Here is a 72089-nt window from a genome sequence, read left to right as displayed (position 1 = left end):
AAATCTAGTATCTACAAAGGTGCAAACATAATTTTTCTCTCTACAATCACTCCCATTTTTTTTACCAAGATAATCACAGTAAAACTAATTTGTTTGCATTAAAACTGGCCTTGTTATTTACATAAGTGCAGCAGGAATAGTGATTGACCATATAAGTTCTTTTTAAGACAGCTTTGCTGGAACTTTTCATAAGAAATCTCAGCTTGAACTCTTAAAAGCCTCTGAGGACAGGAAGCCTAGCCAAGATTTTGCCTATAGTTGTGTAAATTCCTCTCTTCTTCAGATCCCCAAAATATCCTGAGCTTTCTGAGCCTGCCAGGAAGTGACCTTCCTTACTTACCTGGTAAGGCTGCCGGGAATCCAGTAAGCAAAGTACCAGGTCGATGTTTCTGAGAGGCTTTATTGGCTCCATGAAGTCAACCTTAGTACCTTAAAGCTGTCTGGTCATATCTGAGTCTATGCATGTCTCTCTCAAATATGACTTTCCTGTCAAAGCCTTGGTATTGTAATATAGCCAATGTTTCTAATTGTGTTCTGTTACAAGGAGAACAAACAGATCCTTATTGAACTTATTCAAATAACTAACTATATTGCCATGAAAAGAATACTCAAGAGTTTCTAAATTATGGAGGGATTGGGTAGGGAGAAAAAGTACATGTTTCATCTTTGCTTACAAAGGTATACTTTACCAAATTGCTGCATGTCATAGCTAGCTTAAGAGAAAAGGTTTCCTTAAATATGGAAAAACAAAACATTAAGGAACCAGCAATGTTTCAACCAAAAAGTCATTAAAAATTATAATCATCCTCCTCAGTTCATTCAGACCCATGTAATTAATACTTGTTCTGCTTGAATCCAACTTTTCCATTAGCTCTGGAAATTCTCACTGAGTTCAGCTTTATGATCTTAAAGTTATCAGAAACCTGTACTTGTCAAAGTTCTTTCCGTGAATCTCCTTGAAGATGGAAGTACTTTGCAGGAACATTTTTACAAAAGTATCAGAGTAAAACAGTAACTGTCTGTAAAAAGACTTAAAAAATGCTCATTGTTAAAGATCTGATTAGAATTAATTACAATGGAATTGATGAGGAAATTTGGTTATTTCTGTGACATACAACATTTTAAGATAATAACTGGAATTATTACTGATAACATACCAGGACACTTCAAATTCCCAGGAATTTCATACAATTTCTGGAACACATATATCTATACAAATACAACATAAAGAAGGCTTAGTACTACTTATTTGACAATGCTTCCCATGTAATTTAGCATATCAAATATGCCTAATAAGTTTAACATCTCTCTTTTTCTAAGGAGAGTAATTCTTTTGTGATTTTCCAGGGGCTTCTGGAAAAATCTCAAAGTTACTTCCAGGTCAAAAAGACTTCATTTAGAATTTGATTTTTTTTTTTGGTGGTGGGGGGGCAGTTTTCAAAAATATCAAAAGGCTTTAAAAACATTTGGTCAAATAGGATCATAGGTCACTGAAACAATACTTAATTATCTATTTAGCCATAGTGACAATTAGACTTCACAGGCAAATACAGAGAGTTAAATACTTGTAAACAAACAAACAAACAAAATACCTTAGCTCTTTTAATAGAGAAGACTCAATTTTCTTAAGTAATCAGAGACTTGATAAAGACAATGTGAAACAGGAAATTATTTTGATAAGACACAAAATCTTTGTCTTCTAGGCAAATTACTTAAAAGATAAAGAAAAACCATTTGCAATCTCTTACAAGAGCAGATCAATAGTGCACAAAATCTTTGTCCTTTTAACAGAGAGAAAACCAAATTCTAATATTGCACCAGCTACTTTTGATATTAAAACTCATTTTTCACTCAAATAAATTCATTTTAATCTTAGCCAGCTTGACCATGCATAAAATTATTTCCCAAGATTCCTTTCCCATAAACCTTTTACAACTTTCTTTTTTTACTTTCAGATTTTGTCCTATGTTTTCCCTCTTTTCCATTCTGAAATAACCAGCCTTAGGACAAAACTACTTTCCTTTCCCTCAACAAAAATGCATTTCCATTCCTCATACCTTCTTTTACTGAAAACATACATCCTACTTTCCTTGCATACGGAAACTTTCCCTTATTATTTCTAGTAGTTTTAATTACATATAACTTTCAACCCTTAAAAACTTTAATTTCTACTGAAAATAAATAAGTAAACAATTGTGAACTATTTTATACATTAGCATTTTGTGGCAAATTTATAAACATTTTATATTTTCTAGAAACATATGCTTTTTCATAGTGATTTTTTTTTCAGTGTGGCACAAAATATGTTTACTAATAAACCCAAATATCTTTAGCTGCTCTGTAAAACAAAACCAAAAGTGGATAAACCTACATTCAGTAATTAGTGTTTCAGTATTTCATCTTATTTGGAAATTATCTAGATATCTAATGACTATCATTTAATTTAACTTAGCAAAACTTTAAGGTTTCAGGTTACCAAAAAGATTTGGGGAAACTGCTTAAGTATATATACTGTAAAATATAATTATTGCTAAAAAGTTCACCTAAAAACTCTTATCTCACTTACATCTATTTAATTCACTTGTTTTCAACAATTATGCTTAGATTACTTCATCATACCAAGTTATGTTTCTTACTGACAAGTTTTATAACAGAGATAACATGAACTTATTTGACTAATAAACCTAGGTAGAATAAAAGTTGTATGTCTGCATTATATTCAATGTTGATAACTCTAAAGACATGTCTATTTTAATTAAACCAACAGATTTAAATTAGCTTTAATACCAAATATTTTCCTAGATCACACGAACCTGAAAAGCATTTGGGTTAGTTTCTATTATATTTTTTGAGAATTTTATAAATACTTAATTCATATAGGCATTCATTTTCTTTAAGCCAATTAAACAGAACTCTTTTACAAATTAATTTTGGCAATACCATCTGGAGGTAAAAAAAAATACCACACATCTACAACATATATAGAGAGACACACATAAACATACAGATGCAAACTTTATAGTTGAGACTTTATAGTTCTTGCCCTAAAATTTTAACCATGAGACAGATATGATAATATAAAACTCACTAGCTTATAAAAGAACAGTTGAAATAAGTATACCTGCTCCAATGGCTATGGCTAAAGCTTCTTCTAATAATATTTGTGGAGAAGACACTGAAGATTTGTATTTGTCCTTAACAAGTAACCTTATAGAAGCTGTGGACCAGATTTGGGGCAAGAGAGCTTTTATAGCAGTTTGTATTTTTTAAAAGCCTTCCTCCCACTTTTTTCTTTCATTCTCAGGAATTGGCGATGGTCTAGATAAGAGTTCCCAGAGAAAGACTAGGTAAAACATTTACTTCTCAAAGGCTCAGGGAAAGAATGCAAGTTCCTCCAAGAAGGACTTTTGTTCTTTAAAGACCAGAATTTTTACAATACTTACAAGCTTTCTGAGATAAGTAGGGGAGGTTTTGGGATAGGTAAAAAGGATAGGTGGACTTTGCATTTTTTCTGGAGCCACATTTCTGGTTTTGCAAAGATCTGTAAGATAAGGACAGTTGCTTTTAATTTCTCAAGAAATTGGGTTGCAACTTAAGTGGCATCATAGGTTGTTCCACTCATCCAACCACATTATCTTCAATTTGCTTTTCTGTATCAGGGAGAAGATTCCCAACTAAGATGAAAACCAAAATATTTCTATGTTCTGGATTTAGAAATATTTGTCTTTGGAATGTTTTAGTAAATCCTTCCACAAAGGCTTCAGAAGGTTTTTCTTTCCCTCTGGGTGTATAGTTTTCATTTTAGCTTGGGGGAGAAGGCCTTTAAAAAAGTTCCCAATAGGCTTTGAATATCAGCTTCAATTTGGCCAACTTCTGACCGCAGAGCTACTTAAAAAAAAAAAAAAATCCTTTCAAATATCTTGTCAGGTTTCATCCGGGAAAAACAGTAAATATTTCTGGCAGTATTGAACAATTCCTTGGACTAAAGAGGCGCCCCCAAAGAGGGTGCAAACGGTATTTTACTTTCCTTTCTCTACAGGATACAACAGACAGAGATCTGGGAGAGCCAACTCTAGCAAGAATTATTACCCTTAGCCGGCTTCTGCCAGTTTTCCCAGGGTCCCATCTGCAGGCTCTGAGTGGGGTTTAAAGTAGAGAGTGTAAGCTCTGGTATCTACCAGAATTTGGTAAAGTTTTTGATTGATTTTAACTTTAGTTTCCCCTTGGCTGCTTAAGGGAATAAAGTAGCAGTTTACTAGAAAAATCCCTCAGAGTCTCATCAACTCTGGAGGGGCCCATATAGGGCCCCTCCTTAGAAGGTAGATACGGGGGCATTCAAGCTGATGTTGAAGAATTTGCATAGGACCTTTGAGGACGATCTCTTTTCCAGTATCCCAGTTGATTACAATAGATATCAATCTCTAGGACAGCATTTTGATGATGGACCCCTAGGAGGGTGTAATTCGGGAGGCCTTGGTGTTGTTTTAGATACCTTTTGTGTCTTTGATTTTCCATTAGCCTTTTACAACAAAATTTTCACTGAAGCTATTTTGGAATCTAGAAGCCTTTTGGAAGCGTCTACGTACCAATTAAAATAGGTATCCCATTCTGTTTGTTTGATTTGGGAACCTTTGCTTTTTAGTGAACCTCTTAACTGAACGATCTTGTCTAGTTGGAACATTCCCCATAATGGCCATTGTAATTCTAGGATTTTTTTTAGTAAGATTCTGCCAGTTTTGTAGATATTTATAGCTTCCGGGACCATAGTTCTTAGACATAAAATAAGCAGCTGTGCCAAAAGGTGGTGCATTCAACTCTTTGGAATTTAAGGATCCCATTTCTTTTAGCTAAGCCTTTTTGGTCTCTCGGAGCCAAACTACAGTAGTCCCTCCTTAATCACAGGGGATATATTCCAAGAAAGACCCCTAGTGGATGCCTGAAACTAAGGATAGTACCAAACCCTATATATATTTTTTCCTATACGTACATACATACATATTGTAAAGTTTAATTTATAAATTAGGCACAGTAAGAGAGTTACAATAATAACTAATAACAAAATAGAACAATTATAACAATATACTGTCATAAAAATTATGTGAATGTGGTCTCTGTCACAAAATATTTTATTGTACTATACTCACCCTTCTTGTGATGATGTGAAATGATAAATGCCTATGTGATGACATGAAGTGAGGTGAATGACGTAGGCATTGTGATGTAGCGTTAGGCTACTATTGACTTTCTTATGATATGTCAGAAGGATCATCTGCTTTGGGTGATCCTAGATCATTGAGCCATGATGATGTTGATGGCTGGATGTCAGGAGCGGACAATGTCACTGGTTGGGGATCCTGGGCAGGATGGAGCTGGAGGGCTCAAGGTTTCATCAAGCTACTCAGAATGGTGTGCAATTTAAAATTTATGAATTGTTTAATTCTAGAATTTTCCATTTAATATTTTCAGACCACAGTTGACTAGGGGTAACAGAAACTATGGAAGGTGAAACTGCAGATATGGGGTGACTACTGTAATACCTAAGAGGGTTGTGCTGCTGCATTGGGGATTGTGTGGTGTTTTACAGCATACCTCATTTCATGGAAATTTTCTTGAGGTTGGTGATCAACTTATCCTAACACAGGAATCTTAGAGTTAGGTGGTGAGTGCTCCATCAGTTTTTAAGTGCTCGACCCATGCCCACCAATTTTGCGACTTTTGGCTTCCAAGAATCCCATTAGCAATAGCCCTTATCTACACAAAACAAGACAAACAAACATGTGCACCTTAACACACCAGCAGTAACCAAGAGATGTTACTGTGGCCTGGACAAGAGAAGGCCCTGTACACACCACCAGCAATTCCCAATGTGGAACCTGAGACTCGGGAAAGGACTGAACCAGCAGACCCAACAAGTGGGGACTACAGACTGGGATTCTAAACAAATGGGAAACTATTGACAGAATCGCCATCAGTTCCCAACGTGGAATCTGGGGACTGAACTAAGGGCTGGGGTTTTCCAGTCAAATAGGGGATTGTGGTCTAACTACCAGAAGGTCCCAACGTGGAACTGCAGAAAGCCAATTAGATTGGAAGCTCAAGGCAAAGAGAGTGGAGCTCAGAACCAAGAGGAACTTACCCACGGCCCTCGGAAATGGCGAGAAAGAGAACTCAAGGGGTTCATAAGGTATCACTCCTATGTTTCTCATTGTCCCTGAAGCCATCAGAAGTCTCCTTCAGTCTCACTGCTGCCACCGAATCTGTTAAATAACAAAGTTCAACTGAGTAAATTTTAAACATCTTATTGGCTTTATTAAACAATTCATGAATTGGGCAGCATACCATCTACCAAATAGGAAAAAGCTCTGAGGAGCTGTACAAAATGGAAGACTTTTACAGGTAGAAGGAGGCAGAACAAGGAAGTTATTCTAGCAAAGAGCTGGTTGTTTCAAGCAAGGTTACCTTCCTCTGGGGGACAGCAGGGGTCCATCAGGGAGATTACCTCTTTAGTGCTAACCAGGAAATTCCAGACTGACTGGTTAAGATTACATTCCTAGGAGAGGCTGAAACTGTAATTAGGTTTCGTACATATTAAGTCTCCATTTGGTGACATGGGCTTAGCACAAGTGACTCCATTTTGGGCCTTATCTCCTTTTTTAAAAAAATAAATTTATTAATTTATTTGTTTATTTTTGGCTGTGTTGGGTCTTCGTTGCTGCGCACGGGCTTTCTCTGGTTGCGGCGAGCAGGGGCTACTCTTCGTTGTGGTGCGCGGGTTTCTCATTGTGGTGGCTTCTCTTGTTATGGAGCACAGGCTCTAGGAGCACAGGCTTCAGTAGTTGTGGCACGTGGGCTCAGTAGTTGTGGCTCATGAGCTCTAGAGCGCAGGCTCAGTAGTTGTGGCGCACGGGCTTAGTTGCTCCGCGGTATATGGGATCTTCCTGGACCAGGGCTCGAACCCATGTCTCCTGCATTGGCAGGCGGATTCTTAACCACTGCACCACCAGGGAAGCCCCCTTATCTCCTTTTCAACATACAATTTCCATAGTATAAAAAACTGTATGAATATGTGTCTATATATGTATATGTATACAGAAACATCTCTTAGATATATACACCAAAATAACAAGGGTTGTTTCTACGTGGTGGGAGTTTTAGATGATCTTGATTTTCTGCTTTATACCTTTCTATTATGTCTTCTGAATTTTTGTTATCACTATTCCTGCTGCCCAGGAGTAAGGTCAGCTTGATGGGCATACAACCTGTGCTATCACAGAGGGTCCCATGCTTAGAAGAGCCCGTGTTTGGTTTAATATTCTGCAGTCACTATTTTGAAATTCTGAGTAATTCATGAACAAGGGGCCCCACATTTTCATTTTGCACTGAGCCCTACAAATTACATTGCTGGTCCTGTCAGGAGTATAGCTTGCCTCTTCAGCTCTCATCCGGAAATGTGTTGTTCTACAAACACCACGTGAGAACTTGTTACTCTCATTTTTGTTCCTTCAAGTAGAAGGGTAACACCTCTCAACAAGGAGGCTTTTGACCTATTTTTTCCACTGTCAGCAAGACTATCAATCCTCTCCCTGAAGGGAAGGGAAAGCCTCTGAGGGCAGATTATTTTTTCTTCCCTACTAGATTTTAGCTTTACACTCTCTCCCAGCCCCTGACAGGATGGATTGCAGGTGTCCATAATAGAGTACCTACCTTCCAACATGCCAATTCTAGGAGGAGAAAAATCTGTTCTCCTGTGATCCACAATCAATCCCAGCCACTACTCTAGCATCAAATGCATATGTGTACATTTACATATGTGAATTATTGTTAAGTCATTCTATAATGAGCCTTCATGCCTAGAGCCTTGCCAAGCAAGGTTTTCATAATATCCCTAAGTAGTTTAGCAACAACTCAGAGCAACAACTAAAGCCAATCTTCATAGCTACCAGTGAATATACCCACGCCCATATTCATGAGATTTCCTTATAGTTTATTCCCATCACCTAAGCTTTTTATTGTCAGGAAGTTTCATGTAATTCTCCACTTGGAGATTTCACTGTGCATTCCTTCCTTTGGATCTTTTATAAAGATTTTTTTTTTAAACTAGCCCCCCCACCAATCCCTAAGAAATCATATTTTCAAAATGTCAAAATAATGTCCTTAACCTCCTTTAACTCTATGTCTGTTTCTTATTTCTAAGGTGATATCTACTCAGAGGAAGGAGGGTCACGGTCCTATAGTGACTCAATTCCCTTAAAAACAGTGGTCGTGGGAATTCCCTGGTGGTCCAGTGGTTAGGACTCTGTGCTTTCACTACTGTGGGCCCGGGTTCAATCCCTGGTTGGGGAACTAAGATCCTGCAAGTGTGGCATGGCCCCAAAACAAACAAACAAAAACCTAAAAAACAAACAAACAAACCCAAAACAGTGGTCGTAAGATCTTGTCAAAAACTTTTGGAGGTCAATTCATATTATATCCATCAAATGTCTTATCTGCATGCTATTTAATCCTTCAAATAAATCCACTTAGCTAGATAAGAATTATAGAAATCACCACATTTCCTCTAAGGAGTTCTTTTGGTTCAAATATCCTCTACTAGCTTTACTGACATGACATCAAACTCCCCAGTTTTTGAGTGACCTCCATTGTCCCATAACTGTCACATAAACAAAAAACTTTTAATTATGGATATTTTCAAACACACACAAAAGTATAGAAAATAGTGCAACGAAGTTCCAGGTAGCTACTACTCAGCTTCAGCAATTACATTTGCCTATCTCAATCATCACTTTTTAATTTTGTTTCTCGATTTAGAGGAAATTTTGAGCATTAGATTCTAACTAGGAATACAGCCAAATTCATATTCTCACTTGAAATAAAGCTGTCACCTAAGTAGCAGTTATCTAGTTAAAATCAAAGAGCATCCCCATTCCCAGATTTTCCATCTCTAACCAACCTGCTTTCTAACTCCCTCTCCTCCCGCCCCTGAGCTGCAACTGGCACTTGTCCCAGCTAACTGGTCTAATCCTTTCAACTACTTAAATGTAGGACAGGAGGACTTTGAGAATAGATTTGCTTAGCATACCACAGAAGAGGCAAAATTGCCCTCTGACCACTGCATCCCAGGGCAATTCCATTTCAATTCTTTAACTTCTGTAGAAGTGAACAAATAACAGCATTGGAATAAAGCTTATTTTTCAGAACTTTTGTTCAAAGCTCAGTGTAAAAGCATGCCCACGTCTATCCATGTGAAAGTGGATATTACACAAAGTAGGCAAGAAGAGCCAGGCTCAGAGGGAATAAGATGGAAGATTAAGTTATGGATCAAGGGAAAGGAAGCAATGTTTCTAGGCTCCCTCTGGGAGACTTTATCTCCTTTATCTTCCCAGCAACTTCAGGTATAATCTAATTCCCATTTTACATATGAGGAAACTGAGGAAATTCAAACCTCAGAAGTCCTATGGCTCAAGACACCAGTTTGTTAATGTTGCAGGAGGAACTGAATCTGATCTATTTGACTCCAGAGCCATGCCTTTCTACCTAAGTCAGGAGCACTGGAAATTGGTTGGGATCCCCAGAACAATCCCTTCTGAGGCCTGAGACTGCAAACAAATGCCACTTTGTAATAAGACTTTCTCTCTTTCTCACCAGATGGTCCCTTAAATTAGTTGAAGCCTGTGGGCCTTAAATATAAAACAGGCAGATGCATCTTGATTATAATACAGCAGTTTGGTTTTAGTTGCAAGTGTTATGCTTAAAATGCAAGAATGTGATTGATTTACAGAATTTTTTTTAAAGGATAGGGGGGGTTTTTGTGCTTGGTCAGCCCAGCTCCTGAATGCCTGGCTGCTCTCCAAAACAGACAGAACTACACCTAGGCAGGCCACCAAAAGTAAGGGTTCTATTTCTCTGGGACAGCCCTGAGCAACAGGACCTTCGCCCAATCCATACTGCCGATGCTGCCTCTATGAGACCCACCGGAGGCAGTTCTTGCTCTTCCTCCCTTAGCCAGACTAGGCAAGAGGTATTTCCTCAAGAAGTCCCCAGCTTGCTGGAAAAATATCCACCCAGCTCCTTCTTTGCCATTGGCATTTACCCTAGCCTGCCTGGATCTAGAAGCTGATCCCTCTGGACTAGAGATCTTGCCTCTTCTTCTCCAATGAGTTGAGGGGACAGGAGGCAGCTTTAAAACTTGCTTCTCTTTTACTCACACTTGGTATGCCTGTTTCGTCTGTACGTAAAGACTCCACTCATCTACAGCTATGAAAAACCCCGCTCTAACTTTGGAACTGAGAAATCATTCTTTATTCAGACACATGCTTCCTCCACAAAGCATAGCAGCTGGGTGGATTGGAGGCAGCAGTGAGGGTGCAGGATCCAGGAGGGATGGGGAAGAAAGCAATTCTGAAAGGGAGTGAGGAGCAGTCTCAGGGAAGGGAGATGTCATCAGAGGGTTAAGCAGGCAGCAGGAAGAAAGAGGAATTCACTATTGAGGAGAAATGGAGAAGGGACTAAGTACCAAGCACTATGCTAGATGCTTCACATATACCAAGTGAGGAGGGACTGGAAATGGAGAGAAATTTATGAATGCTATTAAACTAGTGCAGGCAAGAAGTAATTAGGGACTTAAGAGAGTGGTGGCAGTTTGAATGGGAAAGAGAGGATAGAAGCAGGATTCACTGTGAAGTGAGGCTCGGCCTGACTTAGCAATTGATTGGGTGTAGAGGTCAGGGAGAAGGAAGAAACCAAGAGCTTTGGTTTTCATAATAAGTGACTGGGAAGATAAGAGGAAATGATTGTCAGGAGATGAATGTAGACAAGGTTAATCAATTCAGTTTGGGGCCTATTTAAGCTTTTAAAATTTTTATGCAAATTTCAAAACATAGAGGAAAAGAGAGAATAGGATATTGAAGTCCCATATACCCACTACCTAGCTCAACAATTATCAACTCACAGCCAATCAATACCCTTACCTATTCCTTCTCTCCCCAACGGGATTATTTTGAAGTAAATCCCGGACATCACATGATATTATCCATAAACACTTCAGTATGTATTTCTGAAAGATATTCCTAACATAGCCACATATAATTATCTCACCTAAAAAGGTAATATTAAGCCTTTAATGTCATCAAATACTTAATGTCATCAGTAATTATTCAAACTTCCTCAATCGGCCCCTTGTTTGTTTGATTTATATAGTTGATTGGTTAAAACCAGGATCCACATAAGCAGACCCATTGAATGTAAGATTCTGTCTGAAACAGCCATATGGAGATATCAAGCAGGCAACTGAAATTTTGGGTCCAAAATTCAAGAGGTAGAGGCCAGAAATACAGATGTGGAAATCATCTTCCCAGAGGGAATCGTTGAAGCTATTTGAATAGATGAAGCTATTGAGTAGATATTAAAGGGGAAGAATATAACAATAAAAATGGCCCAAGGATAGAACCCTGGGGAACAACTACATTTTGAAGAGAAGAAAGAGACTGAGGATGGGGACGAGGAGGGATTAGTCTGGGAGAGAAACAAGAAGCTGAAAAGTTGAAAAAGAAAACAAGATAGTGTTGTCCCCGGAACCAAGAAATGAAAGTGTTGCACAGAGGGAGGACCACACAATTTTCCTCACTCAATGTTTTCCCTCAAAAGAGCCTTGTACTAGGACTCAGTCCCTACTCTACTGTGTGACTTTCTAGCTGTGCTACAAGTTGAGCAAGTCACCTCCCTAAGCCCAAGATTCTTCACATTTAAAAACAGATAGGACCAGTCCTTCTGATTAACAGGCTGCTATGAGGATCAAATGAGAATGGAATCATGTGAAGAAGGCCTTTGTTAACTGCAAAGCACTGGACAAATAGGAGAGGCTGTTCGTTCAATACATCCTTATTGTTATTTTTATTAATTATGTGAAAATATAACTGCTGAGTGGAGGATTTAAAGTTTTTAATATTGGGAAATCCTGAATTTGAAAGGCCATAATTCTTCAAGAGTCTCATTAGATATAATAGCCGGCTCTTAGGAGCATCTATTGTGTGCTGGACACCGTTCTAAATCCTCCACATACCTTAACTCATTTGATCCTCAAAAAAAAATCTTATGAGATAGGTACTATTATTAACCTTGTTTTACAGATGAGGAAGCTAAGGCTGAGAGAAGTGACCTAACTTGCCCTAGGTCACACAACTAGGAAAGTAGCTGAGCCAGAGCTTAAGCCAAGTCTTTCCTATGCCAGAGCCTGACTTCTTAATCACTACACCAAACTTCCTCTTAAAAATATGCCTTGGAAAATTAGAAGATCACCATATTACAACTCTAATGAATTATGGATCTAGGCATCAATGGCAGCTATCATCACAAAGACAACCAGACAGGGCTTCCCTGGTGGCGCAGTGGTTAAGACTCCACCTGCCAATGCAGGGGACATGGGTTCAAGCCCTGGTCCAGAAGATCCCACATGCCGCGGAGCAACTAAGCCCGTGCGCCACAACTACTGAGCCTGTGCTCTAGAGCCCATGAGCCACAACTACTGAGCCCACGTGCCACAACTACTGAAGCCTGCGCACCTAGAGCCCATGCACCACAACAAAGAGCAGCCCCTGCTCGCCACAACTAGAAGCCCTTGCGCAGCAATGAAGACCCAATGCAGCCAAAAATAAAACAAAATAAATAAAACATTAAAAAAAAGACAACCAGACATAATGTTCCTGAAGGAAGCACACGCCACCACCTATGAAGTAGTTTTGCACCCCCTCCCTCCCCCCCAAAAAATTGAACCTGAATCAAACAAAGCTTTTAGATTAGGGTTATGGTTGCCAGATGAATTTCAGGATGCCCAGTTAAAACTGAATTTCAGATAAACAACAAATAATATTTTTAGTGTAAGCATGTCCCATGCAATATTTAGTATGTCCCATAAGCTAAATTTGGGACACAGTTATACTAAAAAAGTATTCATTGTTTATCTGAAATTCAATTTTAACTGGGAACTCTGTATTTCTATTTGCTAAATCTGGCAACCCTACTTTAGATCCAACTACCCATTTATAAGGAACACAAACGGCAGAGAAACACATTAAAGGAACCAGAATGAGGCTATCTGCACCAGACTGTGGGTAAATGTACAAGACAAACAACCAGACTTCTTTAACAAAGAAATGTCAAGGGGGAGAGAGAAAGAGAAAAAGAAACATATAGACTAAAGAGACTTAAAAGACACAAAACTCGATCACTATGTGTAGACTATTTAGATTCTGCTTCAGATTATTAAAATACCATGACACTCGTGATATTATTGGTAATTTGAACACTGTCAAGTAATTCCATAAGTATATTAAGGAATTATTCATTTTTTAGTTTTCTAGTGGTATTGTGGGGTTTTTAAGAAGCCCTTATCTCTTATACATTTTGAAATGTTTATGGATGAAATGACATGTCCCAGAAGTGCTTCACAATAATATGGAAGGGAGGGAAGTGGAAAGAGTATAGATGTAATAAGATTGGCTTTGAATTGAGGATGTTGAAGTTTCCTTAAAAAGTACACGTGATTTCATTATACTTTTCTATTTCGGTATATGTTTGAAGTTCTCCATAATAAAAAAAGGCTTTTGAAAAAAACAATACCTAACACAGAGCCTGACCTACTGTAAACACTTAATACATATTTGCTGGCAGGCAAATGGGTTTGTTAATTTTAAAAAAGGAAAGCTTCCAGATGGTCATCAAATGGAAGAACATTTTAAAATGAGATTGCAGTCATGAATATGCCTGAAAACACAAATGAGATTCATTTAGGGACCAAACTATACTCAAATGGAAACAATAATGAATTTGCTCAGACAAGGGAATTTGTTTATTAAAGATGAACAGTTGTGAAATTCTGGGCAGAAGAGGTACATATATTATAGCTATTAATTTTGGTAAACACAGAAGACATTTTTAACCCTTCAAAAAGATGTTATGCAGAAAACAATCCACCTTAGATTTTCTTCAATATTTATTATTCCACTGAACTGTTGTAGAAAGTCATGTTAATTTCCCAAAGGCCTTTGGACAGATTTCGAAAATTTGAATGTTCAAATGCAAGTGATGGCCAATTACTAAAAATTAATGACTTCTCATGCTGAATAATGCATGCACTTGGCAGGAGGACTTTACCAAAAATGCAGTGTTGTCAGTTTTTAATGCAATCTTGCCTTACCTGCTGGGTACATGAAGGCAACCAAATTCAAAAGCAACCCTCAACCCCCCACACACAAGGAGGAGGTTAGTGTGTTTACTGAAGTGTTTAGTGCAGGTAAGCTGTTTATTTTATGCTTAATATTACACTATATGGATGTACCATAATTAATTCAACCATTCTCTTATTGATGGATATTTCCCACTATTATCAACAACAATGCATTTGACCTTATACATTTAGCCTTACATTCTGGTGCTTTAATTTCTGGGGGAGAGATGACAAGAAATGGGTTAGCTGGGCCAAAGAATATTTATAAATATTTTTAATTTTAGCAGAAACTAATTGCATGTATTTTTTAAATTAGGGCTACGATGTGGAACGGCGTTTTAAAAATGAATCACCTAACTACAAATCAACCATCTCACTAACCTCACTTCAAATGCAAAGTATGTTTAAGCTCTGCTTTAAGTAGAGAACTGGGTTCTTAGACAATCTCTCATTGACAGCACTTTTGGTGTTGAAAATTCCATGGTTTATTCTGTTTCAGAGCATCTTGTATCAGTACTTCCAGTTTGGTATTCCTTCTTGTACTAGAAGGAAGCAGCATGGTAAACTGACTCCTTGCCACTGTCTGAATTCTGACTGCCATTTCTGTCTTTCCTTGGTCCCTTTTCACAAGGAGAGACTGGCTGTCTGCACTCTTTAAAAGGTATTTTTATTGGTATCTTTTCCTCTTATTCTTTTTGTCCCTCTAATTTTAAAGATCTTTTTATTTGCTGTTCTTCAAATTCAAAAATAACAAATGCTTGTTATAACCAGTGAAACAATGCAATAGGAGGATGTATAAACACAAAGCTAATCATCCACACCTCGACCTCCTGATGTGATATTAACAGCCTGCTGAGCAGCCTTCCACAACTCCCCTTGCTCATACAAACAGATCAAACATATGTGCACATATGTAAAATTCTGTTTGTTTTCACCAAAGTATAATCATACTGTACACATTATTCTGCAACTTGTTTCACTTAACTATATATATATATATATTTATATATAATATGTGACAATAGACAATATATGTTATTTAAGAAAATATAGTGGAGATACTCTGCAGTTATAAGTTCTTTTCCAGTTCTAGAATTCATTTTTGTATTCCTTTGGAGAACATACCACCATGTATTTGTAATGAATTGTTTAATGTCTTTCTTCCCTGCTAGACTGAGAGCTCCTTGAAGGCAGGGGGCTAATTTTGTTCACCACTATATCTCCAGAATTTAGGGTAGTGCTGCCAGGACAGTAATTGCCTAAAATCTATTTGTTCATTGTTTCAGTGCTTCTCGAAACCTTCAGTCTACTTAAACTGGGTCATTGCCAATACTCAAATGTACGTGTCTTTAGGAACTCAGGCCTGAGTAAATCACCACTCAAAGTTATTTAGATGGAAACTGGTGACAGTACACTTAAAAAATTTGTAAGACTTTGTGCTTTTTAGCAAAAAACCCTTTCTGCCACAAAAATGAATTTTAAAGGACAGATCACATGTTTAGCGGAAAGAGAGCTCTACACTTATAATTAGAGCTGAATTCTAGTCCCACCTCTGCCATTAATTAGTGTGGCCTTTAGAAGGTTCCTTATCCTTTCTGGTCCTGGTTCCTCATCTGTTGCTCTAACATTCATTAATTCCACAAATATGTACTGTCCCCTGCGTGCGGCACTAGGTTAAGTGCTAGTGATACAGGGGTGAGTAATATAACAGCTAACAGTTAACGGATGCTTACTGTATGCTTGGTCTTTTGCTAATGGAGTCAAAGGCACTATCTCATTTAATCTTCCATGATAGCACTACCGTGATACTTTCTGTACTTTACAAAGGAGGGAACTGAGGTATAGCGAGGTGAAGTAACTTTCCCAGCATACCAAAGGACGCGGTGAAGACAGGATTGGAAACCGGACAGTGGGGCTTCAGATGCCGTTCCAATAACCTTAGCGATCCTTGCCCTCATAATTCAACGACTATTGGCCTGCATTTCATCCCAGCCCAGTACTGGGTGGAGCGCCCTCTTGTCAATGGGAGGGTGCAGTGCCTCAGGTGCTTGTCAGAGAAACCATTGAGAGACCTGACACGACCTCAGTCAGGTGAAACACTCTACCTCGCTCTCGCAGTTCCCACAACCGGAAAATAAAGCGGTGGGACTTATCAGCGGGTCGTACGCACGCACGCCTCTGTGGCCTTCCCATTGGGTACGGGTGAGCGTGCGGGTCACGCCAGCAGGACGCGCTTCTCTGAACTCGGCACGGGGCGGCGAGAAAGGGCGCGCGGCGTGCGCGCGGGCCCTTCCGACGTCGGCGCGGGTGGGCGGCTCCGCCTGGCCTAGGGCTCCTTTGCCCCGCCCCGCTGCCCGCGCCGTTGTGGCGTCTACTTCCGGGCCCTCACCACCTTTAGTGAAACCAACGAGAAGAAACCGCCTGCATCTAGAGCAACCCGACCAGGAACGTAACCGAGTGGCGCGCGAACGTGAGAGGAAAGCCGTGCGCGGCTGCGCTTTCCCGCCCTTGAGCCGCTCTAGACGCGGGTGAGTGCTGGGGCATCGGCCCGCACCTGGAGCTGCCCGCGGAGCAGCCCCCGGAGCGGCCCGACCCCGCCCCTCTCCGGGGAAGGCTTGGGCCCTGGCCCACTCCCAGCATGCTCCGCGCGGTGTGTCCGGGCAGGTGCAGTGTGAGGAACAGTGAGGGGGGTAGATAGAGCGCCGGCTTCCTGGAGGCGCTCCCTCGGCCCCTCATTGGGGTGTTGAGATGACCATGTTCTCTCCCTCACTTTTGTTCTCCTCCCTTTTCCATACTCCACCCCAACCGCCTTCATCTAAAAGGATTCATCTCAAAAACCACTCTGGTCGTTTCTGCCTCGTTTGTGCTCGTGTGCGGTTTTAAGTTTCCCTTGCCTCTGCACCAAATATCCTATCATGTGCACCTCTAGATGCTACTCCTTAGAAAAATTTGTGCAAATGATTCATAAGTAGTATCCCCATCAGGAAGAATTCTGACATACATATACCATTATCAATCTAAGAGACACTAGTGAATTATTATATAATGGCCAGACATATTGAAAATTGTGTAATATGAAATGCCAAAATCCTATATAAAATAATTCATTTTGGAGTGCATCTGACAATTCTAAAACAAGCAGAGCTTGTTTCCTGTGAATTTTCTTTTCCTTATTAGAGCTGTGTTTGTTGACCAAGTTCTGTGAGTGACACAGGAAAGCTGTCCTGCCTCTTTCCCACCCGACTCCCCACCCCTCCTTAGGATTACATCTGTCAAGTTGTTCCACACGTTGTCCTTCTAAGGTAATGGAGGTCAAAGTCCATTTCCTCTAGAAGAAAACCAAGGGATGGTTCCCTTGTAGCAGTACGGTGATGCTGGATGCAAAATATCAATTATGGTTAACAGATCCTACATGTTTTTCCATTTGTAGGAAAACAAGGTTATTCAGTAACTTTTTATTAAATTCTCAATAATATGGGTGGAAGCACTGTTGAGATCTTTATTCTGTAATAGAAAAACCATTAAACTGTTGCCAGGATATCTGATTTCTAGTTCAGTTCTATTGCTGACTGTGACTTTGGGTCAGTTACCTAACCTCTGTGGACCCTCTGTTTCCCTATCTGTAAAATGAGAAAAGTGACATTAGATAGCTTCTAAGGCCACTTTCAACTTTAAGAAACAAAGGGAAAATCTAAGTAGCTCAGTAGAACATTCCTTGTGGAGATAGAAGGGAGATTGGGAAAATCTAAACAGTTGTATTTAATGTTGGGTTTTCTTTTCATTTCTAATTGAAATAAAAGTGTAGACTTTTCCCTTTTTACTTCCCCAAAGAATAAGAAAATGCCTTTGGAGGAAATAAAAATGTTCATTAATAGTCCCCAGATATGCCTATATTGACTCAGTTCTCATCCAAATAATTTAGCTATTTTCATTATGGGCTTTTATTATTATACATCAGTTAGTTGAGATACTGTATTGGAAACCATTTAGTCATAGGAACAAAAGGGTAAATATTAACATATATGGTATCAATTCCAAGATGTACTCAAAACACCTAAGGACAGCAGCCATCAGTTAAATAAAGCACTAGGTTGAGAACAGAGGCCAGCACAGATACCATTGGTGATTTACCAATTGTAGGTGGTTTTATCTCTTCAATTTAAGGTTTTGTTGTAAAAGTCCATTTATATCCGCAGAGGTATTTAAATAATATAATGCAAGCTTGTGAAATGAAATTCCTTTAAAGCGAATGATGGACAGACAACCTCTGTAATATCAGTTTCTGGGGTTAGTGCTTTGGTTTAGTACTTGGTTAATTAAATCCCTATAGATGAAGTGCAAAAATAGCCTCCCAGAAAATTCTACGGCGACGAGGTGTTGCTGCAAAGTTCCACTTTGTACCAAACAGTAATCAGGTATCGTTGGAAGCAAAAAATTCTTAAGACTCTCTTGTGCTACTTGCACTGACTCGATTTCAAGCTTGGGAGCCTTTTTTTTTTTTTAACATTAAGAGCAAAATGTAAGTATAGGGGGAATATCAAATCAAATCACTAGACTAATCCTTTTCTATTAAGTATCCTAAGTATCTTTTTCTTCTTTATAGGAAAAATGCTTTCTGAAAGCAGTTCATTTTTGAAGGGTGTAATGCTTGGAAGCATTTTCTGTGCCTTGATCACTATGCTAGGACACATTAGGATTGGTCATGGAAATAGAATGCACCACCACGAGCATCATCACCTACAAGCTCCTAATAAAGAAGATATCTTGAAAATTTCAGAGGATGAACGCATGGAGCTCAGTAAGAGCTTTCGAGTATACTGTATCATCCTTGTCAAACCCAAAGATGTGAGTCTCTGGGCTGCAGTGAAGGAGACTTGGACCAAACACTGTGACAAAGCAGAGTTCTTCAGTTCTGAAAATGTTAAAGTGTTTGAGTCAATTAACATGGAAACAAATGACATGTGGTTAATGATGAGAAAAGCTTACAAATACGCCTTTGATAAATATAGAGACCAATACAACTGGTTCTTCCTTGCACGCCCCACTACATTTGCTATTATTGAAAACTTAAAGTACTTTTTGTTAAAAAAGGATCCATCACAACCTTTCTATCTAGGCCACACTATAAAATCTGGAGACCTCGAGTATGTGAGTATGGAAGGAGGAATTGTCTTAAGTGTAGAATCAATGAAAAGACTTAACAGCCTTCTCAGTATTCCTGAAAAGTGTCCTGAACAGGGAGGGATGATTTGGAAGATATCTGAAGATAAGCAGCTAGCAGTCTGCCTGAAATACGCTGGAGTATTTGCAGAAAATGCAGAAGATGCTGAAGGAAAAGATGTATTTAACACCAAGTCTGTTGGGCTTTTTATTAAAGAGGCAATGACTAATCACCCCAACCAGGTAGTAGAAGGATGTTGTTCAGATATGGCTGTTACTTTTAATGGACTGACGCCTAATCAGATGCACGTAATGATGTACGGGGTATACCGCCTTAGGGCATTTGGGCATATTTTCAATGATGCATTGGTATTCCTACCTCCAAATGGTTCTGATAATGACTGAGAAGTGAAACAAGAGCATGTATATGATCACCGTATAGGACATGTGGTGGTGTTATTTGTAGTAACAACTGCATATCCAACACAGCAGTATGTTTCTTTTCTTTTTTTTTTTTCTTTTTCAGTTTGGTGGCACTGGTTTATTCGCACATTGAAGTTTAGTAATACATTTTAAAATAGGGTGGGTTTTTTTCCTTAAAACACATATGAAAATTTCAACTGTGTTGGAAAGAAATGTTTTAAGAATAATAATTTTACAAATAAAGGATATATTTATAAATAATATATTTATGTGATAAATTCTAAATTATGAACATTAAAAATCTGTGTGGCACATGTTTTTGCTGATTGGTTAAAAAATTTAACATGTCTTTTTAGCTTTCTAAGATACGCAAATGAAATCTCTAGTTGTGAATTTGTGATTAAAGTAAAACTTTTAGCTATGTGTTTCTGTTACTTCTAATGTTGGTTTATGTTCTAAGCCTTCGCAAGTGCCAATGGATTTGCTTTCTCAAAATACACAACCAAGCAATAAAGGGAATGTTCCCAACCACTGTTAAAATGAAAGTTGAAATCTATCCCTGAGAGAAAAAGTGAAAATTACTTATAAAGGTTAATAATTTTCCTGGGAGCTAATTTAGTGGCATCCCTCAGCATACACAATTTCAGTGTAACCCTCTGTACTTCTCTATGCAGATATTGAAGTTGGAGTGGTGACTATAAAGAATGTAATGTCATTTAACTGTATTGTTTCCCAGTTAATCGAGCTCTCAGCTGTGGCTTGGATAAAAATATATCTGTTGAGATTTATTTACTCCTGCAGAGCAAACGAGTTCTGTGGAAGTCTTCTTTGAAGAACTCCTTTCGGAAGTCTGGCAGTTTCACTTACTTGAATTGAGTCTGTCCTGGCTTTTGTTTACCTGTTCAAATTTTGAGATTTTTCCCATGTTCATGATTGCACCATATCCAACGGTTTTTGGTGTGGAGGCCTTAACCTCACCATTCACCTTGGATTACTATGCCATTTGCCTGATTTCAGTGGCTACCCAAAGGCTTTATGGATGGTGGATACAACAGCTTCTGTGTTTATAAACGTGTGAAATACTTAGAGCTGACTTGTCCTAAAATCGGGCCTGCACATGCCATATTAAGACAGATCCATAAGCCCTCATAGGGAAACCATGACATTTTAGAGGTTAATTTTTCTTGTAACTGGCCTCATGATATTAATGGTCTCCCACAGCTTTTGCAAGCCAGAAGGAGAATTTCCTCAAGAGGGCCTCGGGCTTCAAATTATTGATCATCAGAGTAGTGCGTAAAACCCTTTGTTTTAATTTATAGATTTTCCTCACTGGGGCTCTTGATTAAAATGAAAGGTTATTAATTTTGAAAAATAATAAAACCCTTTTATCAAGCACCCAAATATGTGGTCTCAGATGTAATTACTACAAACCAAATCATATTCAGTGTGAGTGCAATAATAAACAGTATCTCACTGAGTGTGACACCCAGTTTACAAGTGTCACATTGCCCCCAACACCAGTATCTTAAAACTTTTTCTACTGTATTTATCGCCTTCAATTACATTAGTGTATCAAGGTATAGTTGTAATAAATATATCAGAAAATGCATTCCATTGTTTGATTTCCTAGTGGGTACTAAAGTAACAATTGCTTTTTAAACCAAATTGATGCTCTTGATTGTATTTTTATACATAGTATTCCTTTATAAAATGTTAGTTGTCTTAAATAATATGCTGTCTCCTTGAACTTATTTGTACCTAGTCTTGTAGATAAAATTGGAATCAGTAACACAGAAAATTGTGCTACAGAAGTCATGGTTACAGATTTGATCATCATGCATTCAACAGCCAAAAACTATAACCCTAACTCCACTCTGTTATTGGGAAGAGAGTCGGGAAGAATGGAGGTCTGATGGGAATTGATCATGATTGTGAATATATTTTACATATGGCTGGGCAATGCCTACTATATTGGACAACACAGGTCTAACCAGTTCTGGAAGTGTGAGGCCCACTGGCTGAGATGTGAATGAGAGAAAACTTCAAGTTTCTTCTAAAAGTTATATTTATCTTTCTGGTTTTCTTGAATGCAGTGGAAACTGCAACCTGACTTTCAGCAGGCCCCAGGCCATCTCCTTGCACAAGTTCAATCGCTAGACCTTCTTTCTCAAAACATTGGATTTGGAGCAAAATATAGATTAGACCTCTTGGCTTTTTTTTTTTATGTAGCTAAAAAACTGCTTGTGTATCAAATCTGATTTATAATGCCCAGATTCAGGGAACATCTATATTAGAAAAGTTACTGAAAGCACAGAGTTTAGTAATGGTGTACCACTAATTTTCCACTCGGTTAAAATATTGTGTTCCTTTTAGTGCTAGCTGACTTGGATTGATGCATTCAATGCATGTCTGAGTGTTTATGTGAAGGGCCTGTTTGTAAAAGTTTAGCTTTCTTTTGGCATTCAAAGAAATTCAGGGAAGGTTTTGCCGACCTTCCCACCAAGGAGTCCCCCAAAGTCTAATGAAAAAACAATCACTCAATTCCAATATCATCAAAGATAAAATACTATGAAGTATTCAAAGGGTAATGGGGGAAATGACTTATTTAGAAAGTATGAAATGATGGTGTATGTCTGGGGTCTCTAGCATAATAGAAAGAAAAGTCCACTTTTATTAGTGTGGAATCTATACACTATACTACTCCTTGTATATATTGAGTATCTATGAGCTTAACACTAGACCTGGTATTTTGTGGAAGACAAAAAGAGCCCAAACACATGATTCATACAGGGAGTCAAATAATCATTTCATGTAAGCTTTGCACGAGCAATAAAACAAGCCATTGTTTGTTTACTATTAGAATATGGTGGTCCTCTTTGCCTTAAAAGTCCTCAATTTGATAAGTGCTATTTCTCTTAACCCATATAATTCCTATTTCTTTGGTAGTTTTCTCTGATTCCATGCAAGAATGGCCACATTGGTTTTGCCATTGCTTTGGCAATTTAGTGAAAGCCCTGGCAGGAAGAGCAGGGCCTAAAAATAAGACTCAGATTTTCTATGAATGGATGGATGGATGGCAGTGAGGACGGATGCCATTAATTATGTGACAGGCTTGTGTTTGGAAAAAAGTAAGAAATGCTTCTAATGAGTGACTGATAAGAGACATCCACAAAGGTACTCAAAGTGCTGAATAAATGGGGATGTTCTAACAGTCAAAACACCAGCCCCATACCATCTGAGGTGAAAAGGGGAAAAGTGGTCCTAACTTGATGAAGACTTTATTTTTTTAATTAATTTTTACTGGAGTATAGTTGATTACAACGTTGTGTTAGTTTCAGATGTACAGCGAAGCGAATCACTTATACATATACATATATCCACTCTTTTTTAGATTCTTTTCCCATATAGGCCATTACAGAGTACTGAGTAGAGTTTCCTGTGCTATACAGTAAGTCCTTATTAGTTATCTATTTTATATATAGTAGTGTGTATATGTCCATCCCAATCTCCCAACTTATCCCTCCCCCCAATGGAAGACTTTAAATACTGGCACTGAGAATCTTCTTTTCCATATTTACCACTCTAAGGTATTCACCTCCAGAAGGAAGCTTCAGGGAATACTGCCTGTTCTCCATCCCAATGCCATCCAATAGAAATATAATGTGAGCCGCATGTGCAGTTTAAAATTTTCTAGTAGCCACATTAAAAAAGACAGAGGTGAAATTACTTTTAGTATTATATTTTATTTAACCCAATATATCCAAAATATTGTCATTTCAACATGTAATCAACAGAAAAAATGCGATAGTTTACATTCTTTTTTTTATTAAGTCTTCAAAATCCAGTGTGTATTTTACAGTTACAGCACAGATCTAACCAATTCCAGAAGTGTGAGACAACACCCCACCCCGGGGCTGTCATGTGAATGGGAGAAAACTTGAAGTTTCTTCTAAAAGGCCTGTTTATTTTTCTGGTTGTCTTGAAGGCTACGGAAATTGCAACCTGACTTTTAGCAGGCCCCAGGCCATCTCCTTGCATGAGTTCCATCACTGGGTCTTCCTTCTCAAAATTAAGTCATTGGATCCTCCTTCTCAAAATTAACTCATTAGATCTGGAGTAAAATATTGATTAGACCCCTCAGCCTTTTTCCTTAGATTATAATTGAACCAAATTGCTCCTGTCAATTTTAATATTCACTAATCCTTTTCCCGACCTATCTTTTGGATGTATTGATAGTCACAAAGTAGCTGCTAGTTCTGCCTTTGCACTTACACTCTATACCCTCATCTCCCCCACTTAACCAACCCTCCCCCTTGTATCCTTTTCTTTAAAAATCCAGGAAAGGCTTCTAAATGGCATAACCTTTAAATGGTCACAAATCATCTAGCTTGAAGGTGACAGAAAAAGTTCCGACCTCAGGACTAAGTTCAATTTCAAAAGATTCTCCCAGAATACCCTGCTGATGAAGAGGGAAACAGAACATTCCTTAGAAGCACACTGCAAGCAACCCAGTCTTACTGCATTCTAATCCTACCCATATTTTCACACTGTGGAATAGAGGCTTGGCCAACTTACACTTCTCTCCAATAGCCCATAAACAAAGATGGTGATGCAACTGTGGGCCGAGATTAACATTTTACGAAACGTGAGGGGAGATTTTCTGCAAAACAGGCTTTGCGGGAGGGAGGTAGGGAGGTTTAGGCAAATTCTGAGTGTAAATTCTTTATACGTGAAGTATGAATGGAAGGTAGAAAAAGTCTCTTCCAGCATGTAATCTCTTTGTCAAAGACTATTTCTCTTGACTGTTTTAACACTTTACCACTCAAGTATTTTTACAAGTTCTGAATTAATTCCAAGTGTTTTATGTATTTTTTCATATTTACATACCATCTTGCCCTGAAGTTCTTGCTATTTTATTCAACCGTGGTTAAATTTTAGAAAAATTCCAGCTTGTTCTAAAAACTGTTTACTTGCATATCAGTGATACTTAGCTTTATTATCAATAAATTAAAAGCTTAATTTTGAAATTTTGGTGCATTTTCAGGTGGCCTCTCATCTTCCTGAAGGTTGGTACTTATTTGCTAAAGGCCTTACAGATGTTGAGATACTTAGCTTTTAATGCATTTGTATAAGCACATTTATAGATTTCAGAAAAATTGTCTAGAATTATCCTACTTTTAATGGTGAGAAAAGGATGCTGTGTTTAAATTTTATTTTAATACTAAAATATTAGATTTTTTAAAATAAAAAAAAACCAAAAACAACAGGCTTTGCAATCAGGGACACAGGTTCAAATCCCAACTCTGCCATTTATTAGCAATGTATCTTCAGGAAAGTTATAAAACCCTTCTGGAGCCTTAGCTTCCTCACTTATCAAATGAGAATTAAAATCTACCTCATGGAATAGTCATAAAAATTTAGCAAGATATATAAGTAGAGCTTGTGCGTATAGTAGGTGCTCAAGGAATGTTATTTCCCTTTCCCTCTGACCCATTTGAACAAGTTTAACTAGCACTTTACACAGTTAAATATGTATCAATCCTTTTATTAAGTATCTTTCTGGTAAAATATTAAAATATTGATGTGAATAACAGCTGGTATTGAATATTCATAGTCACAAGGGAACTCCTTAATTAACAGTTCTAAGATAACATCTGTACATTGAATCTGTGCCATGCAATAAAACAGCTCTTCCTCAAGCAGCTTTTTAATAAAGTAAATATTTTTTAAGGAGAAATTTGGAAGTTGCTTTTAAGAACATTAACTTAGAACATATTCCCCTTTCACAGTAAATTAGACATTATTGGAGCCGAAATTGCCCAAATCAGTATGGTTTCTATCCCCTCACACTTTAATCAAGATGCTTCTCTTTATATTGACAAAAACCACTGCTTAAGTGACACTCTTGCATCCCCAGTAAATGCATCTGGGCATTCGGTACTTGAGAGAGAATTGGATTTGACAACACCCAGAAGCTCACGAGGCCATGTGCCTTCTCTCAGACCTCTGCATTTGGGAGCAAGAAAGCAGAATTACTTTGTGGACTCCTTTCAAAACATCTTACAAAATATAAAATTTATATCTTGTAAAGCACAAAATAAGTACAGTGTAAGTTTCCAAGTTTTTACTATATTTTAGCCCCTACTATTTTTTAAACAGAATAAAGCATTGCCAGTGAAAAATATCTTCCAGTCATGTGCGTTTTAGAAAGCGATTTAGGAGATAGAGATTAATTTGATGGGTTAGAGACTGCTGTTATCCCACCAAATGAAGCTGTTTCTACTCTATATTCAGATACATTTCAGGCTGAACTTTTTGCGGGATCTTAGTTCTCCAAGCAGGGATCGAACCCGTGCCCCCTGCAATGGAAGCACGGAGTCCTAACCACTGGACCGCCAGGGAATTCCCAGGTTGAACTTTCTTAAATCCAAAATGCTTACACAAGCAAACTTTAGAAAGATCTCAGTCACGCAAAAGCATTCTTTTTCCTAATCCTGGATAAGTCAGCTCTCTAAGAAAGCTGTCCAGAGCCTACAGGGCAAAAAGGACTCTCCTCCCATCCTCCTCACCCTGCCCAATTTAATCCAGATGTTTAAGTGAACAGTGAATTTTGGCTTTAAAAAATGAATTCTGAATGGGGCAGCATTAGAACTGATGAGAACAGTGTCCAGACAAACAAGTACATACCAAATCTTTCAGATCATGAAAAACTAAAAATTTGTTAAAACATCGGTATGAAGGGACTTCCCTGGTGGCGCAGTGGTTAAGAATCCGCCTGCCAATGCAGGGGACACAGGTTCAATCCCTGGTCCGGGAAGATCCCACATGCCACGGAGCAGCTAAGCCCGTGCACCACAACTACTGAGCCTGTGCTCTAGAGCCCGCAAGCCACAACTACTGAGCCCGCGCACCCTAGAGCCCACGTGCCACAACTACTGAGCCCACACACCCCAACTACTGAAGCCCCTGCACTCTCGGGCCCACATGCCACAACTACTGAGCCCGCGTCTGCAACTACTGAAGCCTGCGCACCTAGAGCCTGTGCTCCACAACAAGAGAAGCCACTGCAATGAGAAGCCCACACACCACAACAAAGAGTAGCCCCCGCTCGCCGCAACTAGAGAAAGCCCGCGCGCAGCAACGAAGACCCAACGCGGCCAAAAATAAATTTAAAAACATCGGTATGAAGAAACAGATATTTCACACCTCACAGGTAGGGAAACAAAACGAGAAGTTAAGTGCATGCTGCTTGTAAAAGTTGTCTCAAATTTAAGCTCATTCAAGGACTATTAATAGTATCAATCTAACATGCAATTTCATCACAAAATCATCTTATTGGTTTGCAAGTTTCCAAGCCTCAGGGTGTCATCATACATCAGCATAGAAGGACAATCCCAGCATTTGGGGACAAAGACAGAAAGTGTTCCTTTTTTTACTAGAAGTTGGTAAGAATAAAAATGGATTGCCCAACCTCAAAAGTCTCCACAGTATGGCCTTCCCTGAGACAAAAAAGTAACTGAATTTGATTTGTTTTCAAGGCATATGTTTGGAGAAATGGCACCTTCTCTAAGTGCTTAAATGATTTGTTTCTTAAAACACAGTCTTTTGCTCACATGCTTGTGAAAATCAGAAGAAATTACATATTTCACCATAGGAGATTAAAAGAAAGTTAATAGTTATCATTGACAATCAAGTATTGTTAATAAAAATTTAAAAGTAAAACTTTGTATATTTTAAATTTAGGGCTTTTTCCCCCTACGATAGACTTTTGAGAACATTTACAATGAACTTGAAGGTAGTGAAGTAAATGATTATGCCTTAGAAGTCCTCTATATTCACATATTGGCTAAAATTGAAGTATTTTAAAATTGGGGAATGGAACAAGAGTGATAAAAATTATGATGTGAAAATCATGATTTGTTTTACTTTTAAAATGGGATTTTAAAAATGTATAAGATAGGGACTTCCCTGGTGGCCCAGTGGTAAAGAATTCACCTTCTAATGCAGAGGACACGGGTTCGATCCCTGGTCACGGAACTAAGATTCCACATGCCGTGGGGCAACTAATCCTGCGCGCCACAACTAATGAGCTCACGCACTACAAACTACAGAGCCCATGTGCCCTGGAGCCTGCATGCCACAACTAGAGAGAGAAAAAACCCGCACGCCACAACTAGAGAGAAGCCCGTGTGCCACAACGAAAGATCCCGCATGCCTCAACGAAGATCTTGCATGCTGCAGCTAAGACCCGACACAGCCAAAAAAAAAAAAATCTATAAGATAATCCATTTAATTAGAATTGGACAATAGTAAAGCATGTCATTCTCTGTAACAACTAGGGTTTTAAGTAGAAATTATTTCACTAATTGATCTTTTATTTCTCAAAATGTTCAGGGATAAAATTTGGTGTTCTTTAATTTTTCACTCCAAGGGGCAAATATTAATAGTACTAATTAGTTTGGATGTTTTTATCTATTTTTCCTCCCCATGACCTGTTCTAATGAACATGATATTATTAGGAGAAATTCCAGTGAATCATCTCCCATCTCTCTTTCCATATATAAATTATATTCTCCAAGAGGCCAGCCTCCTAAACCAACCAACCAACCAACCAACCAACCAACTAGCCTAATAGTCTCAACATAGATTTTAAAACTGGTTCTCAATCCCATTCATTCACTCCTGTTCTGATGGAGTTGTAGTCCTTTACAAGTACTTAACTAGTTTTAATACAATATTAAATAAATTAGTGTTAGAGTTCATTATATCTAATCATTCTTTTACCTGCTATTTAAAAAAGTATAATAAAGCATAAATACAACATGTAAAAACATAGAATACATGGACTTCCCTGGTGGTCCAGTGGTTAAGACTTCGCCTTCCAATGCAGCGGGTGCAGATTCGATCCCTGGTCGGGGAGCTAAGATCCTACATGCCTCGCAGCCAAAAAACCAAAACATAAAACAGAAGCAATATTGTAACAAATTCAATAAAGACTTTAAAAATGGTCCATATCAAAAAAATCTTTTAAAAAAGAATATAATTATATTTAGTGTAATTTTTATTGCCTTAATACAATTAATGACACACTAAACATAAGTGTTCTGAAGGGCTTTCAAAATATTTTAATGGCCTAATTCTTACAGGTTATTGAATAATTTGAGTAAGTTTCTGATTGCTTGAGACCTCAGAAGTGATGGTTATATTGACACAGGATGCATACATACATTTTCTGTTTTTCCTCTCATTATAAATCAGTTTTAGTAGATACTCCTTTAGAAATCTGAACATTTTGAGTTTCCTGAAGAGCCTTGAGAGACATATTCTCAAAATTAGGGAACCTAGATAAGCAAAGTTAAATATTTACCACATTTTGTTTGGGCATACGTTCATTTCATATTCCTATTAATATATAATTGTTACATTATTAATATTCTCATGAACAAAAGAGTGAAATATTTACTATAATGAAATACGTCTATAAATTTAGTCATTTGCCATTCTTGTATCTTCTGAAGTACTATGCTTAGAAATATTGTATCCTCGGTAGTGGATTTGTACGTGCAGGGGGAACTTGGCTGGATATAATCATTATTTGACAAATGCCATATGACTTTATGTTTGGGGACTATCAAATCCCTCAAATTAGAAATGTTCATAGCTGTCCTTTGGATAAATCCAGCTGCTTGTTTTGGGTCCAGAACATTAAAAAAAGGAAAAATGCAGCTGCCAACAGAACACCACCAAACCACTATAATAGTCTGCTAGAAGAGGGTTTATCAGGCCTTTATATTACCACACAATGGGACAACAACCTGAGTTGGAATGCTGAATTGTTGCAACTCCAAGACATCTGGATTTTTAACCTCACATTGGGTACAATCTAAGGAATATTTTTATATCTGGTTCATGTATAATTTGCAAATTTTGATGACTGAAATTGGAAATGTATTAGTAACTTCCTACTGGCTTTATAAATTGCTATTGGGCTGTCACCATTACCCAGATTTTTTTAAACGTAAATTTACTCACTAGACTGGAAGCTCCTTAAGGGCAAGGGCCACTTGTCTATTATTCATCTTTGTGCCACATGCCTAGAACCTAGTGGATATTCAATAAATGTCCATTGAGCTGAACTGACCTTGGCTGAGGAAAAGTGTGTCAGATGCACAAAAATGACTAGACTGTAGGTTGGCTTGACACAAAATGTGTCAAGCTTGACACCCTAACTAAAAATGAACTGAAGACACATTGCCTGGGAGAAAAACAGGCTCTCCCTGTATTCCTACTCTCAGGAATATGGGAAAACTAAGTTGCCTTTAAGAATAGTGAATAAAGAGGCTGATAGTTCAACCTCTTTGAATTGGCTTCCTTGCATGACCTAATGTTTAGAAACAGACTGGGCTCCAACCTATGGAGTGACACCCCGGATTAACTCTATAACCTGAGGCCTCAGACCCAGGGGGAGCAGGAAATATACATATTTAGTCCATATTACCAAGGCAACAAAGTCAATGTACCTGAACATAGTAGGAAAACAAGCACAGATGATGTTGAATATTTTAAAAGGGTTCCCCACATCCACCGTAACAGTGGTTAGAAACATGGATAAATTATTTCTGAAACCACACAATTAAAACTTCTCTAATATATGTGTGTGCTTTGTTTTTCATTGCTAACACTCCATAGGCAATTTTGGTCAATTAACATTATCTTAGTACCAAAAATAAAGGTTCAAAGTTTGGTTTTGACATAAATGACTTATTTTCTTTTTAAGCATATAAGGAGCTATAGACCTCGAATAGGCTGCCTCTCCCCCAAATGGGGAAACATCTGAATTTGAAACTAGTAAGTCAGCATAAAGTGAGACTATCTGTTGAAGAAACCTACCCTGAAAGATCATTTAAAACTGTGCTACTGATGAGATAATTTACACTTTTATCCACCAGGAATAAATAATAAAATATAAAAATATAGTAAGTTGTAGAATATAACTGTCATAACAAAGAAAAATATTCTACATAGAACTTAAAAAGGACATAGGAAGAAAAGTATCAGGGCACCTCTACAGGCTAGGAAAGAAAGATTTTGGCAGACATAAGCATTCTAATTAATGATGAAGCAGGAAAAATTATCCAAGCCTTACCCCGGCCCAGATGAAATACTCCCCCAAATTATCAACCTTCCTTTACTCTTATCCATCTTCACCAAGAAACTTCCTGTTTACTAATTGTTTACCCTAAGCAGACTTATCACTATAAATTAATACATTTACATTCTAACGTGGGAATCTCCAAGTCTTATAGGTTTTGTTACTGGAAAATAGTTTCTCAATCTGAGTCAGACCCTGGATCTATACCCTTCACCCATGTTATATCTTGGGAGGCCCAGCTGCAACAGCCAGCCAAATGGTGTCTCTCTTTTTACTATCCACCCTCACCTTTCTCACCAACTTCTAACCGTAACACAGGTCACCACAATCTTGTAAATGTCTGTATCCATCTGAAAAATAAAATCACATGTCATATATTTGTAAACAACCAAATGAAGATGGCTGAAACACAGTATTGGGTTGGCCAAAAAGTTCATTTGGGTTTTTCTGTAACAACAAAGTTTTTTCCAAACAAACTTTTTGGCCAACCCAATATAACAGCAATGTTATTAGGAAGAAAGACCTGTTATCACTGTATAAATTCATAACTGCTGTTTAATTCTCAAAACAGCTTACTGTTCTTACTGAAGTAGGTCCATGGTCTTCATATGCCACTTATGATAGGAGATACACATTCTTTGGGGAATACAGTGGGGACTCAAATCTGGAAGTTCTGGGCATCTGTGTAGTATAATTCAAGAGAGGGCATTAAATAAATTGAACCGGAATCTGATCAAGCCGATCTGTTTACAGGCTATAGAGGGAGTATAAAAACAAGTTAAATTACTTTACAGTGATACAATCAACAAAATCCAGAATGTGGGAAGAAACGCTATATGACAAAACAACTAAATTTCTTACATAATTAATTTAAAGGGAAAACGGAGGGGGAACTTAGAGATTAAAACAGACAAATAACAACCAAATGCAATATATGGACCTTGTCGGATACCAATTTCAAGCAAACCAATGGTTAAAAAAATAAAAAGAGAAACAATTGGGTCCATCTGTCACATAATTGAACACAGTTCAGGTATTTGACCTTATTAAGAAATAGCTGGGACTTCCCTGGTGGTCCACTGGTTAAGAATCTGCCTTCCAATGCAGAACATGGGTTCGATCCCTGGTCGGGAACTAAGATCCCACATGCTGTGGAGCAACTAAGCCCACATGCCGCAACTACTGAGCACGCAAGCCACAACTAGAGAGAAGCCCACGTGCCACAACGAAGATCCCGTGTGCCACAACTAAGACCCGACGCAGCCAAAAATAAAAAATAAATATTTTTTTTTTTTTAAAAAGAAATAGCTAAATTTTTTAGGTGTGATAATGATATTATGGTTTTTTTTAAAAATACATCTTTTAAAGACACATATTAAAGAAACTGTGGATGAAATGATATATCTGAGATTTGATTCAAAATAATCAGAGAGTGGGGTGGGATGAGTGAGATAGAGATGAAATAATATTGGCCACGAATTGAAGCTGGGTGATGGATACAGAAAAGGTCCATTATACTATGCTACCCATACTTTTCTATACGCTCAGAATTTTCCATAATGAAAAGTTTAAAAACAGCAACAGCAAACAAACAAAAAACACACACAAAAGAGAAGGGGCACTTCTAGGTGCCCTGGGGTAATGGGATAAAAATCCCAGTCTAGCTTCCAGCCCCATTAAGTAGTCAGATTCTCTGGGAGGGTCAACCATATACTAGCAAGTTCATTTACCAAGTCTTGCCCTTCATCTTACATCATCAGCCTGAGAAAGGACATTAAGTTGTCTGAGTTTGGTTACTTACCAGATACCTTTTAATGTCCAAGTTTGTAACCCAAATTTAACTTGAGTTTAAGAAAAATTAAAATAATTTTTGAAGCTAACATAATTTTAGCATCTGTTGAATTTATTCAGCATAACCACAGAGGTATTGTCTTCATGTTGTCACACATAGACACAAACACAGATACAACACAATATCCATTTTTAGCCCAAGTGCATTCCTTCTGAGGCTCATTTATATGTCTTCATATGCCACAGCCCATCATTTAAATAATGGATATTTTCAATGCCAATTCCTTTGTTGACTTTCTCACTGCAAAAGGAATAAAGTACATAAACATATTGTTAAGTATTTTTATAGGCTTACTCATGGTAAATATAATTCAGGGTGCATTGCTATTTTGCAATTATTGAGCCACATGTAGGGAATTTATTTATATTACACTAACATTATCATCTACATTAAACTACATTACTCTGCTGCAGTTCATGTCTTAAAGCGATTCTAGCGATCAAACTAGTGGGTCCACAGAAACAGAGTAATGATGTCACCAAACCAGGAGAACATCAAAGTGTTATAATTAACCCTGAAACAAAATTAATAGGAATATTTTGGTCATGAGTTCCAACGTTTTTAAGTATATTGACTATATTTTGGTAATATATCTTTAATATTTCCTTAATATTTTATACCACCATGTTAAAATATAAGATAAATACTGTGTGGTACTAAGTTATGTCACTGTTTTTAAAAACTAGCAGCAAAATATCTTTCCCCACACCTAATCTACATCATACTAAATAAAAAAAATTCCTAAAATACCACACACATACATATAATACAGCTGTGTTGGCACACAGGTTCTTTTCAGAATGCTAAAGGAAGAATGCAATCCCAGAGACAAAATAGGTTTCAATGGCTTCCTAACTGTTAGGAAAAATCAGAAATGAGGCTTCTGTGCTTAAATATTTATAAGATGTGGTATGAATGAGAGCAAATTTCGCCTGTAATTCTGATTCTTCCTGCATAGGTTACCTATATCTTAAAAGCTAAGGAGGTCTAACAGGAGACTTACATATCTTCTGCAGACATCTTCATGACTCCAACACACAGAGCATGCTGTTTTCCTTCTGCCATGATTGCCTGAAAACACACAGCTAAGAAAACTATTTATCTATCAAAATGCCTTGGAGAGGGGGTGTCACATTACTACTTAAGCCGCTGTGAATCCAACTTGCATCTTCGCCTAGTCCATTAACTCCTTGAGGGCAGTGACCTAGCAAAATTTATGGGCAGATTGCAAATACTCAATACATGCTAAATGAATGAATCTAATAATCATTCTCTGTTTTTAAGTCAAATGTTAATAATACCATAACCCAATGCCAACAAAAGAAGGAGAAGAAAAAGAAGTCATGCAAAAAAGGAGACAAAATTTCTTGCATATAAATATTAAAAATGGAAATAAATATCAATTGTTCTAGTGCTTTAATCACTAAATGGTGGTTTCATATAAAGGACACATTAAAACAATAATTATATCCCCAATCAATCTTTAAGAGCCCAATGTAAGTTGCAATCTATCCAGAACAACCAGAATGTTCTTGGTTATCATTTGAAGTGTCTAGAATGTTAAACACTGCAGTACATATTTTAAAAAGTAAAGGTTCAAGGGTACACAGTCCCTCTCTGTACTAGTTTTGCAACTTTCCAAAAGTCTATAATTATTTCAAAATAAAAATTATTTTAAAAGTAAAGGCTAAGTACTAGGAAAATTTTCCATTTAGGGGAAACCCCAGAACTATAAACTTTAAAAACAGAAAAATCATAAACATAAAAGGGTAACCTGTCCTCACAGAATACTTTTTCTCCATTGGTTTTCAAGTCATTCATTCATTCAATGTTCCACAAATATGTGATCACCTATTATGTGACCAGTATCTATATCAACACAAGCTGTTCCTAAGATACAAATATATTGATACAACTTACACTACCCCTTAGATATAACTACCACAAGAGAGAACACCCTCCTTTTGAGCACAGGACACACTCTTAAACCCACTCCAATGGCCTTTCCGCTCCAGTGATTTCCCCATTCCCACCAAGTATAGTTCCTTTTCTCAACCTGAGGCAAATGGCCACTTTATCTATGACAAAGGAGATGTCCTCCTGTCCAGACTAGGTGACAAAAAACTAATCTGGAATATAGCTGAAACAGCACTGTAGAAATGGAAATAATGCAGAATTATTCAGCTACATCATGAGTTGAATAGATTCTTAAGGACTATCTGGGACTTTATCGTTTCTCTTTGAGAAAACATGTTCTGAGGCCCAAACAACCAACTTAAAAATGAACTTTAGAATAAAAGTTCATTGGAACTTTAAAATAAAACCACTGGGATTGCCAATGGTTCCCACTACTCACTTCTAACACTCCACCTGGTGCTTAAGTTCTTTTCCCTTTTGAGTGCTTTTACTCCAGGGTATCTGGGGTAATTCAAACATAAAAGTAGCAAGATGATGTCCAAATAAATGATCCAATCGTATCATATACAACCTCTCTATTAATAATTAAGAGTTTTATACTGTGTCCTGAGTCTGATAACAGTGGTCCCTAACTGAGCTGAAATGCAGCTGGGACTCTTTTGTTACTTGTTCTCATTTAACCTCTAAGATGGGACATAATTTAGTCTCAAGAAATAATGTTGCTTCCCACATCTTCAAATGTAGCCAGAAAGGCATGAGATAACAGTAAGAGTAACCTCCAAAAAAGTACATCTAATGTTCTCTGGGATGACAGATCTTTCAGTAATAACAAGAATACAATGAACACATTTTTCAACAGTTAGAGCCTGGGAAGGATACAACAATCGTATCTACTGCAGCAGGGTAAAGTTTAGCTCCAGGAGAAGTTAAGCCTGGACACATGATATTTGCTCCACTGAGTACAAATTTGATGGCTCCTTTATCAACCTGCTGGTGTGGCAGGATAAAAGGATCTAGAAGAAAAGAAATACATTACATAAATTAGTAAGACTAATGACTCAACAGAAAAAGGCAAAGGACATGAACAAATATTTCCCTAAATTACAGTACTCTGTGACACATGCAAAATAAAACTGAAACACCCTCCTTCGCTTATCAAATTGGTATATATTTTTAAGAAAAGTATTTCCCAGTGCTAGCAAGAGTGTAGGAAAACTGGCATTCCCATATACTGCTAGAAGACTTATAAATGGGTACAAGCTTTCTTTAGGACTACTTGGCAACATGTATCAACAGCCTCGAAAAGGTTCAAACTCTGACTCAGTAATTCTACTTCTAGGACTTTATCCTAAGAAAAAAATGAGAGATGTACAATATATTTAGGTAGAAAGATATTCATTATAGCACTAATATTTATATTAGAAATAAACTGGAATCAACCTAAATGTCCAGCAATAAAGTAAGAGATAAATGACTTAAAGTATGTCTATAATACCTATATAATAGGACCATGTTTTTGGAGAATACCCTGGGAAATATTCAAAATATATGATAAGTGAAAAAGGCAGAATAAAAACTGTCAGAAAGACCAGTGGTTGCTAGGGGTTGGAAAAGAGGGGGAGGTGGGAAGGATGAATAGGTAGAGCACAGAGAATTTTTGGGGTAGTAAAACTATTCTGTAAGATACTGTAACAGTGGATACATGACATATGCAATTGACAAAAACCACAGAATGTACAACACAAAGAATGAACCCTAATGTAAACTATGGACTTTCGTTAATATCAATATTGGTTCATCGATTGTAACAAATGAAGCATGCCAATGCAGGATATTAATAAGAAAAGAAGAGTGGGAAGGAAGTATATGGGAACTCTCTGTACTTTGTTCATTTTTTCTGTAAATCTAAAACTGCTCTAAAAAAGAAAGTCTGTTAATTAAAAAGCAAAAACTATGTAACAGAGAGCCCAATTTAAAAAGGAAAAAAATATGCATTTACACATAACACACAGACACACACAGAATACAGGAAATAATGGGATGGAAGTACACTGATATACTAACCATGGTTACCTCTAGGTCATGGGAATACAAGTGATTTTACTTCCGTATTTTACAAATCTCTAGAATGAACACATACTCCTTTTGTAATCTTAAAAAATGTATTTGTGTGTGTGTATGTGTGTCTATTAATAATTCATAATCTAACAACTAAAGGATCCCTGAAGGATTTAAAACAATATCTATGGGAAAAACTTTTTAGGCCTCTCAGGGCTCTCTAGGAATAATAACAATAATTGGTAAAATGTATTCACTTTAATGTCTTACCACTAGCCCTCCCACTAGTCAGAGAACACGTAAGTCTTTTTCCTACCAAGACTAGAAATTAATTTAAACACAGCTCCAAATTAAACATCTTACTGAAAAGGAAGCTGAATGAATGAATGTGTTTACTACTCAGAAGCCATAATTTGTTTTCTAGATCTCCATCCTCATTAATATCTGCCCTTTAATAATAATGATAATGATGATCCTGATCATGGGGATGATGACAAGTAGTAGTGGATGGACATTTACTGAACAATTACTACATCATAATAATGGCCATTATATATTGAGCACTTACTATGTTCCAAGCATTGTGTTAGGTGCAGTACACGTGTGTTACTATCTTATTTAATCCTCACAACCCTGGGAGATGTAACATACAATTGCATCCACTTTTAAAGATAAGGAAACAAAGCTTAAGTGACTTGACAAAAGTGACATGCACTGGGAATTGAGCCCAGACCTGCCTAACTCCAAGTTCACACTTTTAACCACCATATCATCCTGCTTCTTGCACAAGAATAACTTTAAGATGTTCTAAAAGGTTGGTTCCCAGCAAAATATTATTAAACAGGAACATCTTTTTCTTCCAGCTTATTGTGAAAATGCTTAACATATAGAAAAACTGGAAGAATAGTTCAATGAGCACCTGGACACCATCCACTTAGTTTCAACAATCGTTCATTAGCACTTTGCTATATTTGCTTTATCTCTTTCTATTTATACACACACATTTTTTTCCTCTACCATTTGACATTTCAGACACAGTGCTTCACCATAAATAAGCACACATGCCAGACACATACTGACTTGAAAAGCAGAAATTTTACTTTGCAGTTCAAAAACTCTTGTACACTGGGATAGCATCTACCTTGGGGTTTTCTTTTGTAATGTAATCAATCTAACAACATGCAAATGTGGGTACATAATAAACATTATTTTGTTTCTTAACACCTGACCTTGGCACTCAACTAACAATAACTGGGACTCCATGCTTTCCCTTATACAGAATTACCTCTATAAGGCAAATCTGGATACAAATGTAAAAGAAAATGCTCACAGCACTTATTACAGTTTGTGAATATATATTTGTGTAATTATCTAATTGTTGTCTATTCTCCCAACTAGACTGTTAGCTTCCTAGGGACAGGGACCATGTCTATCTTTGCTTCCTATCACATTCTCAGTACCTAGCTCAGTGCCTGACACAGAGTAAGTTTAAAAAATACTTTTTGAATTAAGTAATGAATGAATGAATGCTCTTTCTTGGGCTTTCTGGAATGCATAATGAGAGAATTTGCATTTTTCAGATTTACCACAAGATGGGGAGGGGGGAAATCTTTTTAGTTTTATATTCCATATAACCTAGTACTAATAAGTTAACTACCAGAAGTCACTTTCAACTCCTTTTGTGTCTTTCCATATGCCCAAATACATATTTTCTAACAAGACTTACATTTGTGAAGTAATCTTAGGGTTGGATAAAAAGGCCCTTCTCTTTGTCTAAAAAATAGTAACTCTCCATTTACTGTAAGGATCTCTATATGTTCATGGCTGTAAGACAAATGTCACAAAATACCAAGTTAGATATTTTCTTTCAAAAATGAATATGCCAAACATCCTTTAAATAATGTATAATACGAAGCATGCATATACAGAGATACAGTAAGCTTTTTAAAAAAAATTTCAATAAAGATCCAGGCCAAAAAAAACACAAAACATTTTTTTTTAATTCATACCAGTCCAGTAGAGAAAAAAGAAAGATATGACCTGCTACAATTTTATTTCACATTTTATTATTTTAATTTCCTTTTTAGATAATTAATAAAACAAATCTCTAAAGCACAAACTGAAATAAATCCAACTCTGAATAAAAACATTTAATTAACTCTTTAATAAAACAATCAGTACACAAAGCCACATTTTCCACAAACATAGAAAAACACTTGAAAATACAAATATTGATAAGTTTTAGAGTTACTCATTTAGAGTAGATAAATAATGTGAAGATAATTACATTTATTATGAGTGCAATCTAATCATACAATATTCAGCTTCTCTGAGCTTTACATAGAAAAAAATAAAGACTTACCATCGCACTATTTTGACAGGATCTTTCTTAGGCATGATTTGATTAAGCCATGGTTCAATATCTGGAAATTGTTCTAACAATTGGTTCTTAATACCCTTTATAACTGAGGTTTTCAACTGGATGCAGTTGGACACATTTTCTTTTTCATCAAATCTGCCAAGTGATTTTTGCAAGGAAAAAAAAAAAGGCATTTCCAAGAAGACATATCAGAATAGCTAAAGGTATTGTTTTAATTAGTCATCTATTTCCAAGCAAATATTTAGACGTCTAAAATAATTATGAAATAAATTGTTTTTTAAAATACCATTTCCCTTTTATTGTGTCCAGGACAAAACCAAAGTCTTAGTACAATATTAAAACAAACTGTCATAAAGTCACAATTAGCTGGGCGGGGGGGCGAGGGGGGAAGGATATGAGGCATATTTCACATTATAATCTGTAATTAGCTACACAAATGCCTCTCCTGGAAAATCTTACTCAACTCTACCCAGGAAGAAACAGATTCCCACCTATAACAAAACCTGTGTAAAAAAACAAAAGCAAAACAAAATGAAAATACCCTCAAGCGTTGAGATACAAAAGACCAACCCAAATATAACACTGAAAATCGGCCCCTCCTAGGCTATGTAATCTGCTGAGATTTTTTTTTTAAGTGATGATGACGACGGTATTTAACATCCCTATTTATTTTTGCTCAAAATGTCATGCACAAAACCCACCTTCCTTTGCCCATGATCCCCCTTTGCTTTTTGCGTCTACCAAATCTGGAAGGCAAACCCACTAGGTAGGTTCCAAAGAACTTTTGTCTTCCTCACACTGAATAGCCTATGGGGCAATCACGCTATTTTCAAGACAAGGTTCATCTGGCAGCTAGGCAATAGGTATCACAGTCCGCTAGCTTCCTGTCACCCAGACTCCTTCACTCCCATGACCCAGGAAGTCAAGCCTTCCCTTATTCAGTTCATAACTAGTAACCACAAGGCAGTGAGTGAAGGGCTCTCCTCTCTGCTAAAGAGGATATGTCCCTAAATCACAGTGCAAGGATGTGATTGGTAGAACCCTAGGAACGGAGATAGGACTAGGAAAGGGGGCAAAAGAGAGAGAGAGGTAAGGAGAAAGAAAATGAGGTTGGGAGGACCCAAACCCAACTGAGGATTAGGGACGAAAAGCTTAAAGAAGTGTTGCAAGTTGCGAGTGGAGAGAATAGTACTATAGAAAACCTTAGGGAGTAAGGATGGCAGGGGCGGGGGAGAGAGAAAGAGAATCTTTGCTCTCGCCCTCTTCCCCACCCCCACCCCCACCACCTTTGTGAGCAGCCGACGGAGGCCACAGCATGTCCTTACTTCTTGAACATGATCCAAGGTGAAGGGGGCGACGATAGGGAAGGGCCTGGAATGGGGAAAAAATTGAATTAGCAAGGGTCCGGCAGATCCCCTTACAAGAGGAAGGCCGGCACTGACAGTCGGAGCTGTTGTCGTTATCCGGAAAGGGAGACAGCCAGCCGCACTTTACGGTTCTCAGAGAAATTTGACTACTTCCGCTCCTCAAAACACGTCGGCTCTTTTGCCGGCCCTTTTTGGTTTACCGATCCCTATCCAGAGCGGGTAGCTGAAAGGGCGGGACTTGAGAAGGAAGAAGAGATAGAGCAATCATTCTAAGAGCAGGAAGAGAAGATGGAGGGGGCGGGGCAATCAAGCAAGGCAGTATTTAAGGCCGTTGCGTCACTACGGGTTCCTCAAAGGGTCAAAATTTTTCCGTGTTTCATTGCTACCTACAGTTATTTTTTAGTGGGAATGGGTTTTGTTCCCTGAGACAACCGAATGGATTGGTGCTTACCGACCAGCTTGAAGCCAAGCAAGCCTCTTGACATCATGTTTATGTACTCGTGGGCTTGCCAAATTTAGCAAATAAAAATATAGGACGCCCTGTGCAGGACATTTGGATTTCAGAAAAACAATGAATACTTTTTTTAGTATAACTATACCTCATCCAATATTTGGGACATACTTATACTAAAAAAAAAACAAAGTACGTGCTATCTGAATTGAATTGGGCGTCCTGTATTTTAATCTGGCAACCATATTCACTGGCCACAGTGAGGTGCCCCCAAAGAATTATTCACTAGGTTGCTGTCCCCTGCCTCACCCCCATGGCTATAAGTTGAGCTATAAATATAAAGAGGTACCTTCCTTGAATGATAGAATGGCCTGTAGCCGATCGATACTAGACTAATCCGATTGAAGAGTTAACAGCTAAAGAAACACGTTTTACTTACGTGATTTTAAAAAAGAGCAAATCAAGGGTTTTGATCAGCAAAGAAAGCATAGAAAAATGCAAAACCTAAACAGGCACTACCCAGGCGGTGGGATGGGTGTGCACTGATCTGTAAAACAAATACACCAGTCTCTCCAGGGAGCAAATACTCTATATTGGGGAGATGGGCGCTTGGCAATGACAGCAAATGGTATTATGTGTTTGAATTGTACTGCTAACTCACCTTGCCTTGATTCTATGGTAGCAACAATCTTCTGATTATAATTTAGCTTCCCATGAAGATCTGCCCGGAAAGGACTTTTTATTTTCAAATCATATCCGCGTGAACAATTGTCTTTGTAAATTAATAAATTGGCATTCTGGTTTATACATCAATCTCTTGAGAACGTCCTTAGCGTGAATCCGCATTCCCAGCATCAATCAACTCCGCGACATTTAAATATTGTTTATGAACATACAAAACTGAAGCCCAGACCCCAAGCTGTGGTTAGTGCTACACTGTTAGGCTCCTTACAAAACAGGAGAACTTTCCTCTACTGGCAACTCACATCGCCCTGGAAGCCTGCCATGTAACAGTAAATATATTATAACAACTATAGACTGTTATAATTAAGCGGTTGGAGGTAGGAGAAAATAAATACTTTGTATTCAATCTAAACATAACACCTTAGTAATAGCAATGTATTCCACTAGTAAATAAAATTTAACTTGATGAACTCCAAAATTAATAATACCTAGATGGACTTCCTAGTTTCTTGAACCTACTAATTTTAGACTTATTAAAAAGTATTATGCTGAGTATTTGCAGTGCTAGAAATAACAGCTAACTTTTAATTCTATAAAAATTATACATAAGGACTTCCCTGTTGGTCCAGTGGTTAAGACTCCTCGTTTCCACTGCAGGGGGTGCCAGCACGATCCCCGGTGGGGGAACTGAGACCCCGCATGCCGCGTGGGGCGGCCAAAAATAATAATAATAAGGTTTTAAAAAATAAAAATAAAATGTATACATACTCTAAATTATGACAAATCCCACATGCATGGAATAGATATATAGCTACATGTGCATACATATTTTAATCCACTTTCATACCCTCCGATAATCACAGAAACTGAATCTGAATTATGACAAATGCCAAGTTAGGTCATTAGTATTAACGAGGGAGATATTTAGTTCTGTATGTGTACATGAATACCTTTATTCATAACCCATCTACACAGATACATAAGCAGGGCCCACTTTTCACTGTAATGTGTTTCTGGTTTTGTGTTGTAAACAGGATCATTTTTCCAAGGTTATAATTGGGGGTTTACTCCTGACAGAACTCATCTTCAAATAAATCACTGCTACAACAAACAATATGTCATAAAAGAAGAAATACCTCAAAATAAACATCTTCCAAAATTGAAATAATGAACTTCATTTATTCATGCAATAGTTATAAAGGACCTTTATGTTTTAGACATATATGCTGTCTATACTAGAATTCATGCATAGATGTTCTGTGCAATTTATTTTACAAGGGACATCAATGTACATGCAGCACAGGACACAGAAAACCCAAGTCTAGCATACAGTTTACTAAAATAAGTAACCTAGCTATAATAAGCATTAAACATTTAATGATTGTATTTGCTGTCTTAGAATTTTGAAACAATTTTATAGGATCATCTTGACATAAGAGTCTAAAATGCTGCCCAAGGAAGTTTACAGTAAGGCCTCCTTTTCTTCTTCATAAGCTTCCTTGAGCAATAAGCATGGCACCAAAACCCTTCAGAGTGTCCAGTAAAAAATGGTTTCTTTAGGAGGTGGGCCATAGCTTTGAACACTGGAGGAGGTGCTTTCACTGCAAGAAAGAACTGGGCCACTGCCAGACCCCTACTGGGTCTCTCATCTCTCAGAATCTACAGCCTGTGAAGTCTTCCATTAAGGTCACTTTTCCCACAAACCGCACCGCAGCCTTATACTTCAGAGCCACCTGCAGCCTGACTTTATATCCCCGACAAGGTCAAGACATACCTAAGAATCACACCACTACCCCCACCACCAATCACTGTGCAGAGCACAGGTGAGAAAATGCATTGGCCACGGCCTGGATCCTTCCATACAGAGCAATATAAGGAACACCAACCAAACAGCATCATCCACCTCCAGTCCCAAATACAGCTAAATTTGGAGAAAGCTGAGAGACCCCTATTTATCAAAAGACTGTCAGAAGTAACCATCTTGACAAATTTATGATAAGCCGAACTCACTGTGCCTCACTCACATCCCTATTTTCTTTTGTCTTTCTTATGTAAGCACCCAGTTCAATCTATTATTATGTGACCTTGGGCAAGTCACTTAAACTCGTGTGCCTGTCTTCTCATCTGAAAAATAAAGGCTCTACTTTATGAGGTTGTTATGAGGATTAAATGAGAGAATACAGGCAAAGCATTGTTAAATTATTAGTATTGTTATTATTAAATTACTATTGTTGTCCTTGTTATTCCTCTCTTTTAACCTCATTCCCATATTCCTCTGTGCTTCTTCTCCTGCCACCTGACCTCTCATTTCTACCTTAATTTCCAGGTGCTTCTGCTACGCCTCCCTGGAACACAATTCCATGATTAACAAACTCTCCTACCCATCCTCCAACTTATCCCTGAATGTCCACTGATATTCCTGGCTTTCCCACGAGATTGGAGCTTCCCTTACAGCCCTTTCAAGTGAAAGTGATTTACACCAAGACGCTGCATGTACTAGGGAGTCAGGAGGTGATGTGATGCCCTCTTCCAGCCACACTACAACTTCTAGACAATTCCTCCTTCACCCTCAGGTAAAAAAAAAAACAAACCCCTGATTCTTCTTCCTCTAAGTTTCATACTATCTGGTTACACCTCGACTTCCTCTTTGCTGTACTCTACTCATTCATTGAAGATCCTGGTTCACAGCCTTTCCTCTCCACCCTAGAGTCGTTAAACACTGCAAGAGAAAAATCACAGTTAAATAGACAGGTACCACCCTGAATTCGTAGTCACCAGCCTCAAGTGGACCTTCAATATTCCTGGGGAAATCCTTTCATGTTTTCAGGTCACTCTCTCATTCTCCCCAGTGATTCTTTCAAAGCTTGCCCATTTTCCTCAAAACTCCAACACCTCAACAGCCCCTTCAATCTACCAAATAACTCACCTCTTAAAGATAAGATAGAAGTCTCCATGTGGGAAACCAACTTCCTACTACCTACTACTACCAAACTAGGAATATATTCAGAGCCATCCTTCTACTGTTAAAATGAGAGAGAGCCCCCTTCCAAGCTAGGTCTAATTCCTCCATCTGTCTTCCAGATCCCTTTCATGTACAGGTCCTCAGTAACCTTACTCAAGCTGTCATTACCTCTGTCCTATACCTTCAACCTCTCCCTCTCTACTGGCTCCTTCCTCTCAGCTCTTTCAACGGAAATACGTGAATACACCCACATCGTATAACATTCAAACAACACGGAAGTATAATGACCATAATCATAGCTAGCATCTACTGACTACTTACGCTATGTCAGGCACTGTTGTGAGTGCTTTCATGTATTAACTTATTTAATTCTCCGAGTGACTTTATGAAGTAGATAGTATTATTATTTCCATTTTATAGATGAGAAAACTGAGGAAAAAAGAGGTAAAGTAACTTGCCCAAGATTACCAAGCTATGAAGTACCAGAATCTGGAATATATATATACATATATATATATATATATGTATATATATATGTATATATATATATATATATATATATATATAAAGTCACTTTGCTATACACCAGAAACTAACACAACATTCTAAATCAACTATACTTCAATTAAACATTTTTTAAAAACACACACACAGGGCTTCCCTGGTGGCGCAGTGGTTAAGAATCCGCCTGCCAATGCAGGGGACACGGGTTCAAGCCCTGGTCCGGGAAGATCCCACATGCCACGGAGCAACTAAGCCTGTGTGCCACAACTACTGAGCCCACATGCCACAACTAGAAGCCACCGCAGTGAGAAGCCCGCACACCGTGCAGCAACAAAGACCCAATGCAACCAAAAATAATTAAATTTAAAAAAAACCAAAAAAACAAAACACACACACACACACAACCATGCTAACCAGCTTCATTCTAAATTCATGATCACTAATCTCAAGTGGGCCCTTAATGCTGCCTGGCAATTATAGTATATATTCTTAGACTAGTGCTGTCCAATAGAACTCTCTGCAATGATGGAAATATTCTATAATCTGTGCTCACCAAAACAGTAGCCATTAGCACATGTGGCTACTTATGTTTACATTTAAATAATTAAATTAGATAGACTTTGAAAAACCAGTTCCTTAGCCATATTAACCACATTTCAAGTACTCAGTAGTCACATGTGGCTAGTGGCTAAGTATTGGACAGCTCAGCATAAGCCATTCAGTCTCCCCTAGATGACTATTTCTCTCCTTCAACCTCCAACACCTTTCACAGACTCCCACCACCCCATCTACCCACTTCTACCAGCATCTCAAACACATGTCTAAAACTGTACTTCTAGACTCTCTCCATTCTGTCCCCTCATACACTCATCTATCCCCAAACCTATTTCACCCATAGTCATCAGTTATTGACAACTCCATCCTTTCATGTGCTCAGACCTGAAATCTTAGGAATTTCCTTCACTCCTCTCTTCCTCTCACACTCCACCCCCAAGTCATTGGTAAGTCCTATTGATTCTTCAAAATATATCAAAAATTCAACCACTTCTCATGACCTTCACAGCTACCATCCTGGTTCAAGCCATCATTATCTACTGCCTGGATTGTTTCAATAGCCCCCAAACTGGTCTTTTACCTCTGCCTCGCACCACAATCTATTTTCAACACAAGCCAGATTTTCCTATTAAAAGTGAAATTCAAAGTAAAGACTTTTCTCTGCTCAAACCTCTCCAACAGCTCTCCATCTCAACTAGAGTAAAACCGATATCTGTACAATAGCTTACAAGGTCTTTAATTGTCTAGGTTCCTGTTACCTCTTCAATTTCATTTTCTACTACTCTTCCTTCCCTTTTCTTACTCTTCTCCAGTCACACTGACCGCCTTGCTATTTTCCAACACACCGCATCTTAGGGTCTTTGCACTGGTTGGTCCTTCTACCTGGAAAGCTCTACCCCAGATCTCCACATGACCAATTCCCTCACCTCCTTCAGACCTTTGCTCAAATGTTACCTTCTCAATAAGGTATTGCCATAGACTCTCCTTTTAAAAATGCCATCTAGGGACTTCCCTGGTGGTCCAGTGGGTAAGACTCCACGCTCCCAATGCAGGGGGCCCGGGTTTGATCCCTGGTCTGGGAACTAGATCCCCGCATGCATGTAAAGATCCTGCATGCCGCAACGAAAAGCCAGCGTGCCACAGCTAAGTCCCGGCGCAGCCAAAATAAATAAATAAATAAGTATTTTAAAATGCCATCTACCATCCCCCCGCCATCCCTTTACTCAGTTCGGTTAATAATGACCTCCGCCTTGCCAAAACCAAAAATCATACTCAGTTCTCATTTTACTCAAACTCTCAGTAGTATTGGAGTTGACCATGATCTCCTTCTTGAAACACTTTGGTACCTTGACTTCCTTAACACCACCCTGTCCTGATTCTCCTTAGCCAGTTTCATAGCTTTCCATACCATCTATATACCATGGACTTCCAATTTGAAATCTCCAGTCTGGATATCTCCTCTACACTTCAAATTATCCAAAGCTGACATCTCCACTTGAATAATAGACACTGGAAATGAAACATGTCCAAAATAGAATTCTTGATTTCAGCCCCTTCCCCAACATGCAATCTTCCTCATCTCAATAAATGGGAGTCCCATCCACCTATTTTCTTGGATCAAAAATCCCTGAAGCCCTCTCTTTCTCTTACATCCTTCATTTAGTCCATCAAATACTATCACCTTTACTTTCAAAATATATCCAAAATCTGATCGCTTCTCACATACCTCCAACACTATGACTCTAGTCAAATTCACTATCATCTGTCACCTTGACTACCAAACTCGTCTCTTACTTATTTTGCTTCTTGCTTTCACTCTTACGCCTGCTGCCTTACAGTCTATTATTTACACAGCAGGTAGGATGAACCTTTTAAAACGTAAGTCAGATCATGTAACTCCCTTGCGCAAAACCCCCAGTGGCTTCCCATCTCAGTTATAATAAGATCCAAGGTCCTCATCCTGCCCTGAAGGCTCTACATAATCTGGCCCCCATCCACCCCTCCACCTCATCTACTACTACTCTCCCTTTCTCTGCTCCAGACACATTGGCTTTCCTGCTATTCCACAAGCATGCCAAGCATGGTCCCTTGCTTCTCAGAGTCTTATTTTTTTCCATTGGTTCTTGGATGAATAGAATTAAATTAATCATAATCTTTGATTCATGGCACATTCTCTTTATTAATACAAGTATGGTTCATTTTTAGTTAGTTTTTTAAATAATGTAATAAGTATCCATGAACCTAATAACTAAATCTAACCATATGGCCCTAATCACATTCCTCTGCCTCCCCCAACCCCCTGGCAAAGAATCATTATCCTGAATCGTGTGTTCATCATTTTGTGGTGCTCCATTTAATACAATTTTATGTCATACATATATATGCACACACACATATATAGATATATATACATATACATACACATACATATATAGATATGTGTGCCTACATACATATATGGATATATATATATCTTTCTTAAAAGTATAATTTTTATTATAATGTATTTTAACTTTATACAGCTATATGCTGTATGTACTCTTTGGGAACCTAATTTTTCCCCCTCCATATTTACTTTTCTAAGATTCACCCATGTATATTTGCATGTTGCTGTTGTTCATTCATCTTGATTGTTGTGTAATATTTCATTGTGTGAATAACACTTCAAGGCCTTGGCGCTTTTGCCCTCTGCCTAGAATGTGCTTCTCTTAGATAGCCACATGACTCCCTCCTTCACTTCACTCACGCCATTATTCAAATGCCACCTCATCCTAACACTATCTAAAATAGTGCCCCATTTTACACTCTCTCTTTTACTCTTCTTTACTTTTCCCCATAGCACTTATCACTACTGCGCTGAATATTCTCACTTTGCCTCTCCGGATCCACTCTCCCCCTTTCCACCCTGCTCTGTGCCCTGCAGCAGATCTTTATGATCTGAAATAATAGCTTCCTTGCCTTCTGGTTTCCCCTTTGGTTTTGCCTGTGAGAGATACCCTCAAGAGACAGGAGGGTGGGAGAGACTGGAGTTGTAGCATTTATTCCCCAGCTCCCTCCCTGTTGTGATTTTCCAGCAGCTGTGACACTCCTGTCTGGTGACTCTCTCCTATTGCCATACTTCTCTCCAGGTTGACTCAGGGCCAAGCTATGGTAATGTCTTCTCATCCCCCTCCCACCTGTGGCTGCTGAATCATTTCTTGTCCTTTCACTTAACATTGTTTACAACTTTGTAAATACTCCTTCATTAAATGCTTATCAATCCTTCTGTTTGAATGCACCTCTCTTTTCTGCCAGTACCCTGAGTGACAGGACTGCCTGACGTTAAAATTATTTGTTTTTGTTGTTGTTGATTGTCTGTTTCCCCCAGTAGATAGTAAGCTTCAAGAAGGTAGGGGCGGGACTTCGCTGGTGGCGCAGTGGTTAAGAATCCGCCTGCTAGTGCAGGGGACACGGGTTCAAGCCCTGGTCCGGGAAGATCCCACATGCCGCGGAGCAACTCAGCCTATGCGCCACAACTACTGAGCCTGCGCTCTAGAGCCCGCGAGCCACAACTACTGAGCCCGAGTGCCACAACTACTGAAGCCCACGTGTCTAGAGCCCGTGCTCTACAACAAGAGAAGCCACCACAATGAGAAGCCCGGGAACCGCAACGAAGAATAGCCCGTGCGCAGCAACAAAGACCCAAGGCAGCCAAAAATAAAAATAAATAAATAAATAAAAATTAAAAAAAAAAAAAAAAAGAAGAAGAAGGTAGGGGCTTCCCTGGTGGCGCAGTGGTTAAGAATCCGCCTGCCAATGGAGGGGACACGGGTTCGATCCCTGGTCCGGGAAGATCCCACATGCCGCAGAGCAACTAAGCCTGTGGGACACAAATACTGAGCCTGCGCTCTAGAGCCCGTGAGCCACAACTATTGAGCCTGCATGCCACAACTACTGGAGCCCGCGTGCCACAACATGAGAAGCCACCGCAGTGAGAAGCCTGCGCACCACAATGAAGAGTAGCCCCCACTAGCCGCAACTAAAGAAAAGCCCACACATGGCAACAAAGACCCAATGTAGCCAAAAATAGAATAAACTAAAATAAAATAAATTTCAAAAAAATGAAGGTAGGGACTTTGGGACTTCCCTGGTGGCGCAGTGGTTAAGAATCTGCCTGCCAATGCAGGGGACACGGGTTCGAGCCCTGGTCTGGGAAGATCCCACATGCCGCGGAGCAATTAAGCCTGTGCGCCATAACTACTGAGCCTGTCCTCTAGAGCCTGCGAGCCACAAGTACTGAAGCCCGTGTGCCTAGAGCCCGTGCTCCGCAACAAGAGAAGCCACTGCAATGAGAAGCTCACACACCACAACAAAGAGTAGCCCCCACTCACCGCACCTAGAGAAAGCCCACGCACAGCAATGAAGCCCCAACGCAGCCAAAAATAAATAATAAATAAATAAATAATTTTATTTAAAAAAAAAACAAATAAAAGAAGAAGGTAGGGACTTTGTCTGACTCCCTGCTATATCCCCAAGGCCTAGAATAGGCTGAACTCATAATAAGCATGCAATAAATATTTAAGTGAATTATCAATACATATAATACTGCATTTTAAATGCTTACACACAAAAAATTGCTTGCACATACCTCTTTCAAAACAAATGCCATTATTTCTTTAAGCTACATACCTAACAGAATTGCAGAGTTGAGGGTTAAGTGGATATTTAATTTAGTAGATAGCACCAAATTTTCCTCCATTCTCCAATAGAAGGAATCAGGGCTCCATGGAGAAATGGCTGACTCTAGGACTGGGACATGGAAAATATAAAATGAGTCGGGAGCACCATAAAATTTTTTTTAATTATAAAAAACTGAACAAACATAAAAACAAAAACTCCCTGCAATTATAGAGGTATGTCAAAGGGATATAGGAGCCAAATGAAAGAGCTTCCAATGGCCAAATTTGAAACAATTTGAGCAACAAAATTGTCATTGGATTATAATTCAAAGTATAAAGTAAATATCAACAAATCCATACTGATATTAATAAATGATTGAATAAATAAATTAAAGGAGAGTACACAAATCTCTTGTACAGAAGAATTCCAAATAATTTATGTAGATACTCTCTCAAGCCAGTGGAGCATAACTGCCCACTCCTTAAGTGTAGGATGTGCATAATGACTTCCTTATAAACAGTGGAGTTTGGAAAGAGAAAAAGAGAGTAGTGTTGCAGTAGAGAAACAAGCCAAACACTGCCTCAGCCAGGCAATCAAGGTTCACCTCATCAATGATAAATCATGTTGATAGCATGTACCCTTGGTATGATGTATAACTATGGAAAATGCATCAGACAAACTCAAATTGAAGGATATTCTGCAACATATCTAACCGGACTCCTTAGAACTGTCAAGGTAGTCAAAAACAAGGAAGGTCTAAGAAATGGTCACAGCCAAGAGGAGCCTAAAGAGATATGACTAAAGATGATGTGGTGTCCTGGATGGGATCCTGGAGGAGAAAAAAAGGGCATTTAGGTAAAAACTAAGGAAATCTGAAGAAAATATGGACATTAGTTATTAATAGTGTATCGATATTGGTTCATTAGTTGTGATAAATGTACCATAGTAATACTAACAATAGGAAAAACTGGGTACAGGGTATATAGGAGCTCTCTGTAATATTCTTATATATTTTCTGTAAATGTAAAACTATCCTAAAAGAGTTTGTTAAATGTTTTAAAAATACCCTATCAGGATGGCTATAATTAAAAAGACAAATAATATCGTGTGTTGGCAAGGATGTGGAGACACTGGAACCCTCACACATTGCTGTGGGAAGATAAAACAGTACAACCTCTTTGGAAAACAGTTTGACAGTTCCATATAATGTTAAATATGGAGTTACCAAATGGTCCAGCAATTCCACTCCTAGGTATCTACCCAAGAAATGAAGACATACGCCCACACAAAAACTTGTACATGAATGTTCATAGCAGCATTATTCATAATAGCTAAAAAGTAGAAACAACACAAATATCCTTCAACTGGTGAAATAAACAAATATGGCTAACCCATACAATGGAATATGATTCAGCCATAAAAAGGAATGAAGTTCTGATGCATACTACTACATGGATGAGCCTTGAGAATATTAGGCTAAGTAAAAGAAGCCAATCACAAAAGACCACATATTGTATAGTTCCATTTATATGAAACATCCAGAATAGGCAAATACATAGAGACAGAAAGTAGATTAGTGGTTGCCAGGGTATGGGGAAAGATGGGAATAGGATGTGTCAGCTAATGAACACAGGATTTCTTTTTTTTTTTTTTTGTCAGCAAAGAGCTCCGCTCTTTATTGAACGTGTTACTAAAGAGGTTTAGTCAAAAAGACCAAAGCCCATGTCATCATCAGACTCTTCACATTCTTCTTTCTTTGCTTCTACTTTCCTCAGCTGGGGCAGCAGTGGTGGAGGGGGCAGGACCTCCTGCTGGTGCAGGTCCACCAGCTGCTGGGGCAGGTCCACCAGCCCCCACATTGCAGATGAGGCTCCCAATGTTGACACTGGCCAAAGCCTTTGCAAACAAGCCTGGCCAGAAAGGTTCAACATTTACACCAGCTGCTTTAATGAGGGCGTTGATTTTATCCTCCGTGACCGTCACCTCATCGTCGTGCAGGATGAGGACGGAGTAGATGCAGGCGAGCTCTAAGACGGAGGCCATGGTGCGGGCGAGTGCTAGGCAGGGGCTGCCCGGCGTGGTTCTAGTCGCCCGATGATGTGAGGGCCTCACCCCAACGCGGCCTTAGCCACCTAAGTGGCAGCTGAGGAAAGGGACAGGATTTCTTTATGGGGTGATGACAAGGTTCTAAAATTAGAATGTGGCAATGGTTGCACAACTCTGTGAATATACTAAAATCATTGAATTGTATGCTTTAAAGGGGTGAATTTTATGGCATATAAATTCTATCTCAAGAAAGCTGTTATCTAAGGGATTTTAACTAGAAAAAAATTCTAAGTGTGTTGATTTTGGGGGCTCTTTCTGTTGCTAATTTGTAATGTTATTGCACTGTGATCAGAGACTGTTACTCCTATGATTTCTGCATTTTTGCAGGCTAATAAATGAGTCATTTTGGCAAATGTTCTATGCGTATTTGCAAAGAAAACACATTCTATGTTTGGACAGGGTAATCTCATATATCTTATATATATATATGTATATATATATATATATATATATATATATACATATATATATTCAACCTTGTTGAGTAGTGTTATGAACTTCTGTATATCCTTACTTATTCACATGATCTGATGATTTCTTAGAGAAATATTTTACTTCAAATATGCCTGAAAGTCTGGCCAGCAACCCCAATCTTATCTCTTATTAAGTTATTCTGAACTATTTCAAACCTTCTCCACTTTTCTCAAATTTTTGCCACCCCTCCCCTAACCATCACATCCTACTTTATACATAAAATGGAAAGGAAGATGGGATTGCCTTCATCTGCCTGGTACCAAACATACAACTTGCAACTGTCTACCTTCATCCCGTTCCATTTAACTTTTCTCATTCTTCTAACAATAGAAGAACTACCCCTCCTTCTGAGACCCATTTCTCCACCTGCCCTTGGAATTCCGTTCTTTTCCATTTTCTCAGAAACCTTGCCTTATCAATTATCCCTTTTCTCTCTTGATTCTTCAGCACCTCTCTCTCTCTGGAGTCTAATTCTTCTCTCCTTGAATCTGGGCTTGTCTTAGTGACTTCCTTAACCAAAAGAATGCAGCAGAAGTGATATTCTGGAATGTATAAGGCTAGGACATAAGAAGCCTTGCAGCTTCCACTTAGGCCTCTTGGAACACTTACTCTTGGACTCTTGAAGCACCATGTAATGTGTCTGCCTACCCTGAGTCCGTCCTTCTGTGAGAAGACCCAAGCTAGCCACGCAGAGAGGCTGTCTGGAGAAGAAGGTGTCCAGCCCGCCCCCAAATATTCTAGTTCTCAGCCATTCAAGTCATCCCAGCTGAGGGCCCAGACATCATGAAGCCAAAATGAGCTTGATGTGCCTTGTCTAAATTCTTGACCCAAATAAGCATGAAATATAATAATTATTATTATTACATTTTTGTGTTAAGCCACTAAATTTTGGGATTGTGTGTTAAGAATAACTAGAAAAGAATAACTAGAACAGGGACTTCCCTGGTGGCGCAGTGGTTAAGAATCCACCTACCAATGCAGGGGACGTGGGTTCGAGCCCTGGTCCAGGAAGATCCCACATGCCGCAGAGCAACTAAGCCTGTGCGCCACAACTACTGAACCTGCACTCTAGAACCCGCGAGCCCGCGTGCCACAACTACTGAGCCCACATGCCTAGAGCCTGTGCTCCTCAACAAGAGGAGCCACCACAGCAAGAAGCCCGCACACCGCAACGAAGAGTAGCCCCCGCTCGCCGCAACTAGAGGAAGCCTGAAGACCCAATGCAGCCAAAAATAATTAATTAAAAAAAAAAAGAATAATTAGAACGGTCAAAAATGACCTTCATGTTGCTAAATGTAATAGACATGTTTTCATCCTCACTTATTTGACCTGTCAGTAGCTCTTCTTTCAGGGAACCATTGCCTCTTTTTGAAATACTCTCTTCCCTTGGTTTACCTGACACATCACTCTCCTGGCTTTCCTCATACCTCTCTACCCTCCTCTACTTCCTTACCCTCCTTTACTCAACCACTGAATCTTAACATTTAACTCAGTTACAGCCCCTCTTCTCACTTTACAATCTCTCTTTAAGTAATCACATCCATATCTGGGGCTTCAATTACCCCCTGTTCATATATCTCACAAATTTATGTCCCCAGTTTTTCTCTGAACTCCAAAGATTTTTACGCCCACTACACATCTCTTCTTACATGTCTCAAAACACCTCCAATTCAACATATTCAAAACCAAAGTCTTTTCTTCCACCTCCCCCTATAAACCAAAACCAATAACCTGGTCTTCTTGCAGTGTTCCCTATCTCCAAGAATGGCACCATCGTCCATCACTTGCCTTTTGCAAAGCCAGAAACCAGGAGTCATCTTTGCTATGTCCTCTCTCTCATCTTCATGTGCAACCCACCCTGAAGCCCTATCAATTTTGCCTGTTAAATCTCTTAAAACTCTCTTCTTCTCTCTCAATGTTGACCACTTGCACCACCTCTAAGATATCTTCCGGCATATAGTTAGAGCCTTCTTGCCACGCCATGTGGCTTGTGGGATCTTATTTCCCCGACGAGGGATTGAACCCCGGCCCTTGGCATTGAGAGCCCAGAGTTCTAACCACTGGACTGCCAGAGAATTCCCAGTTAGAGCCTTCTAATTGAGCTCCCTGCTTTGACTTTTATCCAGTCAATACCTTTTACAGTCAGAATCGTCTTTTTCACTTTTAATCTTTTCAATGATTCTTATTGTGCTTAGAATAAGGACACAATTAACATAGCCTCTGAGACCCTGAATATTTACTCCTTTAGTCTCATCTTGTAAAATTCCCCACTTGCTGATTGTCTGCAGCCGAACCAGCTCTTTTGTCCCTTATATGCACTGGGCTTCCTCCTGCCACAGGGCCTTTGCACAGACTTTTCCCTCTGCTTGAAATACTTTTTCTCCCTCTTCACTCAGTTAACTTCAAATCTCTGGGGAGGTTTCACTTGCTCAGGGAACCTTCCCTGACCTCTCACACCTCTGTGTACCTCTCCTACAGAGCACTCATCACGGTTGTAATTTTACATGTATTTGAATGAATATTTGAATAATGTCTATCTCCCTGACTAGACTGAAAGCTTCATGTGGCAGGCACCAAGGCTGCTTTGCTTGCTACTATGCCCACAGTACCTAATACAATGCCTGGCACATATTAGGTGCTAAATATATATTTTGGGGGGAAAGTAGGGGAGAAAGCAGGAAAGGGATAAGGAGGCAAGAGGGAAAGGAGGAAAGGGAGAGCAAGAAAGGGGATCCTCCACCTATGATTGGTTATTTGTAAATTTGTATTCTGTTAGTATCCTAACAGTCTTTGTCACTAATTCATGTTGTTAGGTGCATAAAGGTACATGATTGTCACATGTTCTTAGTGGAGTGTACCTTTTAACAATATTAAATACCCTTTTGTCTCTTTTAATATTTTTGGCTCTGAATTCTATTTTTGTCTGATTCAAATAGTGGGGTTTTTTTGTTTGTTTGTTTTTTGCTAGCATTTGGACAACTCAAAGTTTTACTGTTTCTTTGCTTACCACTATTTCTTATATTCCACATCGTCCTCTTTTTTGGATTCGTTTCTTTCATTTTGCTGTAATACCTACCTGAGTAATTCACAAAGGTTCTGAATATGCCTACAATGTGTTCTGAATATATCAGAAAATTAGAATCTGAAAATTGGAGTTTTGTTCCTTGTATTACTTCACTCCTTCCCTTTCCCCACTCAGGGACAATTGTTCTATTTATAGTCGTCCCTCGGTCTCCACTGAGGATTGGTTCCAGGATCCCCCATGGATGCCAAAATCCTCAGATGCTCAAGTCTCATATAAAATGGCGTAGTACTTGCAAATAACCTATGTACATCCTCCCATATACTTTATTATTATATTTTTTTATTTTCAGGTGTATTTATTTATTTTTATTGAGGTAATATTGATTTATATAAGTTTCATGTGTGTAACATTATATGTCTACTTCTGTATACCCTACAACGTGCTCACCACCAAAAATTCAGTTTCCATCCATAACCTTACAGTTGATCCCCTTCACCCATTTCATCCTCCCCACATTCCTCTGGTAACCACTACTCTATTCTCTGTATCTATGTCTTTGTTTTTGTTTGGTTTGGTATGTTCATTTATTTTGTTACAATGGAGTACTATTCAGCCATAAAAAGATGAAATCTTGCCATTTGCAATAACGTGGATGGACCCTGAGGGTATTATGCTAAGTGAAATAAGTCAGACAGAGAAAGACAAATACTGTGTGATTTTAATCATATGTGGAATATAAAAAACAAATAAACAAAAAGCAAAACAAAATAAATGAACTCCTGTATACTTTTTCTCAAATTGAAGTGTGGTGGTTGTACAATATTATATAAGTTACAGTTGTACAATATAGTGATTCACATTTTTTAAAGGTTATACTCCATTTATAGTTATTATAAAAACTCCCATATACTTTAAATCATCTCTAGATTACTGATAATACCTAATACATGTCAATGCTTTGTAAATAGTTGTAAATACAATGTAAATGCTATGTATATAGTTGCCAGCTCTGCAAATTCACTTTTGCTTTTTGGAACTTTTTAGAATATTTTCGATCCGTGGTTGGTTGAATTGCAACCCTTGGTTCTTCTCTTTTATGTTGTACATTTTCTCCAACTATTTCTGGTAATCCTTTGTTGTCTATGCATATTAGTGAATAAGGGACACATTGATTAGCAAAGATAGCTTGCCTGGGTTCCCTCTGCAGTTATGTGTGTCTGACTGCCCTGTCTCCTGAGCAGAAGGACTTTGTGTAAGTGGGTTGTGTGTGCTGACCTGTCAGGCTTCCCTTTAAGGTAAGTAACTATGAATGAGACAGAAAGGCCATTCTCCCTACTCCCCGCAAATTGCCAAAACAATTTTACTCTGGCAGTGGAGAACTTTAGTGTATTTCTCTCCTGTCCAAAGTTGCTTCTCTTTTTTTGTTTTTCCATATATTTTGTGGAAGTCCAGCTTATACCACGTCTGCTCTGTTTTTTTCTAGGATCCTACACTCACTTTTGGAAGCAAATAGCTCACTTTCTTTAGTGTGAAATTTTAGGCTTTAACCTTGGAACGGGTTGGGGGAAGGAGGGGTAGGACTGATCACAAAGGGGCCCAACTGATCCTTCTTTTCTGAATACAATTCTTTAATTGACCAGAGAGCCTCCCCTGCTCTTTGCATTTATTCATTCTGAGATTTTATTTACTCTGGATTTAATCCAGTAATTTTCTCTTGCGGGTTTTGGACTGGGCTCCTACTCCTTTCTTATCAATATGACCATATCTGTTTTCTATCCTCAACGGATTCTTCACAATTTCTGAACTGCTGATGGTACACTTTCCTTTAATTATACCACTCTTGGTCCTTTTGATATTCTGATGTTTTAAGAGATTTGGGGAGGGGAGGATGGGGACAAAGTTACAAGCACTTAGGCTGCCATCTTGATCTAATCTGACCAAAGTCATTTTCTTATGTCAATTTGACTGAGGCAAGGAGAGTGGCCAGCGCTCACTCTGAGAGGCCAGGGGAAAGGGCATCTTCCAGTCCTGGCTTCTGATTAGTCAGGACTTCTAATAAAGGTCCATTAGGATTGAGAAATCTAGTGTCTGCATATCAGTGCTTCTGAGAGAGCCAAGGCAACAACTAGCAGGCATGATTCTCAGAGCAGAAAAATTGTACACAAAAAAGTGCCCCCTTTGGGTGAGTTGATTAGAAAAAGGCACTCCTTTGGGTAGGCCAATTAGAAAAATGCTTGCCTTTCTCTGCTGACAGTGGCATCCCTGCATTAGGGCCCAAGGCTTGTGGACTAGCAGAGTATGGGCTAGATTTCATCCTCTCCCACCCCCAACACACATACCCCCTCAGTGGTACACCTTTGTGCAGGGCATATCCTGCAGAACCATATATAGGCAAATAGTAGTCTCTGCCAATGCTCCGTACAATGCCCAGAGACAAGGCCTCTGCCATCTGGGGCTTCTCCCAATTCCATGCACAGGGCTGAGAGGTCAGGTTCAAGCTCAGAGACTTTGCTCAAGTGGGCCTCCTATGGCAGCAACCTTTGCTCCCCACTACCCACTGTCCCAAGAGACAGCCCTCTGACCGCCCTGAGCTCTTGCAGAGCCAACATTGAATTGCAGCTCAGAGATCTTGCCTCCAACAATCGGGGAGCTCTGGTTTTAGAGACTAGGCCCTCCTCACTGGAGACAGAGCCACCCTCAGCACCAAGAGCAAGGTCTTTAATGCAAATGCCAGCAACAACTCTCAGAGACCATCAACCACCGCTAGGCCGCTCCAAGAGCTGTCCTCAGGAACTAGGGACAAGGCCTGTACTGACCAGGCTACAGTGCCTCCTCCCACAACCTACCCCACTCATTCGACCTGGGCCATCCGCTTATCTACTAGAAGTAATTATCGTGGCAGCCCTGCAGGAATAAGGCATGGATGTCCACTACAGCGTTTTTTGTTTTTGTTTTTAATTTATTTATTTATTTTGTTTTTATTTTTGGCTGTGTTGGGTCTTCATTGCTGCGCACGGGCTTTCTCTAGTTGCGGCGAGCGGGGGCTACTCTTTGTTGCGGTGCACGGGCTTCTCATTGTCGTGGCTTCTCTTGTTGTGGAGCATGGGCTCTAGGCACGCGGGTTTCAGTAGTTGTGGCTCGCGGGCTCTAGAGCGCAGGCTCAGTAGTTGCGGTGCAGGGGCTTAGTTGCTACGCGGCATGTGGGATCTTCCCAGGCCGCCGCTCGAACCCGTGTCCCCTGCATTGGCAGGCGGATTCTTAACCACTGCGCCACCAGGGAAGCCCCACTACAGCATTTTGAAGATTCTGAAAATGTAATAAACCAAGGAAATAAAATAAGCTGTATAAAACTAAAAAGGGGGAAAGAGAAAAAAGTATAATTATTTGCAGATGATATGATTATAGGCATTGGGAATCCAAGAAATGCAATTTTAAAACTATTAAAACTGAGGAGTCTATGTAGTGGACATCTGTTGTTTTGGTTTGCCCAGCATTCCTTCCTCCCTGCTTCCGGTAATAGCACTTCTCTTCCTTTGGAGATCCGTTACTCTTTCACTGTCCTTTCAGTATAGTCCTGGTGGGACGAGCAATGTTAGTAATTTGCCCCATTCCCCCTTTGCACACACAGCTGGGCACCTAACCCAGGATGGACTAATCATAATATCAAACCCTGTTGGACACTGTGGCAGCTCCAAGAGGTAGGCATATGACCCAGACCAGAGATCTAATACCTTCCTTGGAATATTCCAAATCAGAGGTAAAGAAGTAGCCTTCTCTTTTCTTCAGATCTTAAACCGTAAGTAGACCCCAGAGTAGTTGATAGCTGTGTCTCTACCATGTGGAAGAGTCTTAGAGAATGAGGCAATACAGAGAAGAGAGAGGCTGAGAAGACAGATGAAGAAATGAGTTCCTAGGTACTGGCTAGACTTGAGTCTCTGGATCCAGGTGTGTCTGGGATCTGCCCTGTCCTTCCCAGTTATATAAACCAATAAACTCCATTTTCCTCTTCAGCTTATTCAAGCTGGGTTTCTGTCACTTGGAAACAAGAGTCCTAACTAATAATACAAGCTGGATGTAAGATAAATGTACAGAATCCCATAGGTTTCATTTTTCCATTTTTTGAAGCATTATAAAGTGGTTCCCTTTTGTTTTATTTTCCAACATTTAATATAAAATTTTTTTAACATACAGAAAAGTTTAAAGAATTTCACGATGAACACCAATATACCCACCACGTAGATTTTACAATTAACATTCTATTATTATATTCCAATAGCTTTCTTTTATTCTAGCAATACTAGAAATAGAAACAGGAAAAAGAAGTATCCCATTCACAGTAGTGGAAAAAGGTATGTGTGAAACGTCAACCGGCACAGACAAATAAGGGCCCCCCAAATTCTGCTCTCTCTAGACGAAGGATGAGGAAAGGACCAACCTAGCAAGACAGAAAATTTTAGACAACTGATGTACTCTAGCCAAACGCCACGGAAAAACTGTGCCCCGCCCCTCACCCATGCCACCCTGGGCAGGCTACCTCGAGGCGACCATCCCACTTCTCCTACCCTGGCCCGCTGAGTGGAGACCACGTGGGGAGCCTGGCACCTCTCCCCCTCCGCGCTGGGATTGTATCCGAGGAGACCCCGAGGAGAGTCAGAACTTTCACTACCACTCAGTGGTGTTAGTGCAGGAATTGCAACAGTCTTGAAATAGAACAACTTTGGCTGACCTGCTGATGTCCCATAGGTGGTATTATTCAAGAGAGAATAACCCAGACTTTGGATAATGTATCCACGGATAGCAGATCTTTTTGAGTGTTCGTTTTCTCGCTTTTGGCGCCAACTAGGCCTCCGTTAGGTGAGTGGGTTTCCCCTGAAGGGATTGGTCAGATCTGCTGTCAATCATTGTTGAAAACAGTTAAATCCACAGGAAATCCAACCTCAGTGGGTAGGACTTAGCTCAGCAGTCTGGCTCTTGTCGCTAGCGTATTTACCGAATGATTGTCTTCCGAGCCCTGAGGTTTTGAGATTGAACTAGATAGAACAACAAACAACAACCCATCCCGTTGATCCTCGTGGGACGGTGAGTTAAGCGGCTTCTCTGAGATTGTGTAATGCGGGGAGGATTTCCTTTAAGAACTTACCGAACGTCGACCTGCTTTAGGGTCGAGAGACGCTAAGCGATGCCACATCTTTAGACAGTTTTTAAGTTATTCTTTATGTTGTACTTCCTTTCGTTATTCCCAAACGTTTACAAGAGGTATTTTAGAAGTTACAGCCTTTATTCACCTGCGGTGTGGAGAATTTAGGGGAAAGTATGTGAGAGCCGAATTTATCTGTCGAGAAAACTGCCTCCGGCGAAGTGGTGACCACGGGAGGACCCTCAACAACCACAGGTCTGTAGCTTGCTGAAGAGGCCACAATAGAAGATAATTAGAGACCTGGTTCAGATCACAAGTGAGCTCGTACTTTGGAGAACCCTCAAGATAGCTGCACGACAGTTGGAGGGGAGTCTAGTTCTTGGCATTCCAGCCAGCGGGGGCTGAAGCCATCGAAATACAAAATAGGATTTGAAGGGCTACGTCAGACTTCCAGTTTAAGATGTTAGTCTGAACAAATGTGTTTTTTCTCCCCCCAAGTTAGCTTTAAATGAAAGACAAAAAATAAATATAAGAATAGAGCCATAGGGCTTCCCTGGTGGCGCAGTGGTTGAGAATCTGCCTGCCAATGCAGGGGACACGGGTTCGAGCCCTGGTCTGGGACGATCCCACATGCCGCAGAGCAACTAGGCCCGTGAGCCAAATTACTGAGCCTGCGCGTCTGGAGCCTGTGCTCCGCAACAAGAGATGCCGCAATAGTGAGAGGCCCATGCACCGCGATGAAGAGTGGCCCCTGCTCGCAGCCGTGTGGATGACAGGCTCTTGGTGCTCCAGCCAGGCATCAAGGCTGTGCCTCTGAGGTGGGAGAGCCAAGTTCAGGACATTGGTCCACAAGAGACCTCCCAGCTCCACATAATATCAAAAGGCGAAAATCTCCCAGAGATCTCCATCTCAACACCAAGACCCAGCATCACTCAATGACCAGCAAGCTACAGTGCTGGACACCCTATGCCAAACAACTAGCAAGACAGGAACACAGCCCCATCCATTAGCAGAGAGGCTGTCTAAAATCATAATAAGGCCACAGACACCCCAAAACACACCACCAGACGTGGACGTGCCCACGAGAAAGACAAGATCCAGCCTCATCCACCAGAACACAGGCACTAGTCCCCTCCACCAGGAAGCCTACACAACCCACTGAACCAACCTTAGCCACTTGGGGACAGATACCAAAAAGAATTGGAACTACGAACCTGCAACCTGTGAAAAGGAGACCCCAAACACAGTAAGATAAACAAAATGAGAAGACAGAAAAACACACAGCAGATGAAGGAGCAGGGTCAAAACCCACCAGACCTAACAAATGAAGAGGAAATAGGCAGTCTACCTGAAAAAGAATTCAGAATAATGATAGTAAAGATGATCGAAAATCTTGGAAATAGAATAGACAAAATGCAAGAAACATTTAACAAGGACGTAGAAGAACTAAAGAGCAAACAAACAGTGATGAACAACACAATAAATGAAATTTAAAATTCTCTAGAAGGAATCAATAGCAGAATAACTGAGGCAAAAGAACGGATAAGTGACCTGGAAGATAAAATGGTGGAAACAACTACTGCACAGCAGAATAAAGAAAAAAGAATGAAAAGAACTGAGGACAGTCTCAGAGAGCTCTGGGACAACATTAAACACACCAACATTCGAATTATAGGGGTCCCAGAAGAAGAAGAGAAAAAGAAAGGGACTGAGAAAATATTTGAAGAGATTATAGTTGAAAACTTCCCTAATATGGGAAAGGAAATAGTTAATCAATTCCTGGAAGCACAGAGAGTTCCATACCGGATAAAGCCAAGGAGAAACACGCCAAGGCACATATTAATCAAACTATCAAAAATTAAATATAAAGAAAACATATTAAAAGCAGCAAGGGAAAAACAACAAATAACACACAAGGGAATCCCCATAAGGTTAACAGCTGATCTTTCAGCAGAAACTCTACAAGCCAGAAGGGAGTGGCAGGATATACTTAAAGTGATGCAGGAGAAAAACCTACAACCAAGATCACTCTACCCAGCAAGGATCTCATTCAGATTTGATGGAGAAATTAAAACCTTTACAGACAAGCAAAAGCTGAGAGAGTTCAGCACCACCAAACCAGCTTTACAACAAATGCTAAAGGAACTTCTCTAGGCAAGAAACACAAGAGAAGGAAAACACCTACAATAACACACCCAAAACATTTAAGAAAATGGGAATAGGAGCATACATATCGATAATTACCTTAAATGTAAATGGATTAAATGCTCCCACCAAAAGGCACAGACTGGCTGAATGGATACAAAAACAAGACCCGTATATATGCTGTCTACAAGAGACCCACTTCAGACCTAGGGACACATACAGACTGAAAGTGAGGGGATGGAAAAAGATATTCCATGGAAATGGAAATCAAAAGAAAGCTGGAGTAGCAATTCTCATATCAGACAAAATAGACTTTAAAATAAAGACTATTACAAGAGACAAAGAAGGACACTATATAATGATCAAGGGATCGATCCAAGAAGAAGGTATAACAATTGTAAATATTTATGCACCCAACATAGGAGCACCTCAATACATAAGGCAAATACTAACAGCCATAAAAGGGGAAATCGACAGTAACACAATCATAGTAGGGGACTTTAACACCCCACTTTCACCAATGGACAGATCATCCAAAATGAAAATAAATAAGGAAACACAAGCTTTAAATGATACATTAAACAAGATGGACTTAATTGATATTTATAGGACATTCCACCCAAAAACAACAGAATACACATTTTTCTCAAGTGCTCATGGAACATTCTCCAGGATAGATCATGTCTTGGGTCACAAATCAAGCCTTGGTAAATTTAAGAAAATTGAAATTGTATCAAGTATCTTTTCCGACCACAATGCTATGAGACTAGATATCAATTACAGGAAAAGATCTGTAAAAAATACAAACACATGGAGGCTACACAATACACTACTTAATAACGAAGTGATCACTGAAGAAATCAAAGGGGAAATCAAAAAATACCTAGAAACAAATGACAATGGAGACACGACGACCCAAAACATATGGGATGCAGCAAAAGCAGTTCTAAGAGGGAAGTTTATAGCAATACAAGCCTACATCAAGAAACAGGAAACATCGCGAATAAACAACCTAACCTTGCACCTAAAGCAATTAGAGAAAGAAGAACAAAAAACCCAAAAGATAACAGAAGGAAAGAAATCATAAAGATCAGATCAGAAATAAATGAAAAAGAAATGAAGGAAACAATAGCAAAGATCAATAAAACTAAAAGCTGGTTCTTTGAGAAGATAAATAAAATTACTAAACCATTAGCCAGACTCATCAAGAGAAAAAGGGAGAAGACTCAAATCAATAGAATTAGAAATGGAAAAGGAGAAGTAAGAACTGACACTGCAGAAATACAAACGATCATGAGAGATTACTACAAGCAACTCTATGCCAATAAAATGGACAACCTGGAAGAAATGGACAGATTCTTAGAAATGCACAACCTGCCGAGACTGAACCAGGAAGAAATAGAAAATATGAACAGACCAATCACAAGCACTGAAATTGAAACTGTGATTAAAAATCTTCCAACAAACAAAAGCCCAGGACCAGATGGCTTCACAGGCGAATTCTATCAAACATTTAGAGAAGAGCTAACACCTATCCTTCTCAAACTCTTCCAAAATATTGCAGAGGGAGGAACACTCCCCAACTCATTCTACGAGGCCACCATCACCCTGATACCAAAACCAGACAAAGATGTCACAAAGAAAACTACAGGCTAATATCACTGATGAACATAGATGCAAAAATCCTCAACAAAATACTAGCAAACAGAATCCAACAGCACATTAAAAGGATCATACACCATGATCAAGTGGGATTTATTCCAGGAATGCAAGGATTCTTCAACATACGCAAATCAATCAACGTGATACACCATATTAACAAATTGAAGGAGAAAAACCATATGATCATCTCAATAGATGCAGTGAAAGCTTTCGACAAAATTCAACACCCATTTATGATAAAAACCCTCCAGAAAGTAGGCATAGAGGGAACTTTCCTCAACATAATAAAGGCCATATATGACAAGCCCACAGCCAACATCGTCCTCAATGGTGAAAAACTAAAACCATTTCCACTAAGATCAGGAACAAGACAAGGTTGCCCACTCTCACCACTATTATTCAACATAGTTTTGGAAGTGTTAACCACAGCAATCAGAGAAGAAGAAGAAATAAAAGGAATCCAAATCGGAAAAGAAGAAGTAAAGCTGTCACTGCTTGCAGATGACATGATACTATACATAGAGAATCCTAAAGATGCTACCAGAAAACTACTAGAGCTAATCAATGAATCTGGTAAAGTACCAGGATACAAAATTAATGCACAGAAAACTCTTGCATTCCTATACACTAATGATGAAACATCTGAAAGAGAAATTAAGAAAACGCTCCCGTTTACCATTGCAACAAAAAGAATAAAATATCTAGGAATAAACCTACCTAAGGAGACAAAAGACTTGTATGCAGAAAATTATAAGACACTGATGAAAGAAATTAAAGATGATACAAATAGATGGAGAGATATACCATGTTCTTGGATTGGAAGAATCAACATTGTGAAAATGACTCTACTACCCAAAGCAATCTACAGATTCAATGCAATCCCTATCAAACTACCACTGGCATTTTTCACAGAACTAGAACAAAAAATTTCACAATTCGTATGGAAACACAAAAGACCCCGAATAGCCAAAGCAATCTTGAGAACGAAAAATGGAGCTGGAGGAATCAGGCTCCCTGACTTCAGACTATACTACAAAGCTACAGTAATCAAGACAGTTTGGTACTGGCACAAAAACAGAAACATAGATCAATGGAACAGGATAGAAAGCCCAGAGATAAACCCACGCACATATGGTCACCTTATCTTTGATAAAGGAGGCAAGCATATACAGTGGAGAAAAGACAGCCTCTTCAATAATTGGTGCTGGGAAAACTGGACAGGTACATGTAAAAGTATGAAATTAGAACACTCCCTAACACCATACACAAAAATAAACTCAAAATGGATTAAAGACCTAAATGTAAGGCCAGACACTATCAAACTCTTAGAGGAAACCATAGGCAGAACACTCTATGACATAAGTCACAGCAAGATCCTTTTTGACCCACCTCCTAGAGAAATGGAAATAAAAACACAAATAAACAAATGGGACCTAATGAAACTTCAAAGCTTTTGCACAGCAAAGGGAACCATAAACAAGACCAAAAGACAACCCTCAGAATGGGAGAAAATATTTGCAAATGAAGCAACTGACAAAAGATTAATCTCCAAGATTTACAAGCAGCTCATGCAGCTCAATATTAAAAAAACAAACAACCCAATCCAAAAATGGGCAGAAGACCTAAACAGACGTTTCTCCAAAGAAGGTATACAGATTGCCAACAGACACATGAAAGAATACTCAACATCATTAATCATTAGAGAAATGCAAGTCAAAAGTACAGTGAGATATCATCTCACACCCGTCAGAATGGCCATCATCAAAAAGTCTAGAAACAATAAATGTTGGAGAGGGTGTGGAGAAAAGGGAACACTCTGGCACTGTTGGTGGGAATGTAAATTGATACAGCCACTATGGAGAACAGTATGGAGGTTCCTTAAAAAACTAAAAATAGAACTACCATACGACCCAGCAATCCCACTACTGGGCATATACCCTGAGAAAACCATAATTCAAAAAGAGTCATGTACCAAAATGTTCATTGCAGCTCTATTTACAATAGCCAGGACATGGAAGCAACCTAAGTGTCCATCATCGGATGAATGGATAAAGAAGATGTGGCACATATATACAATGGAATATTACTCAGCCATAAAAAGAAACGAAATGGAGGTATTTGTAGTGAGGTGGATGAACCTAGAGTCTGTCATACAGAGTGAAGTAAGTCAGAAAGAGAAAAACAAATACAGTATGCTAACACATATATATGGAATCTAAGGGGGAAAAAAAAGGTCATGAAGAACCTAGTGGCAAGACGGGCATAAAGACACAGACCTACTAGAGAATGGACTTGAGGATATGGGGAGGGGGTAGGGTAAGATGTGACAGGGTGAGAGAGTGGCATGGACATATATACACTACCAAATGTAAAATAGATAGCTAGTGGGAAGCAGCCGCATAGCACAGGGAGATCAGCTCTGTGCTTTGTGACCACCTAGAGGGGTGGGATAGGGAGGGTGGGAGGGAGGGAGACGCAAGAGGGAAGAGATATGGGAACATATGTGCATGTATAACTGATTCACTTTGTTATAAAGCAGAAACTAACACACCATTGTAAAGCAATTATACTCCAATAAAGATGTTAAAAAAAAAAAAAAAAGAATCCGCCTGCCAATGTAGGGGACACGGGTTCGAGCCCTAGTCCGTGAAGATCCCACATGCCACGGAGCAACTAAGCCCGTGCGCCCCAACTACTGAGCCTGTGCTCTGGAGCCCACAAGCCACAACTACTGAGCCCATGCGCCTAGAACCCGTGCTCCACAACAAGAGAAGCCACCACAATGAGAAGCCCATGCACTGCAATGAAGAGTAGCCCCCACTCACCGCAACTAGAGAAAGCCTGCGCACAGCAATGAATACCCAACGCAGAGAGAAAGAAAGAAAGAAAGAAAGAAAGAAAGAAAGAAAGAAAGAAAGAAAGAAAGAAAGAAAGAAAGAAAGAAAGAAAGAAAGAAAGAAAGAAAGAAAGAAAGAAAGAAAGAAAGAAAGAAAGAAAGAAAGAAAGAAAGAAAGAAAGAAAGAAAGAAAGAAAGAAAATGTCTAAGAAGCTTGAGTAAATTATTAAGCTATTACTAAGAAGATCAAGCAGAATGAAACCATTATAAAAAATTAATAGCAAGGTGGAAATTAGTTTCCTGAGAGGGATCAGGGGATGGTGGTCAAGTGGCACTTCTACTTTTGCTTTGTTGTGGTTGTTTTATAGTGAGAATGAACTCATGTAGTATTTTGACAAAAACTTTTTAAAGTTTGATAATATTTAGTGTTGCTAATGGTGTGGGCAATCAGTGGTCATTCTGAAGGTGGGTGTGTATGTGCAACATTCCTTAAGGGTAATATGGCAGTCTATCGAAATTTAAATATACCTTCTTTTTTTTAACATCTTTATTGGAGTATAATTGCTTTACAATGGTGTGTTAGTTTCTGCTTTATAACAAAGTGAATCAGTTATACATATACATATGTTCCCATATCTCTTCCCTCTTGCGTCTCCCTCCCTCCCACCCTCCCTATCCCACCCCTCTAGGTGGTCACAAAGCACCGAGCTGATCTCCCTGTGCTATGCGGCTGCTTCCCACTAGCTATCTATTTTACATTTGGTAGTGTATATATGTCCATGCCACTCTCTCACTTCGTCCCAGCTTACCCTTCCCCCTCCCCGTATCCTCAAGTCCATTCTTTATGTCTGCATCTTTTTTCCTGTCCTGCCCCTAGGTTCGTCAGAATCTTTTTTTTTTTTTTAGATTCCATATATATGTGTTAGCATACGGTATTTGATTTTCTCTTTCTGACTTACTTCACTCTGTATGACAGACTCTAGGTCCATCCACCTCACTACAAATACCTCCATTTCGTTTCTTTTTATGGCCGAGTAATATTCCATTGTATATATGTGCCACATCTTCTTTATCCATTCATCTGATGATGGACACTTAGATTGCTTCCATGTCCTGGCTATTGTAAACAGAGCTGCAATGAACATTTTGGTACATGACTCTTTGAATTATGGTTTTCTCAGGGTATATGCCCAGTAGTGGGATTGCTGGGTCGTATGGTAGTTCTATTTTTAGTTTTTTAAGGAACCTCCATACTGTTCTCCATAGTGGCTGTATCAATGTACATTCCCACCAACAGTGCAAGAGGGTTCCCTTTTCTCCACACCCTCTCCAACATTTATTGTTTCTAGATTTTTTGATGATGGCCATTCTGACTGGTGTGAGATGATATCTCATTGTAGTTTTGATTTGCATTTCTCTAATGATTAATGATGTTGAGCATTCTTTCATGTGTCTGTTGGCAATCTGTATATCTTCTTTGGAGAAATGTCTATTTAGGTCTTCTGCCCATTTTTGGATTGGGTTGTTTGTTTTTTTAATATTGAGCTGCATGAGCTGCTTGTAAATCTTGGAGATTAATCTTTTGTCAGTTGCTTCATTTGCAAATATTTTCTCCCATTCTGAGGGTTGTCTTTTGGTCTTGTTTATGGTTTCCTTTGCTGTGCAAAAGCTTTGAAGTTTCATTAGGTCCCATTTGTTTATTTGTGTTTTTATTTCCATTTCTCTAGGAGGTGGGTCAAAAAGGATCTTGCTGTGATTTATGTCATAGAGTGTTCTGCCTATGGTTTCCTCTAAGAGTTTGATAGTGTCTGGCCTTACATTTAGGTCTTTAATCCATTTTGAGTTTATTTTTGTGTATGGTGTTAGGGAGTGTTCTAATTTCATACTTTTACATGTACCTGTCCAGTTTTCCCAGCACCAATTATTGAAGAGGCTGTCTTTTCTCCACTGTATATGGTTGCCTCCTTTATCAAAGATAAGGTGACCATATGTGCGTGGGTTTATCTCTGGGCTTTCTATCCTGTTCCATTGATCTATGTTTCTGTTTTTGTGCCAGTACCAAACTGTCTTGATTACTGTAGCTTTGTAGTATAGTCTGAAGTCAGGGAGCCTGATTCCTCCAGCTCCATTTTTCGTTCTCAAGATTGCTTTGGCTATTCGGGGTCTTTTGTGTTTCCATACGAATTGTGAAATTTTTTGTTCTAGTTCTGTGAAAAATGCCAGTGGTAGTTTGATAGGGATTGCATTGAATCTGTAGATTGCTTTGGGTAGTAGAGTCATTTTCACAATGTTGATTCTTCCAATCCAAGAACATGGTATATCTCTCCATCTATTTGTATCATCTTTAATTTCTTTCATCAGTGTCTTATAATTTTCTGCATACAAGTCTTTTGTCTCCTTAGGTAGGTTTATTCCTAGATATTTTATTCTTTTTGTTGCAATGGTAAACGGGAGCGTTTTCTTAATTTCTCTTTCAGATGTTTCATCATTAGTGTATAGGAATGCAAGAGTTTTCTGTGCATTAATTTTGTATCCTGGTACTTTACCAGATTCATTGATTAGCTCTAGTAGTTTTCTGGTAGCATCTTTAGGATTCTCTATGTATAGTATCATGTCATCTGCAAGCAGTGACAGCTTTACTTCTTCTTTTCCGATTTGGATTCCTTTTATTTCTTTTTCTTCTGATTGCTGTGGCTAAAACTTCCAAAACTATGTTGAATAATAGTGGTGAGAGTGGGCAACCTTGTCTTGTTCCTGATCTTAGTGGAAATGGTTTTAGTTTTTCAGCATTGAGGACGATGTTGGCTGTAGGTTTGTCATATATGGCCTTTATTATGTTGAGGAAAGTTCCCTCTATGCCTACTTTCTGGAGGGTTTTTTTCATAAATGGGTGTTGAATTTTGTCGAAACTTTCTCTGCATCTATTGAGATGATCATATGGTTTCTTGGAAATACTTTTACACATGCACAAAGATATATGTTACAGGATGTTCATTGCTGCATGTTTGTAGTAGCAAAAATTTGGAAGTAACCAAACCTCCCAAAATAGGGGAATGGTTACATGAGATGTGGTATGTTTTTATTACCAAATAGTACAGTCTTTAAAAAGAATTAGATAGATCTCCATGTACTATCATGAAAAGATCTCCAATGTATATTAGGTTTAAAAAGCAAATTGTAGAACTATATGTACAGTAATGATACCATTTTTTAAAAAGACAGTAAAGCTTATTTGTATAAATATAAATATATATGTACATAAATGCTGAGGAAGGCTGTGCACCAAACTTAACAGTGAAGGGACACTTCTTCTCTTTATCCTATGTTCTTCTATATTGTTTTTGTATTTTTTTTTACAAAAATGTGTTTGTGTGTCATTTGTATAAGTAAACAAAACCGAAAGGTAACCATTAATAGAATATAAATAGTTCATAGAACTTCCCAGCCACTAATAGTTAAAAAAGAAGGAAAAAAGGAAATTCAGTCAGTCCAGCAAAAGTAAGGAAAGGGGAAAAAGAAACAAGAAAGTGTGATAATTAGAATTTTAAAAAAATGACAGGAATATGTACATCCATATACAGTTGTCCCTTGGTATCCACCGTGGATTGGTTCCAGGACCCCCTCGCCCCACCCCCCTCCCCCTTCCTCTCCCTCCCCCCTCCCCCTCCCGCCACCTCCCCCCCTCCCCCTTGCCCTCACCTCCCCCCCACCCCCTGCAGGAATAACAAAATCCCCGATGTTCAAGTCCCTTACCTGAAATGGTATAGTACATTCCACCCTCTGGATCCACTGATGCAGAACTGGTGGATACCGAGGGCTAAATGTACTATGCTGCCTGTAAAAATGGTGAGGTAAATCTATGAATACTGACACGGAAATATGTCCATGATATAATATTAAGCGAAGTAAAAGTCACAGAACAATTCACACAGTGTGAACTATTTTTTTAAAAAAGCAAAAACTCTGTATATAGCTAAATATATAGAAAAAGATCTTTAATTAGCAAACTGTTAACTGAGGTTACCTTTGGGGATTGGGGGGAGCTGTCACCTCATTTTGTAGTCAAAGGTTGTTGAGACCTGGACATCTCTAAATGTACAGCTGATCGTATTACTCCCTTCACTGCTTGAAGCCCTTCAGTGGGTTACCCATGACCTAATGGAGCGAATCCAAACTCTGGAGCATGACGTACAAAGTTTGTCATGATCTGAACCCTGCCTGTCTTCGTCTCCCGCCATCCACCCTGTAGGCCTATTGCACATCAGTCACACAGCATGGTCATGCTTGCATTTGCTTAAATGGGCCATGATTTTCCTCATACTTCCATGTCTTTGTACACATTGTTCCCTTTTTCAGGTA

At 38.9% G+C, this 72089-nt stretch overlaps 2 protein-coding genes and 1 pseudogene across 2 annotated transcripts; 1 reads left to right on the top strand and 2 right to left on the bottom strand.

The window, feature by feature from the left end:
- The first annotated feature begins 16426 nt into the window (after positions 1-16426).
- Positions 16427-20046, top strand: C1GALT1C1 (C1GALT1 specific chaperone 1). Its single transcript, XM_061178750.1, has 2 exons — positions 16427-16749; positions 18825-20046. Exon 2 carries the CDS (start codon positions 18830-18832, stop codon positions 19784-19786), a length of 957 nt encoding a protein of 318 aa, XP_061034733.1. The 5' UTR covers positions 16427-16749; positions 18825-18829; the 3' UTR covers positions 19787-20046.
- A 12792-nt stretch (positions 20047-32838) lies between these two features.
- MCTS1 (MCTS1 re-initiation and release factor) lies at positions 32839-40820 on the bottom strand. The gene is made up of 6 exons (XM_061178450.1): positions 40489-40820; positions 39146-39298; positions 38510-38607; positions 35605-35738; positions 33812-33879; positions 32839-33048 (listed from the first exon to the last, which is right to left on the bottom strand). Exons 1-6 carry the CDS (start codon positions 40497-40499, stop codon positions 32967-32969), a joined length of 546 nt encoding a protein of 181 aa, XP_061034433.1. The 5' UTR covers positions 40500-40820; the 3' UTR covers positions 32839-32966.
- Positions 40821-52045: 11225 nt separating this feature from the next.
- LOC133082356 (large ribosomal subunit protein P1-like) lies at positions 52046-52388 on the bottom strand (annotated as a pseudogene).
- Positions 52389-72089: the final 19701 nt, after the last annotated feature.

Source organism: Eubalaena glacialis, chromosome X (assembly GCF_028564815.1).
Source record: "Eubalaena glacialis isolate mEubGla1 chromosome X, mEubGla1.1.hap2.+ XY, whole genome shotgun sequence".
NCBI lineage: Eukaryota > Metazoa > Chordata > Mammalia > Artiodactyla > Balaenidae > Eubalaena > Eubalaena glacialis.
This window is presented reverse-complemented; position numbering and strand designations above follow the sequence as displayed.

Excerpts from the sequence above, each read along its gene's own strand:
- MCTS1 (XM_061178450.1), bottom strand. Across the intron at positions 38,608-39,145 it reads CCTGTCAAAATAGTGCGATG|CCATGAACATATAGAGATCC; the intron begins GTAAGTCTTTAT and ends TTTGTCTTACAG. Across the intron at positions 33,880-35,604 it reads CTGCAGTAGATACGATTGTT|GCAATCATGGCAGAAGGAAA; the intron begins GTATCCTTCCCA and ends GTGTGTTTTCAG.
- C1GALT1C1 (XM_061178750.1), top strand. The coding sequence starts at position 18,830 with ATGCTTTCTGAAAGCAGTTCATTTTTGAAGGGTGTAATGCTTGGAAGC.